This window comes from Phaseolus vulgaris, chromosome 7 (assembly GCF_000499845.2).
Source record: "Phaseolus vulgaris cultivar G19833 chromosome 7, P. vulgaris v2.0, whole genome shotgun sequence".
Taxonomy (NCBI): Eukaryota; Viridiplantae; Streptophyta; class Magnoliopsida; order Fabales; family Fabaceae; genus Phaseolus; species Phaseolus vulgaris.
This window is the reverse complement of record NC_023753.2, coordinates 29,065,055-29,137,143: the sequence shown is the minus strand read 5'-3', so window position 1 is coordinate 29,137,143 and position 72,089 is coordinate 29,065,055. Positions and strand designations below refer to the sequence as shown.

Sequence of the window (72,089 nt, the reverse complement as noted above, 5' to 3'; positions counted from 1 at the left end):
TTGCAAGGAATGTGGTTAGGTAGGGGGAGGAAGCGATTTAGAAAGAAGTGAAGAGGTTTGATAGTGTGATGAGGAAGGTCTATAAATGAATGGTTTAGAAGTTATAATGAAAGAAAAATGTATCATGCAAATATCAGATAATCTGCTACAGAAAGCCAGGTTTTGATCTCAATCCCTTCAATCAGTTGTATTATTTGAAGGGAGTTAAATTAATGAAGGAAATTAGAAGCTCCACAACTATTTTTTGGACTAACAGATTATGCAGCATTTTGTTTGTTACAACCAATTGAATTTCAAATTATTGAGAAATTTGGGTGGATGAAAAGCCAAAATGGCAATTAGGAATGTCAGAACAAAGTCTCTCTCATGAGCTACTAACAAAGATTGTTCATGCTATGATGTAATGAGATTGATTTTGTATGTTTTTAGAGGGTCAAGTGGTAGTAGACTTTTTAGATGAGTTTAATGATTGTTAATTATTTATACTCTTAATAGTATAAATATAAAATAACACTTCATTGCACAAATTATTACAAATTTTGTGTTTTATATGGGTTGGAGTAGCAAACTATATTCAAAGACAATCACAATCAATATGTTAACTCTTACCTTTTGCTTCAATCTTACAAAGATCATAATTCTTACATTTGTTTTAGTCTCAAACTTATAAAGCAGATTAATATAAGCACCACCACACCACAAAAGTATAAGTAAAGGCAACATTTATGTATTACTGATATATTTTAAAACAAAATAAACTTATATTAAAAGATTAAGAACCATCCAATTCCAATAGGATGGAAGAATCACAAATTGTATTGAAAGACAAGTAGTATATTAGCTCTTACCTTTTGCTTTAGTCTTACTAGGACCTTAAAACTCTTACATTTACTTCAATTTCAATCTCACAAAAGAAGGTTAATATAAAGAATCACCACAAAGGTCTAGTAAAGGCAAAAGGTTGCTCACATTATGTTGTAATGAAATTGATATGAATGTTTGGAGGTCTAAGGTGTGTTGCTCTAGTATGAATGCATTAGTAGTGTTTTTGGATGAGTTTGATGATTATTAATTATTTATTCGCTTCTTACTATAAATATACAATATTCATCTATTTCACAAATTTGTACTGATTCATGCACACTTAGGTCAAGCTGTTGTTTCTGCAACAAAGGTAAAGTCCTTTTATTTCAAAATGCTAAACTGTACTTTCTCAGCCACTTGCAATAGCTTCATCAAGTGTTCAAGGATTTGAAATATTTGGTTCATTGATTTGTGCTGAGTATGAAAATGTTTAGATAACTTGTATTCATGGCCAGATTAATTTAGAATTTCATTGACAATTTTTCTTTTCTATTTTATATCATCCACTGATTTCATATTCCTTTTGATGGCTGAAGTGAAGGCAGTTAATTATTACAGTGCTGGGACTGTGGAGTTTATAGTTGATACAGTCTCTGATGAGTTTTACTTCATGGAGATGAATACACGTCTTCAGGTGCTTGTATTAATTTTTGCTGTCACTTCATCTTGGAATCAACACTTACAAAATTATAACATGGGAAATTGGATACAGGTTGAGCATCCTGTCACAGAAATGATTGTTGGTCAGGATCTTGTTGAATGGCAAATTCTTGTTGCCAATGGAGAAGCTCTTCCATTGAGTCAATCACAGGTACCCATATCAGGTGATGCTTCCTTTCCTATCTTTATTTTCTTCCTACCCTTTTTCATTTTTTTGTGTAACAGTGAGGGGGGGTTTGAGGGTTTGCTTTGCTTAGTTCCATATTAAACATAATGATTTTTTGATGGATTAGAATTTGACAGTTGGATCAGTATTTGTTCAACTAAAATATGTGCTTAGCTTATACATTTGGTTAGTTTCTCAGCTACTAGGCCTAAAGACAGAAAAGTCACAATAAGTATAAAATAATCTGTATAACTGGTATGAATAGGTTTAAATATATGATTTTCTGTTATTGTAAATAAATGCCTAAGTTATGTTATGCACTCTGCAAGAAGAAAAAAACTCTTACCAATATTTATGACTAATTACTGGAGGTCATCTTAGTAACATGCTCTGAAGTGTTACACAATAATGAGGCAAACTGAGCTGGTATTTCTGAAAATAAATAAAAATAGAATTTATTTATTAACCACTAGTTAATGGATTTGGGTTTATCAACTCTTTATTATACTATTGGGATTTGTGTTGTGAGAACATGTGTAAAGTTTAATCCATCTATTATGCAGTCACTCTAAAGTTTCTTTTTGTGATGGCATTGGCAGGCCATGCTTTTGAAGCTCGAATCTATGCTGAAAATGTTCAAAAAGGGTTTCTTCCAGCAACTGGAGTTCTACACCATTATCATGTTCCAGTCTCATCTGAAGGTCAGATATGCAAAATTAAACTGCTAATTTATTTACGGTTGATCTAGAAATTTTCATCACTGCTTTGTTTGAAGAGCGTGAAACTCCAATATAGATTCGTGGATCTTTCTTTTTATGCTTACTGAAAATCTGCTGTTTTGATAGTTCGGGTGGAGACTGGGGTTAGACAAGGAGACACTGTTAGCATGCACTATGATCCTATGATTGCTAAGCTTGTGGTGTGGGGAGAAAATCGTGCTTCTGCCTTGGTCAAACTGAAGGATAGTTTGTCAAAGTTCCAGGTAGACTAAATTTTTTTGTATTGCCTGTGCTATAGTGAACTTTTGGTGAGATTTTGTAGTAAATTGACTTTTTCTGTGTTGAGATGTTATATTAGTTACCCTTTGTTAGATCCTATATTTATAACCTTTAGGTTTATAACCTTAAGGTTGGACATGGACCTGATGGAGGTGATAAAGTGTACAGACACATAAGAAACAGAGGGTGTTTTTGTGTTGGGTTTGGAGAGAAAGGGAAGGAAGGGCAAACTTTTATTTTTAAATTAGAGTTATGTTATGTTTATAAGAAAAAACAAAAGTCCCTTCAAAAGTCAACTTCTAAACATACCAAGACATTTCATCTCCCTTCCCATATACAATAGATATTCAAGTAGTTTTAAATAAGTAAATAAAACTTTCTAGCTGTATAATGTCGTTTTAAAATTTGCTCTATGTTTAAATTGCTAATATCTTCCTACTCAGGTTGCAGGTTTACCAACCAATGTCAACTTTATTCTAAAGCTAGCTAATCATGGGGCATTTGCAAATGGCAATGTGGAGACTCATTTTATTGATAACTACAAAGAAGACCTCTTTGGAGATGCTAACAATTCAGTGTGTATAAAAGAAGCATACGAAGCGGCTAGACATAAGGCATCTCTTGTGGCCGCATGTCTCATTGAGAAAGAGCATTTCATATTGGCAAGAAACCCCCCTGGTAAACTGTCTCATTCTTGTTTTGTAAAGTACGGTGTTGTTTTTGTTTATTTCCTTGGTATTTACATATGTATTTTCAGGGGGCAGCAGCTTACTCCCTATATGGTATTCTTCTCCGCCATTTAGAGTTCATCATCAGGCTAAGCGTAAAATGGAACTTGAATGGGATAATGAATATGATAGTGGTAGCTCAAAGACCATGAAGCTTACCATTACGTGTCAGCCTTCTGGGAGATACCTGATTGAGGTACTGTATGAAATAGTAATTTTTTTCCTGTTTAAGTGTACCAAATATTATCTGAAAAGTCGATCCAAGATGATATTGTTTGTTTCTTCCAGTCAGAAGAAAATGGATCTCCTGTTGTAGACGTCAAAGCATCATATGTAAAAGATCACTATTTTAGAGTTGAAGCTGGCGGTGTAATCAATGATGTTAACGTAGCTGTTTATACAAAGGTAAGTGTTTTCCACTACATAGTTGATTTTTGAGTTTATGCAGATTGATTTGGTGAAAACATTTGGCTGTTGTATCCATCTTGGTTGCCAAATACATTTCTTCAGCTTATAAGACAAATTGGATTTTCCCTGGAATTCAGGATCAAATAAAGCATATTCATATTTGGCAAGGATCCCATCATCATTATTTCAGAGAGAAGTTAGGCCTGGATCTGTCTGAGACTGGAGAATCCCAAGATAAACCCAAAGTTGAAACATCAGCCAACCCTCGAGGGACAATTGTAGCACCTATGGCAGGCTTGATAGTTAAAGTTCTAGTGGAGAACAAGACAAGAGTGGAGGAAGGTCAACCTGTGTTAGTATTAGAAGCAATGAAGATGGAGGTTTGTACAATTGCTCTGTGACGTTGGAAACTTCTCTTTATCTGCTTTATTTATATATTCAGCAAGTTATATGTAACCAACAATGTTCTGTACTTCTAGCATGTTGTAAAGGCACCATCTTCTGGCTACGTGCATGAACTTCAAGTTACGGTGGGTGAACAGGTTTCAGATGGCAGTGTTCTTTTCAGTGTAAAGGTTCGTTAATTAACTTTGTTATTTTTGCATTGGCCATGGCCTGGTTATACTAGCAAATCTGTTGCTTTCATGCTTCAGTGTATAATTGTATCGCGTTGTTTCAATATTATTCTCTTCACTATGATGTTGATGTTTATTTCTTTTTTTGGCATAACTAATGATACTTACAAGAGAGTCTGCTTGTTAAAATAGGTAAAAATAACACAGTAGATGGAAATCTCAATTTATGTGGACTGAGTTCAAATAAATTATTTTTATCCTTCATTTTCATTTTCCACATACTCAGACAAGCTGTTCCGTACTATATTAGATATTGTACTTTAGCAACATTTTTACGTTTAATTAGCTTTTCTCATTATAATTTATCATTCAGCATTACTGAATCTGGTAATAAAGTATGTTTGTGTGTCGTGTTAGTAATGCTAGTTGTGGTGCTTGGGCAGGATCAATAAAATCTGACGTGGATTACAGCTTTGCCATTATGTGAAGATTTTGGCAAGAGGGCCTCTGTATGATTGGATAGTTACTTGCACGCAGGTGGACAACCGAACGCCTTGAATTTGATTACTTGCTAGTCCTTGTAACTCAATTTTTCAAGTTACGAAGGATGCCATGTACTTCACAATAATGCAAATAGTTCCTCCAGTCACTAAATAACAAGACTATAAATTCTTCCACGTCTTTTGTCTAAATAATAGAGTCACACGCATTGATTTTTCATGCTAGGTTTTGCCTCGTTAATTTCCTAAATTTGCTGTTGTTTTTTGAATACGTTTTGTTGGAGTTTCAAAGGAAACTTCAAATCTGGAAAAAAAATATAGAACAACTTGCCATTAAAAGTTTAAGCGGTGTGATGACCATACATTCGTCATATGCTTGTTGTGTTGTAGAGTATGTTCTAGGTCTGACGAAGCGGAAAAGAGCAGAAAAGTAGTTGTTTTTGTAAGCAACATATTCTGGATTTCTCCTGAGGGGGAGTTGTTTTTCTTCTTCCGAATACGAGAGTGATCATTGCGTGCACGATCAATAGGGTGAGATTTTCATCGATACATTGTTTAGGAGTTTAGGCATAGATATTAGAGATGCATTGGCTCTCTTTTCCGCTTGCAGTAATCCAATTTTAACCTGAATATCCAGTGAAGAATGAAGTGGTTGATGGTCGAACCATGGTAAACGTTGAATTGTTTTTTTCTTTAATTTATCACATTGTATAACAAACTTAACATAAACACTTTTAGAAATATATATGTTCACTTTTTAATCTGTTTTAATCTTTATTGAATAGACACAAAAATTTATGTACAGCTAGAACAAGTTAAAAACTGTATGCGTAAAACCTAAGCGAATGATTCTTAAATTGTCATGTTAAAATTAAAAACATCCGCAAATTTTTCTCTTCATTACTATAATCTTTTAAGTAATTATAATGAGTCGCAAAATTATGTACTAAATGAAAAAAAAAAAACGCTGCTTACATGGGAACTGTAACAGCAATTGTTTCAAGTTATACGAAGAGCAGCTTTCAAGTTTGAGAAGACCCAAAACCATTCCTTCAAGCGACGCTATTAGTTCATAATATTTAAAATTGAAGAAATAAATCTTGGTCCAAAAATTCACCTCAAGGAAATAAGTTAAACATCAGAAACAATTCCTCTAAAACGAGTTTTTTAATATCTTTTTCACAACATAAAAAGGGCATAGTTAATAAACGACGGACTACAAGTTACAACCAAGTCCTTTTCAGTAGAAGAAAATGAGAGTGGCTTTGTACAACAATATGAAGGGCATTTTTGTGTGGCAAATCAAGCATCAAAACCAGAATAGATACCATTCTCTCTCAACAGCCTCTTCTCTTCTTCAACATAATTTTTGCCCCTGCTAGCTTGACCCAGCTCTCTCTTCCTCTTTTCCTTCTGAGAGAAAGAAAGATTCTTCTTGTCTTGCCTAGTCAGAGCAGCTGGCAGCTGCTCTCCTTGGGAAATAGCCTCTCTTGTTTTTTGTCGTTCTGCATATGATTCTTCTATCTCCTTGTCTGAACGCTTTTCTTTTCCATTGGACCACGACCAATCTTGCTTCGAGTTATCCCCATCTTTGGGTGCGGGTACTTTTAGGACTGAAGGTCCACCTCTATATCCATGTTTCCTCAGAGCCTCAAAGTCAATTACACCACTTTTCTGCTTCCTAGAGTTACCTGTAGACAAAAAATTCACAAAGCTGGTAAACAAATATCAAACAGCGACAAAATTAGGAAGACAACTTTTGATGTTAAACTTTTAAAGCTATATGGCAATCTCGAGTATTTCATGAACTAACACCAACTATGGTCAAGTCAAGTCAGGATAAAATTTGTGAATGGAGATTTAATAATTCTGATATTTATCTGAAGCCAAAATAGTACAATAGTTGACATAGTTAATTGTGTACTTAAATTAGTCATCCTTTTAATGCATGTACGATGTAGAGAAATCAGAATCGAGTCCTAGCATTGGACAGGTAAGAGTAATGTTAGCAGACACCCATGCATACGCCCATTAATACCTAGAGAGATAAGGAAATAAAAGAGAGAAGTGATACATGCAATAGAATATATGATGTGAAAAAAGTGATATGGAAAAATGGATGGGTCAAATGGGTGTTTGTAAGAATGGAGGGTCCATGTATGGCCTCGATGGGTAATTCATCCTAACCAAAGACTTTGTCAATCAGCAACTGTATAGTGAGAGATCAGAAACTATATTGCACTAACTCAACTTGGGGGTGAGTTTAAACCCTCAACAGCTGAATCTACGTCAGTAATCACTATCTACATCAGTTAAAAACACACAATCGCTTCTACAGTAGGGCATGATCAAATTGTGTCAACTCTCAACCATAAGATTATCCCTCAGTTATATTTTTGCTTTAGCCAATACTTCTCAGCTATCAGATGCCTACCAAGGAAGGATTTATTAGAAAAATGATATTCATCGGTGTAATTTTACAAGGGACCTTTATCCACCCTCGGGTGAAGCCCTATATACCCTTCTCCAAAAGTTCAGAAATTTCCGCAGCAACACCATAAGGTCAAACAAATGACAGAGTTTCATATTGCTAGGATGAGCGTCAGCGTCAATCCACATTCTAGGCACCAAGAATATAACTGTAAAAGCAAGAAAGATAATCCAATCCCTCCTTATGTTGTGGATTTCATCAAATATACCCACAGCACAAAATACAAAACAGGGGAGTGCGACATAACCCCAACAAGAACCTATGTACATTCACTGCTGAATTGGAGTAAATTTGTCAAGATACTGTGTACCCGTCACTTCCTCGTGAATTATTGTCATAAACAAGCAAAGTGTATAACTTTCACGTTGAATTTTAGTTTGAGCAATCAGCAGAAGTGATAAAAACTACTTGACAAAAAAAAAGGAGGATCTACATTAAATAATACCTTTGGAGTTTTGCCCTCCAGCTTCACTATCATGTTCAGAGTCTGAATTTGAAGATGATGACTCGTCATCATCACTCCATGGCATAGTCCTCTTCATAGTACGGATAATGCCACAGCACAATCACCGCGAATACAACCAAGGGTTCAACCCCCGATGATGCTACTCTGCAAATAAAAAGTGAAAGATGCCACGCTCAAATACCGCCCCACAGAAACAACAACACGTTCAATCCATGAATAAAAAAATGAAATTTAAAAAGAAAACAAAAAAAGCGATGAATTATTAGGAGCTGAGCTGAGGTTGCCCTCAAAGACGCAGACCGATAAAAAAAGTTCAGTAACTGTGCAAAAACAGAGAACTAAACATGCGCCTGCTGTAAGTAACAACAGGGGGAATTAAAAGGTCATGAATTTTGGGGGAAAAAGGAAAGAAGAAATAAAAACATAAAGCTGAAAAAAATAGAGTACCGAGGAAAGGAAAGTGTGTGAGAGAGATGCGGCACTGGTTCCGTTGTTGTTGGTGGCTGCTTTCGGAATCGGAATTCAGATTCTGATTACGCTCTCTGCTATAAACCCCCTTTTAGGGATTTCTCAACTGTTAATTTAGGACTCTGCACCAGTTTCCACTGCATAATAAAAAACAAAAGCATATACGGATTGCATAGGGTTTAATTTTTTGTAAGTAAAAAAAACCTAATTTCATGAAAAAAACATAAAAACTAATTATCAATTAATTCTTAAATTGCAATAGTTATTTAAAATAATCTAAAAATTAATGAAATATTAAAATGACCTTTTAATTTTAAAAGAATAAATAAACTCAAAGAATATTTTTTTAAATTATTCAGAGCCTAAAATTGCAATAATTAGTCAAATGATTTCAAAATTTAAAAAAAAATTGATTAGTACTTCTTGGCTTATTACTTTTAAAAATCATTAATATAATTCCTGAAATTCTTTTCATGTCTTTGAAACCTTAATTCACATAATTTTACAAATTTTATCCTAATATTATTTAATCATTAGTATTAATGATTAATATGATTGAAGCTAGATTTATAAGAACTCAAACCTTCAACTAACTACTTGACCGTTATTATATAAAAAATATTAAAATTTAAAGATGATAAATTATCTATTAAATACTTCATAATGAGTATCTACATGTAAAAGGTAGAAGATGTATAAATAATTTATATAACTGAATGAATAAATAATTATAACTATATAATTAAAATAAAAGTAATTTTAAATATTTTCATATATATTAGGTATAAAAATATTTACTCTTTCCTTCCTCTCAAATTATCTCTCTTTTCTTTTGTTTTAAATTTATCTCTAATTTTGGGAAATCATTTATCTTCCTTTTCTTGAACATAATAATACCAATAAAATAATAAATAAAATAATGATTGAATGGAGATCAAGTCTAATTAATCAATTTTTTCTTTGGTTACTTTATATTTAATGATTTTTTAGTAGTGTTGGTTTATTTTTTTCTTTGAGTCAATTTTGAGTTTTCTTGTTTACTTGAATAAATGTTAGTTGCATGTTATACTTGATACTTCAGGATTAGTCTCTATTAGTTCGGGGTCCTGGTGATATGTTTGGATTATTGTTTAGGACTCTGTGGTTCATGTTAGACTGTCCCTACTCTTTGTATGAGTTTTAGCTCTTTATGAGTACACATACTTCTAATCAGTTAAGGAAAACTAGTTTTACCTTTCAATAAAACCTCAGGTTAAAAGATCTATATGTGAATGTGTCTGGTCACACGTTTCAAATTGCTCTTGCAAGGTTTGTTGAGTGAATTAGAATTGTTTGATTGAGCTTAATTGTGAATGTACAAAGATAATATATTTTGATGATTTGGTAATTTACATGTTGATTATGACATTGAAGAAGTTCTTGAATGTGATTGAATTATGTTTTGAATTGTTTTTAGTGCAAAATAATGAATGTTGATTGTTTGAATTGAAATTTAAATGAATCTTGTTAAGAGATCCTGAATATATATATATATATATATATATATATATATATATATATATATATATATATATATAGACATAGGAGTTTACTAAGAGTATAAGTCAAATTTCGAGCAATGTGATATCCTATTGATCTTGTGTGCTTTATAGAAATACAACTTGATTGGGAGAAAACTTGAAAAGTAGTTAGTTTTGTGAATTTTTTTTCTTATATTTTTCATCCAAACAACAAATTTTCGTTAAAGAAAAAAATTACCTTGCTCTCAAGTCCATTTTTACTCAAACAAAAGGATTGTCGCTCAAGCGAAAATGGAATAGATATTTGACTTATTATTAGGTCTATTTTCACCGAACGAAAGGATTTTTGCTCAAACGAGACAATTTTCACTCAAGTTAAAAAAAATATATTGATTTTTTTTTTGTTTAGTTATTGTGTAATGATTTTTGTTAATTTATGATGAATGTTTATATATATATATATATGTATGTATATATATAGTTTAAATATTTGATCTCCAGTAAGTATATGATGCGTGAAATGAGTGGTGAATCAAGTGAAAGTGTGATCAAGACATATCGTGTTGAGATGTTGGTGGTTTATTAATTTTGGGACTTCGTGAAAGGGATGATAATGATTCTCCTGATACACTAGAATAACATAGATGAAGATGTTTAGGTATTGAGAGTCGATGAAGGTTCATATAATTGAATTTGCGGTTTGAAAGATAATTGGTTAGAACAGATCATATGAATTAACTCTATTATATGAGGATGAATTTATTGAAGAGGAGATTTTGTTATCAAGACAACATAATGATATGACAAATGAAGATCTTTTAGTCAAATTTCAATACATTTGGTCTTTTGGAAGTAGAATCGAGTGTTTGTGTGGATAGTCAGTGGATTTCTGATAATGATGTTGAATATGATATGTTTGTAGACGTTAATTTCTTATTACATTGAGAATTGATGATATAAAATGATTCGTATGTTTACGAATGTATAGTGTTAAAAATAATAGTTTACCTATTTTTTTATTTGTTTTATAATATGTGATTATCTTGTGTTACATCAGAGTTGAGAATGTTAGAAATGCACAATAACTTAGAAAAGTTTTTTCTTTTCTTTATTTTGACATTTATTTTGATATATATGTATTGATTTTAATTTTTTTATAAGAAAAAAATATATTTTGTAATACTTTATATATATATATATAAATGTATTATATAGTCTTTAAGACCCTGTTTGTTTTTTGGCAAGGAAAAGCGAAGTTTTAATGTGCAAAAGGAAAGTCCGAAAATCAATGTAGAAAAGCACAAACCCCAAAAAAATCTGCACTTGCAAAGAAAGTTGAATATATATATATATAATTAAATAATTATAATTTACTATTTTACCCTTTTTATTTTAAATTAAATATTATTATTTTATTTAAAATAGAATTATAATTTAAATATAAAAAATATAATTAAGATTATAAAAAAATAATTCTTCTAAAATAACATAATTAATATTTTTAATAATAAAGAAATAAATTTATATAATAATTATATTAATTAAAAATAATAATAATAATGTTATTTAATATAAAAATAAGTTTTTATTAAATATTTATAATTATAAATATTTAAATAATATTTTAAATAAAAAATAATTATAATTTATAAATAAATAAATAAATAAATTTTTTAATAATTTTTAAATATAAGGATAAATTTGTAAACTTACATTTTTATCAACTAAAAAAAATATAATTTCAATCACATCCATCACATTCTCACAAACTTTCATAAATTTTTCCTGCACTTTTTACTCTATTTACCTTAATTCAAACATTCTAACTTTTTTTACACTTTCCCTTATCTCAAATGCACTCACTCTTTTCCAATCCTTAATCATCCAAACAAAGCATTAATTAAGGCTTTGTTTGGATTAGGGAGTAAAAATGAGGGAGTGGACTCCTTAATCATCTCAAATGCACTCCCTCTTTTCCACTCCTCTTCCATATTTATCATCCCTCTCATTTATTCATCATCCACACACTTGAAGTAACCCACCAAACAATGTACGAATCTCTGTTTGTGTTGTGTTTATGCATATGGAATCTCATGCGTGAGAATCTCATAGAGAGAATATTGCAGCTGCATGGCACAGGCTGCTGGCACAGGCTGCTATGGCACATAGGTAGTAGGTGAGGTGATGGGTAATATGATAAAATCAAAGAGTTTCTCACCAAATCTTCTCAATCCAGCAAAGATGCCTCTTTCACTTTTTTTTGCTTTTCTTCTCCCTTTAATACCCACAAACTTCCAGATACAAACATGATATTTCTTTCCTTTTCAATTTGGTGATGTAAGTAAGATGTTACATTCTATATGAATTGTGGGTGACAAAATTTATACAAAATTCACCTCGTGCAACATACTCATTTACACTGTCTAGGCAACCCACGAAAGTGATTTATTTTTTCACAAATTATAGCTCATCCAAACCACCACAATGATTTTTAATCTTATCATTTCCATGCGTTGATACATAACTCACATGGAACCAAACACAAGTTAAGAGTCAATATTATTTTCTACAAGTCAAAACCAATATTTAAATAGATTGTAATTTCGACTTTTTTTATACAATAAAAGTGTACGTTGTGTGCTTCTAATTCCTAACGTTATCTTGGCTGATCCGTCTGAAACTTACTGAGGCTTAAAACTTCTCTCCCGCTGCAAAAGTGTGCATGTGTCTAGTTCATCATCCAAAATCACATATTTATTGTGACTTCATATATTTACAGTATTGATTATCTCTGGAATTGATAAACTGCATGAGTGTGACCTTATTTACAGTATTGGAACAACATAAATATTTTACAAATTCAGTTGGTAAGGACGATTGCTTTTCATAGCACTGGTCCCATTCTTACCCAATTTTTAATATCAGCAATCTATTTTGTGTAGGTCCTATATCGTCTACACTTTGGCTTCATCTTCATTTCAACTCATTCATTTCCATGTTCTTTGAAAGACCTCTTCTTTAATGCATCTGGTAATTCAACCACTCGCACTTTATCTACATGCAATTCATTATTGAGGGAATAAGATAATGCTTATTTGTCCACTTCATTAGGATTTGTTTTAGTGATCTTCAATTCTGCATAGAATCTAAAAAAGAAAAAAAAATCTTTTTCGCTTCCTTTCACTATGTGGGCTATGATTTTTTTAGGAAAAAGAATTGTGCTTTCCTTATATTTTTTAACAAAAGGTTTTCGTTTCTGCAGTTTAAAACTTTGTCCTTGCGCTATGATTTTTTTCTACGTTACCTTTTTTTACAAAACTTAGTTTTAATAATTCTCAAACTTTAGAAAACAAGAGAAATTAGTTTGTCTTTTAACTTTGCAATAGTAAAAAAGCATCACTAAATATTGAATTGAAGCATAAGAAACGAATTTCGCACATTTTTTAAAATTTTAAGAATTAATTCATCGATTGAAAATATAGAAACAAAAACACAATTTTCTTCTTCTTTTTATTATTTAAATGATTTAAAATTAGAAATGACAATGTCAATTAACTCTTCATTCCATAATTATAAACACATGATGAGTTAGATATTTTTATCCTTTTATTTATATAAGTTTATCTGCATAACCTACAATTCGTGTGGGTAAAAACGTGGGTAATTACAATAACTATAATATTAGTGTTGGGTAAAAACTTCCGTAATCTAAAGTAAAATAGATGATGCTAACTTGTGATTAGTGTCTATTTTGTGTCGAAAACTGACATTTTATTATGAATAAAATTGTGACCTTTGTGTTGAGTCCCTATAATATATAGATGCTACTAATGTCAGACTAAACTTACGCTAAGACAAAAGCTATATATTATTAAAGGAACATAGTGTTAGTTTTATCACTCAAAAGTTATAAAATTTAATTATTTATTATTAAATAATGTCAACTAAGTTGATTCTAAATAAAATATACTTTTAGATAGTAATTTAATTTGTGTCAGTTTGGACAACGTTAATGACAATATTTTAAAAAAATATCGTGCCTCCATTTTCAACAAAAAAAAATACAAAAAATAAAAGAATAGCATTAGATGAAATAGATGAGTATGATGAAGGAAATGAGTGTGAATGAAATAGATGAAGGAAAAAGTGTGGATGAAAGAGAAGAGTGTGGGTGAAAAAGAGAAGGGTGGATGAAGAATATGAGTGTGAATGAACCAGATGGAGAGAAGAGTGTGAATGAAACAAATGAGGAGAATTATGTGAGGGAAGAAGATGAGTTTGATGAAATTTATATAGAAAATTAGAGAAAAAAATTTTGATTGAAAAGATTTGTCATTTTTAAATCTAGATTTTTAGATAAAAAATAATTTACGATTCTTATTATTCTCAGGACAACACACAAATTCATAATATATAATTTAACTCGACTATATAAATCAACACTAACTTAAATAAATATTAAAGAAGATATAATATAATATCATAATGTTTGTCAAATCAACACTTATATTAATAAAAAATTATTTTCTCAATGTTAACAAAGTTCACAATATTCAATTAATATTATTATTTTTGTGTTGGTTGAACTGATGTTCAAATCTTATTATTTATTTCAAAATATAAATTATTCTCCATGTGTCACACATTTTTACATAAATCACATTTCATTAATTTTTATTTTAAAATAGTGTTGCATCAATTTAAAGTTTGTTTAACCAACTCCAATCTATATATTTTATTTAATGTCGTCTTAAAGTTGGTTTGATCAACTATAATAGCTTCTCCTTTTGATTAATTTTATTTGTTTTATAACTAATACCAAACATTCTTGTAATGGGAGCATCCACTTCAAGTTCACATAATTTCTTTTAACTATTTATTATTTATTATGTATTGAATATGATTAAATATTTTTTATTCTTGATTTCATCGCTTATATATTAGTATATCTTTATTGATGGTTGAAGCAAATGGATGAGATCCTTTTTTTCTAATAATGCAACAATATATTTTATGTGATTCGTACTCTCGTGAAACACTGAATTTACTGCAATGTATCTTACTGAGTCATTGTCACACTATAAAAAAGATAGATATTCAAAAAGAACTTTGAAATCTTGAAGAAGATAAGTTAGCCATTGAATTTCACATGTAATTAATAGTGATCATTGCCTTCATAGGAACTCTTTGATATTGTTCTTTGCTTCTTTGATTTCTAGGATATGAGGGAATTCCCAAGATACACACTAACCAGTCACTGATTGTCTTGAATCACTACAGGTGCCCTAATCACTATTTCAAAAGGCTTTTAGATGAGTAGAAGTGTTGGAAGAGAAAAATAAACAAGACTTGGAGCTCCTTTAATATATATGAGAATTCTAATTGTTGCAGTATAGTGAACAATTGTAGGCTTAACAAAGAAACTGAGAAAGTTGTTCCACAGAAAAGGTTATGTAAGCTTGGGTATTAGTTGTGAGATACATAGTCTTCCAATGAATCTTCTATAGGGTTGAACATTAGTGAAAGGGACACATTTCAATAGAAGACAATCTTGCATCTATTAACAATTCCAGTGCATATTTCCTTTGATTCACCATTATCCCTTTGCTACTTCAAGGCCAAGAAAATATCTTAAATTCTTAATCTTGAATGTCTAATTCAAGGCTTGTTTGATTATATCAATCTCATCTTTATCATTTTTTGCCAATATTATATCATCCACATACATCAATAATATTGTAAAAGATCCTTCAAAAGAAATAATGAACAATGAATGATCATTCATAGATTGAATATATCTCGCAGAATGTAAAAAGGATGACAGTTTGGCAAACCACTGTAGATTTGCTTAAGGCCATAAAAAGTCTTTTTAATTTACAAACTTGTTCTGGTTGAATAGAAGTCAATCAAGGAGGAACACCAATATATATATATATATATATATATATATATATATATATATATATATATCTTTTTTCAACTCTCCATGTAAAAAACATTGTTCTTACAAATGATGCTATGTGTGATGGATGGAAAAACAACCTTGAGCATCCAGGGGAAACAACAAACATATTGGCTCTCTACCATGCTGAAAACAATAAGCTGGTATGAGTGGGGGCTTCTATGGATCCATCAAAGAAACCTATCTTGTTCTTTGAAATGAGACTCATTTGAATGAATAAGACCAATGATAATAGTTTAGTCCCTCAAGAATAATAGAGAGGACAATGAGAAATGAATGATTATCAGATAAACTAACATGGTAAGGGGAACAAAGATCTTGTGAGGGATCAACAACTTCACTCATAGATAAATGTAAAAACCAGAGCTTTGATAAGAGCTCTTATACCATATTATAAAAGAAGAAGAGTGATGAACAAAAGAGAAAATGGAAAACAAAGAATATGAGAAAAAATATTTCTTCTATTTTTCTATTAAAATTAAAGCAGAAGGTCAAAATATATACATTCTAGGTTTAACTAAATGAAGAGGATCTAAAGAGCCAATAAAGACTAGAATAAGAAAAGGCACAATAAAGGTTAGACATAATGTACAAATAAAAACAACTAAGAATTAAAAAATACAAAACTGATATTAATTTCCTTCTAAAAGTGTTCATAAGATAATTAAACCATAGTATTTTTTATGAGTATGAAATTGCATTTTACATTCAAAACATCTATTTCCTTTCTACTTTCATTGAATCCAGACAATCTTTATATGACAAAATTAAATTGCCCTTGCCTTCTTTTTTTGTACTAGTACAAGTATTGGTTATTGCTCCCATGTTTCCTTGGGACAATCGTGTTCCATGTTTTGGTTATTGCTCACTGATTTACGTCCCTCAAGGTTTTAGTCTTACAAGTCACACCCATGTGACTGCATGTGGATAATATTTCTAGAAAATGAAGGTGGTCCTGCAAGAAAAAAACGAAATATTTGCCCCTCAATTAATGTTTAGTTACCAATACTTGTGATAGAACCTGATTCAAACTCTAGCTAAAACACGTTCACTTATTCTTCATTTTGTAAGATTGTGAAGTTTCTTGAGTCCAACCAAACATGATTGAATAAACTCCCAGAAGTGTTACTTAGTGATTGATTTCTTTTTCTTCCGTACCTTTTTTACATGATGTTCATCAATACATGCTGCAATTTATACATAGTATAGATGATACAAAATATTATTTGTTCCCGCAGATGTAGAGAAATGAACTATTATTGCTATGCATTGATGTTCCCAGATATTTTGGTATGTCCAATAATTTTGGTAGTTGTTAGTCGTTATTAAGATTATCCTCAATGTTTCTTGGAATGTCCTGCTGCAGTTAAGTTGTCCATCGTCCATGAAAAAGATGTGTAATTCAAAATAACATGGTGGTAAGCAATGCCTTTAATGACCAATCTGCCTCGTAACTTTGATTGAGACCAGCAATGTGTTAACTTGTAGAAAAATTCTTCCCAGTTATGGACTGGTCTATTTTCACACATTTAAGTTAGGAATTACACTGTATCAAATTGCTACAAAAAATAATTCTTAGTGTACAAATTGAATGTGTGCACTGCAATATCTCGAAAATGTAAAAGTAGAACACTGATGGGTACTGTTGGGTCTGAAAATAGTGACAGCCGGGGTGGAAAGAAAAGGACACCCTGATACTGAAGCTAGTTTTCTCAAACTGAGTCCTTGTGAAGAACTATACATTTCTAATAACTCAATATCTGACTGAGCATCATGTTTATCATATTTTATCTATTTTTTAAGTACTTTTACATGACCAAAATCTTATGCATGGCAGTAGTATTGTAGTCCCTGATCTTCGTGCCATGTCATGTTTTCAGCAAATAATCATACTTCTTGAAGAGTGGAATCAGTTTTGTGAAATTTTTATGATATGAGAAAACAATCATGTGATTTATAACACTGATAACAATAGCCAGATTTTGCCTTTAGGCTGTTTCCGTTGTGGGTTGAAAAAAAAAAGGAAATGGCCCGTTGGCCTCATTATTAAATGAAAAAAAAAATGTTGAAAGCTCGGAAAATGATATATGAAAGACAGTGACAAGATCTTTTGCCTTGTAGCTAGTTCAATGAAATGAGGAAAGGGACTCATCAACTCTACCAAAGAGAAGCTTTGCGTGAATAATCTTCTAATTTTTCTACCCCAATGTGAAAACTCTCCCATCAATTATATCAGTCTTTCCCTTTAGTCCTCCCTCCAATAAAAAAGTGAAGTCAACTAAATTATTTCTTCCTTCTTGAACATGTTTTGCTTCATACAAAACCCTAAGAAATTTCTGCAACTTGTGTCGGTAACCACCCCAGTGATCCATCTATTCTTAATTTTAGCTTAAAAAAGCATATGATATCATTTCATTGCTCCTATCCTTTACTGGTTTTCTTCCTGCCTTGATTCACTGCTGCAATGTTTTGTCCCTTGGACGGGATGTTGGCTGCATATAAAGTTCTTTTATTTCATTTTCAAAATTCTGTTTCTGCTAATTCCAACACAAAATTATCCTCTTTTCCCATCTATCTCAAATTACAAACAATGATTTTACAACAGAGTTCTTATTCATCATAACTTTAAATAAAATATAGTAACATACTAATAATAATGAGTTCAAAAAATATAACAAAAAACAAAGGGCCCATATAAGATATGAATTATAAGACTTAAGGCTAGTACTTCACGGCATACATGTATTACGTTTCCAAATCGACAAATGATGAGTGGGATCCTATGTGTGCTAAAATGTAGTGTCCTATGATTATGATTATAACTGAACATTTGTTGTCCTCTTTCCATTATTAACACACACACACACATATATATATATATATATATATATATATATATATATATATATATATATATATATATATATATATTTCTTTTATTGAGGAGGCTTGAGATACAAGAGAATTGTTTTGTCGTCTGTCAAGGGATGCCCTCCATGATTGAGCATATTGTCCAACAAAGAAAAAGTATAAGGGTGATGGCTTAGTAAAAATGTTACACTTTCTTCTTTATTTTCAAATAAATAAGTATACATTTAATTATACTATATGTCCAAGTTTCGTAGCTATTATTTGTATTCCTATCTTGAAGTGTAGAGAAGTACGTATATAGATGAAAGCTGTTTAAAAACTTTGATGTCTACATCATTAAGTACTCATGTACAATGGGCTCTCGCAGGCGTATCTGTCTTTTGCCAGATTATGAAGAAAATGGCATGGAGATAAAAATACCATAAATATGAGAAAAATAAAAAATAAAAGGAAATGGTCCCAACAAGACCTTCAAATCAAACAGTTAGGATAACAGTGTAGGAGAAAAGGGAGTGGTGACTTAATAAGGGATGTTTCAAATCTGAAAAAGCAAAAGAAACAGAAAGAAGCCAATATTACACCCAAGAGAAGATACTTTGGCCAAAGTACGATTAAGGATGCAATGCAACCTTTGACTACCTTCTTCACCTATCCACCATTTTCTTGTCTTACTCCAAACAAATTTGGCTTCAAATCTCATACCAATTTATAAGAATACAACTTTTATTTTACTGTTGCATTCTCTCTCATAATAGCTATAATATAAATTATATTTAAAACCATAGTATAAATAACATTCAAAATTAAAATTAATAATGCTAACAAAAACACCAAAAAAACAGTTTTACTCTTTCATGACAGTTTAATGAAATGTGCGCTGAGTTCTTACATGTATTTTATAGAAACAAGGTTGATGTTGATAATTATTGTCTCACATCAGAGTGCTCAATGAGGCATAAGATGTTTTATTGTGATGATAGTCCCACTGTTAATATTTACGGCCATTTAACTTTGAGTGTGTGTTCGAGTTCATATTAATTTAATGACATAATAAATGAAGGACAACTACAACTACATTCCACCACATGAATTCAAAAGATTTCACGATTATTTCAGAAATTTTACGATTCAGTTTTTTTTATTAAATATGGAATTAATAAAACTTCACGCTTTTCATTTAGTTCATATATATATATATATATATATATATATATATATATATATATATATATATATATATATTTAAGTTACAAACCAACCAAGGCATGAGAAATATCTCGCTTAATTTATACAATTGAATGTGTCTTAAAAACATTGTTTTCACACGTAATAAAATTCCTCGGTGTGCATTCAACTATAACTTTGTGAATAAATTTCAAATTTTTGTATAAGATCAATTCCTAGACCTATGTAGACATAGACATGTAGATAAATCTCTGATACAATTTTCTATACTAGTATGTCTCCCACACCAATGTGGTGCAATCATATGAGATAAACTTTAATGTAATTTTTATACTTCTAATATAATTTATTCTTCTAGTGTGTTTCTCACATATATGTGAACACAATCACACTTATGTGGATGAGCCTCTTGTTCAATTTTTACTAATGTAAGAAAATTAATTTCACATTCGTGGTTACATTGACAATTCCAACCATAATTTGAATATAAGAAATACTTAAACTAATTTATTTTATTATTTTATGAAATTTATTTGCTTTGTGTTGTACTTTTTATTTAATAAAAATGAAGAATTAGTTCGTTGCTTTTTAAGGACCAATTTGTGTCTAAAAATTTGCTAATTCTTGGATGCTTGACCTTTATTTTTTAACCTTTGAATAATTATAATTTGTCTCCACATATTAGGTATCTCTAGCTAGACTTTATGCAGCTAGACTCTATGCTTTGAGCATTTATAGTTTGACTTAACTCCTTGAGCCTCTTTAACTCACTCTCACACTTTAAGATACCTCAACTCTATCCCTTGAGCACCTCTAGTTTGATCTCATGCCTTAAGGTTTTATGTCTTGTCCTCATGCCTTTAGCATTTTTAGTTTACTATCATGCCTTGTGCATCTCTAACTCAAAAATATGTTTTTGGCAAGGTTGGGTTGGGGTTAATCCAAACAATAAGAACAAATCTGTTTCAAAACTCTTTTCAAGTTTCTTTGAAAAACAACCTATTGTTTTGTCGAAACAACATGTTAAAATTTGCCATTATTGCATGAAAAAGGGGCCACACTATTAGATTCTGCAGAGTAAGAAGGTTTTTTTTGTTTCCAAAGGTATTTTGAAATGGGTTCCTAAGGTTTTTCAGCTTCCTAAGCTTTCTACTAACATCATTGGAATCAAATTCATAAGGAGACCAAATCTTGCTTCTTAATCTTTTCTTATAGGTATCCTTGGCAGCCAAGAATCACTTTTGGGCTTAAAGAATGACTGCTAAAGGGAAGAACATCAAGAGCAAAGTCAATCTTTCCACCTACATTTTTCAATTGTATATGTCTTGCAAGGTTCTTTGAATGTTAAGAGACATCCTTGGCACATGCATATTGGTTGGTCAAAAGAGAAACTTCAAGAATAAAGAGAGTATGTGTGTTTTCATTTCTCAATCTATGTAAGTGTGCCTTGTGACCATATGAACATCTCAAAGTCTTCTTTTTGGGTGAATCTATTGGGGTTCTCTGTGCAAAGGTATGAACAAATTGCATACTACATTTTCATCAATTTAAAAGGTAATTTTTGGTTATGAAAAATGTTCTATTTGCTGTCACAGTAAAACAACCGATTGTTTTTCCTCTAGCACCTCTGTATAATGCTGCCAAATTTTCTTATGCATGATTAAACCTATTTTTCTTTTTCAAATCTTGCTTTTGGAAAAATATACATTGAGAGTGCCTCAGAATCTGATAATAAAATATTATATCCATTTGTTTTCTTGAAAGCTCTATATCATTTTCTATTCTTGAAATGTCAACATTGTTTGTACCGTTGGACTACTGTATTATCATTATGATTTCTGCTTTGTACAACCCTTCTCATTATCTATTTGTGAGAACAAATAGGGGGGAGAAGTTTATGCTTGTTTTGGTTGTATAGATAGCTTTAAAACTAATGCATTATGTTGTTGTTGCTCTACACTTGAAAGCACTTGAATTCTTCAATTTTTTCTGGTTTTTCTGCTAATGTTGTATATGCAGAAAACTAGTTTGTGTGTATCTTGTTATCTTGCAGCTATACTTGCTTTGCATATGCATCAATTATGTGTTGCAGGACCTTTCAAGTACATGTTCTATGATGAAGAATAATCAAACTGATGCTTATGGTTCAAGAGTGTACACCTTACTCATATTCTTGACAAGTAAAAATTCATGACTTATGTAAAGTAAGTTGTATATGTTCATCCTATGATTTTGGCTTCATAAGACCAAATGAAATTCTAAACATGTTGAGGTAATGCAAAGGTATGAATGTATTTCATTATGCATTTTTCATCACTTTGAAAGATGATTTTCTTTGAAAAATAACATTTCCTTGCTGTCTCAGAAAAACACCTGATTGTTTTCACGAAACAACCGATTGTTTTACCTCTACCACATTTGAATAAAGCTATTATAAATTCTTATGCATGATTACAGCTGTTTCTTTTCTTTCAAAATCCATTATGGGTCAAATATGCATTTATTATGCCTCTAAATCAAATAATAAAGAGATGTATTATTTGTTTTCCTCGAAATTCAAATAAGCTTTTTATGAATGACAATCACATTGGTGTCATGAGGTTGATGAATATTTGTGAATGTGATTACATTTGAAGTCTTCACCTTGCTTGGAGACGGTGAATGAAAATGTATCTTTGAAACGTATGGAAGGTTTGCTTTTAACAGAAGGGAGATTTGGACTAGTATGCTTACGATATGGAATTGAAAATATCCAAGAAAGATGTTCCCAATTGTTATCCTACAAATGTCAAAAAGAAGTTGATGGGTTGATAGGACCTCTTCCATCAGAAGTACTCTTGGCTGTGTTGGTGTTGTTGGCATTGCTGGTATCTTTAATTTTCAAATTTTGGAACTAATACTTTAATGAAGCAATACTTTGATGTAAGGAGAACTGCTGGAAAGAAAGGGGGAAAATTGGAGGTCTGTGTGTTGTAATTCTGCACTCTTATGGTGTGTTGAAAACTACTCTGGATTGTTGTTGCCATAGCTTTGGTTCACCATAGTTCTGCTGCTACACACATTGGTTTTCTGGTTTATTTTGTTGCTTCCATAACTCTGCTACATTACAGATTTTTGTTGCAATTCTGATATGGTATCATAGGTTTGTTGCTGCAATGGTGCTGCTACACACACTGGTATTCTGGTTTTTCTTAATTCTATTTTTACCCCTTCTTCTATTCTATTTGTGAAGACAAATAGGGGGAGAATTATATGGTTTGTATGCTGCTAAGTATATGCTACATATCTACTTTAAAACTGGATTTATACGATTTAGTTAGTTGCTGCATAACTCTACTTTTGCACCTTGTTTTCACTAGTTTTCACACTGATTTTGCTAGTTTTCCTTATGAGAATCACCTAGTGAAAACTGGTTTTGTGGTGCTAATGATATATGGATATGATTATTTCTGGTACATGCACAAATTATGTTTTGCAGGTACTAACAAATTCAAACAAAACATCACAAGCAAACCAAGGATTTGTCTTCATCAAATAGGGAGAGATTGTTGAACTAGATGCTTTGATGTCTCCAAATCCAAGTGGAAAGCTTGAAGACCTTGCTGCTGTTGTGTGTGTCTAGTTGTTTGAAACTTGTTAATTCACTCCTTAAGATGATCCAAGATCAATTGAATCTTTAACATTTTGAACATATGAGTTTTCTAAAAGGAAGTGAAATTTCAACAGGTTGAAATTTCGAATCAACAGGTTGTTTGACACTTAGTGGATTTTAAAATGATCTGGAAAAACTTTGTCTTTGCCTTTGTTGTCAAACAAATTTCAACAGGTTGAAATTTTGAAACAACATGTTATTTAACACTTAGTGGATTTTAATGTTGTCAAACAAAAATCAATCGGTTATTTCGAAAAATCAATCGATTGTTTTTCTGAAAACCTTAACAAAATTCTGTTAAGTTATTTTTTTGTTTCAAATGATTCCAACAACTTTTGGGCTTTTGTTGTAATTGTTTTAACCATTTGATTGAAAGATAAAAAAATGTGGTTTTATGCTCCTATGCATCAACTGAGTGAGAGAGATCAATCAAAAATAGTTCTCAAGTTTTCAAAGAGCTTTTGGATCATCTCAAGTGTGTGGAATAGGATTGGGTCTTGTATTCTGGTCTTTGATCTTGTGATTTACCCATGTGTATTCTATTCCCTTCCTTCTTGATAATTATATTTTTGTATTGGTGTTGCCAAGAAGTGTTGTGTGTTCTTGAGGGGATCAAGATCAACATTCTTGGTGTGGTTTTTGCCAAGGAGTGGTGTATGTTCTTGAGGAGTTCAAGATCATCACTCTTGGTGTGTGTAGCTTATAATCTAGGGTTGATTACATAGTGAATTCTCAGTGGTTTCTAAGGACTGAATGTAGCTCAGTTGTTGAGTGAACCAATATAAAAATTTTGTGTGAATCTCTCTATCCTTACACTCTTTATATTGTTTTAAATATGTTTTTATAAACTGCTGATAAAAACAACCGAACTGTTTCGTAAAAACAACCGGTTGATTTTCTGCATCAAGCTTAAAAACAATTTTGTATTTGGTTGAATAGATTTTTCATTGATTAATTCTTCATGATCTTTCACTCTACCTTCAATACTTGCGAAAATCTTTCAAAAACAATTCACCCCTCTTGTTTTAGCCCTATAATTCTAACAAGATTTAATCAAACATTTTAATTTGAATGTTAGATTAAAAGAAAATGAAGAATGAACATAAATGATGTTTTTTTTAAGTCAACTTTAAAACAAATTAGTCATAAAATGAAAAAGAAAAAGGTTATTAGTTAATATAAAATAGAAAAATGCTCATAAAATGAAAGAAAAAGGTTATTAGTTAATATTAACATAATTATTGGTGGTAAAGTTTATTTTATGTCCATGCCCTTTTATGTTTTGTGCATTTGTCCCTATATATGTTGCAGGGGTGGAAGTGAGAAAATTAAATGGAAGGGAGAAGGTGAAACACCTGATCATGAAGAATAGTACAGATTCATCATTGAATCCAGTTAGAGTCTCCCCTGCTATTTTGACAATATCTAAACACCTATGCCTTATGGAAATATCTATGAATAATTATGCTTTTTTTATTACATGATGAACAACAAAAGAGTAGAAAATATTTTAGGATTCTTTATCCAAATTGAAGTGTAAATGCCACCCTTTCATATTGGCATATAGGAATGGGAACCCATTTGTCTTCAATTTTGATTTGATATTTGTGTGATCTTGCACATGTCTTATTCAATTTGTGATTTGCTGTCAACAGGTGCATTATTAAGAGTTTTGAACCCAAATCAAATGTTTTTTCCTGTTTTGGAACATAATTTATGGCAAATGAGTATTAAGAGTGCTTAAAGAAAGGTTTAAAAAAAACTAAGGCATTTTGATCATCCTTCATGAAGCTGCCCAACCTATAACCAATCAAACAAACTCAAATTAGGGGAATTTATCTATAGGTTATATATAAATAGATATTAATCTAAATCCTCATTATTACCCTTCCCTCTCTATACTATGTGCAAACTACTAAAACATAATGAGATGGAAGATGGTTGCTTTCTTATGCAACCATCACATGAACAAGTCTTGATGACCTATGAATATTTGGAGGCTAAGATTTAGATTTATATGGAAGATAGTGAAAGATGGAGTGATTTTGCTGATCACTCTATTATGTTTTTCTTTCTTTAAAAAAATACCATCAAATCATGTTTTATGTTAGATATGAGGAATTGTTAGAGATAATATACGTTAATGACTACACATCGATTATAATACATAAGTCTAAAATGTAATAATTTGTAAGATTTTTTTTTTAGATTGACTTATATTTAAAATTTATTTTTTTTATGAATAATTATTTAAATTTTAATTTTAATTTTAGTATTTTCAAAATTTAGAATTTGAATCTTACCTACTTTAATGGAAGGACGTGATTTCTTTTTTGTCAATTCTTAAACCACTATTTTAATTTAATTATCAGTAATTATTAAAATAGGAAGATCTAAAAAAAATTATTCATGAGTAAATTGAATTCCCAACGCGATTTCATAATAAAAAAATGTGTTTTAACATTTTTGAAGTTTATTTTTTTTATCACAATTAAGAAATTATGATTTGTGGATTATTTTTATTTAGTTTTCATTTATTTTATATTTTAATAAATACTTGCTTGTATTTACAACTTTATTTTTTTTTATTTTGTTTAAATATTTTTAATAAATAATATAATTTTTTTTCTTGCATAATAATTTTTGGCACATAATATTGTTTATGTAATAAATTATTATGTTTTTTAATTAACTCGGTTCTTTTAACAATTATATATTCTTATGAATTGAATAAAATTTTAAGAAAAATAGGAAACAAGGTTTCTCCTTAACTAAAAAAAAGTCAAAATATTATTCAATGATGTTAACTAAATCTGAATAAAAAATTATGGTAAAGGATAAACTTAAGTTATTACACAAACTCTTATAATTTTTTTTTAATTAATTTAACATAATTATTATCTATACTAACGGAAATACAAGAATTCTTAAATATCCGCATTTTTTATTTTTATTATTATATGTGTATTTATTTATATAATAAAAAAATATTAATTTTTTTAGGGATACCAAATAAAAATAAAGATGATATTCAGTATGTCTTTATAAGTATTATTTAAAACAAATAAAATTATTTTCAACTAATATCTTCATTAATTAAATTATAACAATAATCACTACAAGAAAAATCATGAAATAAAAATCAATTTGTAGAGACCAAAATAATTAGTTGCAGTAGTAACTAAATTAAAAACCATTTTAGAAACTAAAACAAAAATTGGTTTCTAAATTAGTTTCTATTATTGTTAAATAGTTTCTAAAATTGGTATCTAATTAACAACCAAGGTTTTTGCTACCAAATTTAGAAACTAAATAATTGGTAGTTAAAACCTTGGTTGCTAATTAGATACCAATTTAAAAACTATTTAACAATAATATAAACTAATTTAGAAACCAATTTTTTTTTTAGTTTCTAAAATGGTCTTTAATCTAGTTACTATTGCAACTAATTACTTTGGTCTCTAAAAATTGGTTTCTATTTCATGATTTTCTTGAAGTGAATCAAATTGCATAAAACATATCATTCCTATTTTTTTTTAATATTTACGAAGTTGCTTTGTGAAGCAATTTTTAAAACAAAACTATAATATAATTCTTAAAATTAGTTATAAAAGAGGAATATAATAATAAAAAGAAAAAGAAGAATAAGATGAGAAACTCAGTAACAAACCTGAGAAAATATCTATTTTTTAATTTTTTTCATCTTCTTTGCATCCATCCTTCATCAACAATGACATCAAGATAACTTTGTACTTGTGCAAAGAGCTGAATGTCTTGTGTACCAGTCGGTACCAGACGAGTCAGGCTCGGTCTCGATGACCGACTAGGTCAGAGAACATCTCAAGGTACGCAGTAAATGACAATAATGACAGTTACAATGGCGTTGAATGAGTCATGATTTCCCGAATGAGGTACTTTTTTCTATTTTACCATAACACATTCTTAAATTGAGCGTCAGAGTACCTTTTGCAGGTAATCCCTCGATCGATCGAACATTAACATTTGAGAAAGGATGCTTGAAGCAACTAGAAGATTACCTACACGTCAACAATTGTACGACCAATTACAAGTACTATCTAGGCCTTATACCTATACCATTACATTCCTTTTTTGATGTTTCTTTTTCTTTTTGTTCTTTTTTTTCTGCAGTTTTTTTCTCATAATTCTCTCAAAGTTTTCTTTTTTTGTACTACGCAACTTCTCGCCTAAGGGAGTTAAAGTCGAAAAACATTTTAATTTAAAGTTTTATTTGACTCATTATTTTCAAATAACACATCTCTCAAACAATTTCTTTCAAATTTAATATTAATTCGTTTTAGTTTCAAATTTAAGTAATTATAAAATGATGAAATAACCAAAAGAAAGATAAAATAGAAACAAATTTGTGTATAAAAAAAAATAGTTAAAATGGAAAATCCCTATATATAGGTATAGATTGATTAATATTTTATATTTAAACAACTTCTTTCTTATTTTTTAAAAGTTTATTTAATTTATTAAAAAAATTGAATTTAGTAAGAAAAAGTTATTTCCTACCAAATAGTGTTATATATAAAAAAATGTGTGTCAACAAATTATCATCCAATAAAAAAAATTATATTGTTTATTAATTTTTTTTTATCCAAACCACAACTAAAAAAATAAACAAAAAGAAGTTAATATACTTTTTCCTGTGATTTTGAAAAAAAAAATAATGCATACAAATACAACTTCATTAAAATAAATATAAATCAAAGTTGTGTCACAAATTACAACTTCTTAACCTTAATTAAAAGAATTAAACTTCAAAATCATGCATTAGAATTGAATTTCCTCGTTTTAAATACAATTTATTTGCTTATATAATTTTTTAAGAATATACCCATTTTAATACTTTTTATTTGAAACCACACTTGTATGGTAAGTTTTTCTTATAATTGAGACGTTATTTCGAATAGATAAGTTGGTTTTAAACGTTTTAATATTGAATAAGCTTTTAAACATTTAATTATAAAACCGAAATGGCAATATTTGGTCACAATTCCCAGAAATTACCATGGTAATTTGAGCATAATTGATTGGTAAAAGCAATTATCATTGAAAAATGAGAATCTTAAGCTAAGAGAAATTGCAAACACAATCTCCCATAAGTGCCATGTTACTGAGATTAGACCATTAAGATAGCACTTTAAATGCTACTATTTCATTAAAGTGTGGTCTAACAAGATCCTATATTTGTGCCAAATGTGAACCACTTGTTCATTGAAGAACGCGTCTCTCACAAAACTTATAATACATTACATCAACACAATCCATGTGCAAATGAAAAGTACTTAATACAAGACCCTTGTTTTTGTGAAATTAAGTACTTTTTGTAGAGGCATGTTGGATTTTTTTGGTTTAAAACTTCTTTTTCACCCTTAGACATTTCCTTCGTTGTGATCGATGTACCCCAACAACGTAAACATACTATGAGAGACAAACGATGTTTTCATACTTTTGCCTTAAAATCATTTTGAAGGAACAAATTTGTGTAACTTGTGATAAGTTTTTAAAAGGTATTTAATTTTAAAATCGAGAAGGTGTGGATAGTTTACTAAAAGACTAGTATATTAAAGAACTTCAATTTTTGTCAAACATATTCTTGAACCCAGTTTCAAGAAGTCAAGGACTTTTGCTTTTATGGCCACTAAAAGTAATAAAAAAAAATACTTAAGTTGTTTTATTAATTAGTTTTGATTATTTTAAAAAAAAAAATACCTATATATATGTCATAGTTTATAATCTCATTGTGTTAGTTGAATACAAATTTTTTCTTAATTATTTGACAAGTTTTTTTAAGTAGTTACCAAATTTAAATTTCAGATGCATCATACGTAATATTATCTTAACGAATTTGAGTTTGAAAAATAATATTTAATATTTTATGTCATATAATGAATTAAAATTTACACGCACAAAAAATTCATATTTATTTTTTAAATATTTATAAAGATAATAATAAATTTGTAAACTTATATTTTAAATATTTTTAAAAAAATTAAAAATTTTCTTACAATTATCACATCTCTCACAAATTTCAATAAATTTTTTCCATAAATTTTCCTTTTATATATTAATCCAAACAATCTCATGTTTTAGATATTTTTCTTTTAAATTATTTAAAATTCACTTTCTTAAATTATCATACATTCACTCTAATCCAAAATAAAGGATAAAAGACTTTAACTATGGATGAAATTGAGTTAAATCTAAGTCCATTTCAAATAGTTCTTCTAAAAAACATTACATCAAACCTAACCTAAAATACATATAAACTATCGATTGCAATTAGATTATGTAAACGTCAGTGTTTAACTCGTTGGTTCAATCTATTTAATATAATAATATTATCTCTCTAGAGTGAACAAGTGTACATAAAAAAAAATGTAAAAAAGTATACTTTTCTTTTATGAAGAAAAGTGGTAGAGTGAAGATATTTTCAGTATTATTGGATCGAACATTAATAACATGTGAAATTGTCAGCTGAAAGTCAGTTGCAAGATTACTACATGTGTTGAAATGGCTGCTCTTTCAAGGTCACTCAACCAAATTTATCAGTACATAAAAAAAAACTGAACTTAGATTCATACAAAAATGAAAGCTAACCCAACAAAACTCCCTTTAGTTGGAAAGTCAAGACTCCCACATTTATAGAGTTAAGATGTGAAGAAATACAACTAGTAATGCATGTGAACTAATACAATTTCATCTTCATGAACTTTTTTGTATTCCTGCATTGAAAGTGTTTGAAATCCCAAACTCTGTGAACAGATTGGCTCATACTCTAAATGGATAGTGAGCTCTTCAACCAATATAGAATAGTTAATAAAAATATTGTAATAAATTTATCAAAGGAATGGATTTGTATGTTGTACAATATCAAAAACCAAGTTGTAAATAAGAGCTTTTAAATCAGAAGTACTTCTCCTGTTTTCTTTCAATCACCAAACATTCTCACCAAGATTCCAACCTTGCAAAGGTACCTAGACTTATAATATATTTTAGCCAGAGAGAAGAAAGGATAGTAGGATTTTAATTGGTTAAATTTTATTAAATAATTGCAAACTTAGTAGGGAATATATTTTGTCCCTGTTTGATTTAATCTTGTAAGTTCTATTTATCTTTTGGAAATAAAAAATGAAAACAATTCAAAATAACTTAAATTCTTTCATAATTGATCTCAATTTCAAGTTGATAATTTTTGTATAGATAAAGTACTATTATCAAAAGATATAAAAAAATACAGTCAGTATTAATATTGTAAAAAAAATGATACAAAATATAGTATTAATAAAGGTATATAAATAGCATATGATTGAGATAATGTAATATGTTTTACCTAAAGAGGTAGAGTAGGTGGGTCTTTTTTACAGTGGGTGAGGAGGTGAATGATAGTTGCAGTAGGCTTTTTTACACTAAAAGAAATGATAAAACAAAGTTAAGATCTGATATGGATGTAAAAGTGGAAATATATTTGTCAAAATGGGAAATTGAATAGAAAAGGATGGTTTGAAGTTTGAAGTTGGAGAATGAATGCATAGACATAGTGACAGTGAAAAGGAATATTTGTGCAAATGATTCCAAGAAACAATAAACAAAACTAGAGAAATTAAACAGAAAACAAAGCTCCTTTAACTTTTCTCCCTCTAACCGCTTTTCTCTGCTGGAAGACCAAATGTAAGAAGTGATGTGATACTGTTACTTGTTAGTACCACTCACTGCTGGTGCTTGGCATAATAAGATCAAACCTAACTCTTTATTCACCCTGCCTACGACTTTAACTTAGTAGACTCAAAATGCACATTTTTAGTTTATTTTAGATACAGAATGTGTGTCTTTGTGTTACTACCAATATCACCATTGCTTCTCTCTACTGTCTCCAACTTCCCAAGCTAGACCTGGTCTTGGATTTGGGGTAAAAGGCCTCGAGAGAAAGAGAGAGAGAGAGAGAACGAGGCTTGCCTCACTTTATTCCCTTTCAAATTCGATACTTTGCTCTGTACCCATAACGAGGTTTGGTTTTGCAAAACAGAATCTCTCTCTCTTTCTCTCAACCTAAACTAGCACTACCACATTCACTTCTTTTTCTTGTGCCTCATAATCTCTTATAGCTCTTACAACGTATCAGGGGGTTGTCCCATCTGTGCTTCTTTCTTTCCTTGGATTTTCATCCTCTCCAAAAACACGACCATGTGAGTGAGTGTTTTCACTTGTACCACATTGCCTACAATGCTCACTAACTGGGATTTTCTCTGTTCCCTCAACGTTACCTAAGAAACAGAGGAGTGCCCCCCACTTTGTTGTGTTCCACTCCCAGTTTCCAACTCACTACTTTGATCAACCAACCTGTTATTGTGTCTTTTTCAACCATTTTAAACTCAACCAGAAATTAAAGTGAAACCCATGTTCTTAGGGTCCTGACCCTTTTCATCTTGTCCTATTACTATTATTATACTTTACCTCCTCTTCAACAAGTAAAAGTTATTATTAGATTGTTTTCTGTTGTTAACTCGGAAGGCTTTATGAAGTTGTCCCAACAATGAGAGATGAGCACTCGAAGAAAAGCAAGGTTTGAAAAAATGATGCCACCTGGCCCTCCTCTCCTTCAGATTCCTTTGCATTGTATTCTGTTTCCGCCATTGCTTACTCTCTGTTGTTCGCTCTGTAAAGCTTTCATGGCCCAAGACGTTGGTCAAGAAGTGGTTCAATATTAAGAGCAAAAACGAGGACTTTCACGCAGATGACGTCCTCTACGCAGGTGAGTGCTCAATTTTCTCGTGATTTTAATGTAATTAAAGACCATGGTTGGTTTTGCTTGAATCAGATTTCTCTTGCCTGCAAATTTTCTGAATATTAAACCAACTTCGATTCTCCTTCTTCTTCTGGAACTTGGTTTGTCTTTGGGTACCGGTTTTTTGTTTTTGTTTGAATGAGTCTGTAACTATCAAGACAAGATCTGCACTCTGCAGCTTGTGGTTTTTCTCCTTCCCTGGTTTCCACCTTTTGTTATAATTTTTTCAGGTTTGTGCGTTTGATTCATTATGTGGTTTGATAAAAATTTAAGTGGAAAGAGTGTGACTTTATTTACTTCATGACTTTTCTTTTTCAGGTGTTAATGAAGAGTGGAGCAGCAACTGTTCGCAGAGGGAGGAATGCACTGTCAAGAAAAGCAAAACAGGTTCAGTGCCCATACCATTCCTAAATCCCCACCCAGAATTTCTGAAAACTTTTGTTTTTCCTTTTTTTCTTGTCTCCTACTATGTCTCTCGGAGTGATAAGTTGTATTTTAATGCAGAGAGAGCAAAGAGAAGGCACTCAGACAGAATGCGGCGGGGCAAAGTTGACTCTGATGCAGCTCAGGATACAGATGTGCATAACTATAGGTATGCTTCATATTTTTCATTGTTGTGCTTCATTTTGGTGTCCCATGTCCATTTTATTGTAGTCAGATTCAGAATAATTGTTACTCTATTGAGTTATTCTTTTCTCCTGCATACAGAATCTTTGCTGCTACTTGGAATGTAGCTGGAAAATCTCCTCCAAGTTATTTGAGTCTGGAAGATTGGCTTCACTCTTCTCCTCCTGCTGATATCTATGTTCTTGGGTAGATTTCTGATTGTATTTGTATAATGTATTCTCTCCTTTCACCTTGTACAGTTCAAGTATGAACTCGTTTGCCTTTTCTTGCACTTAGGTTTCAAGAAATTGTACCTCTCAATGCCGGTAATGTTTTGGGCACGGAAGATAATGGCCCTGCCAGAAAGTGGCTAGCTCTTATTAGGAAGACCCTAAACAGTCTTCCTGGAACAAGTGGTGAATGCCACACTACTTCACCACTTCCTGATCCTATTGTAGAGTTAGATGCTGATTTTGAGGGATCAATGAGGCAGAAGGCAACCTCTTTCTTTCATCGACGGTCGTTCCAATCCTTCAGTCATAGTATGAGAATGGACAATGACGTGTCACTACCACAAGCATACCTTGATCGCCGTCTCAGCGTCTGTGACAGAATGATGTCTGGTCATAGAACAAGTGATTACGACCCCAACTATAGATGGGCTTCTTCGGACGATGAAAATGGCCCTGGTGACTCCCCAGTTGTAGCACAATACTCACCAATGACATATAAAGGTTTTTTCTCTATGGAGGATAGAGATAGGCAGACAGGGCACTCGAGATACTGTTTGGTTGCCAGTAAGCAAATGGTTGGGATATTTCTAACAGTTTGGGTGAAAAGTGATATAAGAGACGATGTTCACAACATGAAAGTGTCTTGTGTTGGCAGAGGGTTAATGGGATATCTAGGAAACAAGGTAAGCTTCATTTTGATATATTTTTATTACGAGAAGACTTTATTCAGAACATGGAGACAGCATTCTCATTCCCTTGAGTTTTCCAGGGTTCAATATCAATTAGCATGTCTTTGCACAAAACAAGCTTTTGCTTCGTCTGTAGTCATTTGACTTCTGGACAAAAGGAGGGTGACGAGCTAAGGAGAAATTCAGATGTAATGGAGATTCTCAGAAAGACAAGGTTTCCCCGAGTTCATGGCATGGGTGATGAGAGTTCCCCACAGACAATTTTGGAACATGAGTAAGCCCTTCATCCTTTTTCTTTGAATCTTTACTATGCATCTGAAGCTTGTAGATTTCATTTTACACTAAATAAAATGCAGTTCTAAGTCTTAACTTTTTTGCTTGTCAAGACCTAAACTTGTGGTTTAATTGGTGTAGTCGAATAATTTGGCTGGGAGATTTGAATTATCGGATAGCCCTTTCTTACCGTGCAGCAAAAGCTCTTGTTGAGATGCATAATTGGAAGGATCTGTTAGAGAATGACCAGGTTGGATACTTTGTACCCTTTACAAAGTGTTGCTACTTTTCTTGAATTATGTCATCCTAACCATTTGATAGCTTCTTCTTTCAGCTACATATAGAGCGGAGACAAGGTCGAGTTTTTGAAGGATGGAATGAGGGGAAAATATATTTCCCTCCCACATACAAGTATTCAAACAACTCAGATAGATATGCAGGCGATGAAAGGCAATCAAAACAAAAGAGAAGAACTCCAGCATGGTGCTCTTCTTTTTTGCTAAATTAGCCTTATAAGTATAACTATATAATTGTTTACGGGAATGTAATCCAATTTTTTGTTCATGAAGGTGTGATCGTATCTTGTGGTATGGTAGAGGCCTCCGCCAATTATCTTATGTTCGTGGGGAATCAAGATTCTCAGACCATAGGCCAGTTTATAGCATGTTTATGGCAGAAGTTGAGTCTGTTAGCCGTAACCGAATAAAAAAATGCTCTAGTTGCTCCAGTTCAAGGATTGAAGTAGAAGAGTTGTTGCCTCATTCACATGGTTACAGATATGCTGATTTGAATTTCTATTAAAAAATGCCATAAAATATGTCGTTCAGCCCGCAATTGAGGACACTGAAGAAGCGAAGTGTACAATACAAGGTAATTTCACCCACCTTTTACAAAACAATCAAACTCTACTTTGTTACAAAGTAATGCTTCTTGCTGATAAAAAAAACACACACAAAGTAATGCTTCTCACAATTTAAAAATTCAGTGAAGACATGATGCAATTTCTTCATCTAATCCTCTTCAGTTACGAAACATTTTCCTAAAAGCATGTTTATGCAATTGGATCCATTCATGGAATTAGGACCTAAGATTTCTGTTCTTGGCTATATTCATTTCAGAATTTTTGGCTCAGTTTGCATACGCTCATGGAATATTTAGTTCATAGATTTCTTGACAGCATTGCATTAGACTGTGCCTTCCTTCCTAATTAAGTTTTTGGTTGAGATCTCTTGCATGTCTCATTCTTATCCTTGGCTTGGTCCCCCCCTATTGTATTGTAGGTGGGTAATGCTCTGGGGAATGCTAGCCCCAACGTGATGTAAACATTCTGTTACTCTCATCCCGAATTAAGGTTCTTGTCCTTTGCATTTCTTCCTTTTCCCAGCATCTCTGTAATTATTTATTTTGTTTTACCCTAAACCTCCTCCTTATCTCTTTGTTGCAGCTGCAGAGTTTTGATTTTGCTCACTGTACAGAAAACGAGTATTTTTGGCAGTTAATCACTTCCTGGCTCAAATGCAAATAGCATCTGAATTCTTATTAATAAGGTAATTTAGTTTACTCATGTTACAATTCAGTGAGGAATAACAAAAAGTGAATGTATCATAAAGTAGAAATAAGCCATAAAAACTTCTTATCATTCTTTGATGTGTTGCAGAAACATAAAAAGAATTACTGCTGTGAAGGGTACTGATTGCTTGTGTTAGAAAAGATATGTGCAAGTTATGACGTATATGAAGCTTCTTTTTTCGTGGCAGCTAATGATTTCACCGAGAACCATTAAAGCTAATGAGTAAATTTTTCATGGCTTTGTTTTCATCATGGTGTGGTGTTTTCTCTTTTGTGATTAAGATGAAAGTTGCAACCAAAAGGAAAGAGAGAAATGCGCACAACATAGATTGCTTTATTGGCTTTTATCAGTAAGTAATTATTTGTACCCAATTCCAAATTATGACCCTTTTTTTTCTTTTACTTTCATTCTGATTCGGGAATGATTCTTCGGGCAACGTCAACACCTTTTCCGTCAATGTTTACTGTGTAATGAATCGGGTGAATTCGGCCCATGCTTAATAAATCTTCAAATCCCACTCCCTTTTGGCATTGCCATGTTTTAGAATATTTCATGTGAGAATTTTGAAAAGTAGTTCTAATAAAGAATGACATAACTGTTATAGCGATGCAATAGAAAGAAAAGGACGTGCCAAAGTGCTTTGCTCATACACCTATGTTGATCCCTTTCACAGTATTTATTTTCGGACCTATAATTATGGCTCTCATTTAAGTTGTCAAATCTGTGTGCACCATTCAGGATGCAACTTCTCTGTATTAGAGGAACCCATCCATTTCAAATAAATGTTAATTTTTTTGTCTTTATTTCCTATAAACTATTTTATTTTATGCATGAAAGTTACATATATTTGAATTAAAAATGAAAAATTGCTGATGTGACAAAGATGGATCGGCAATTATATCATATGCAGTCCAGATAGAGACTGCAAAGATACTGTGGTCATTATGGTTCTAACTTTCACTTTTTTTACAACCTAAATGGAACCGAAAAACCGAAAAAAAGTGTTGAAAACTTGGAATTTGGAAAAGTAACGAGAAAGCAACAACTAAGAAACTTGCTAACACAAAATGGAGGCTTAATGGTTTTAGTTACAATAACAACACAATAACTAGGCTTTCTGTGCCAATCCCACTTGCCATTCAAAAATCTCTCCACCAATCTCCACGCTCTGTTGCGGAGAGTGAATCACAACTCCACCAACAATGCCACGTGCCATCCTCAAGATCGAAGCGTGGCGTAAACGGATTCTTGTCTTTCGCGTGGTTATTCTCCAAGAATCGTAGGGTTCCAACTAGGACCTGGTACTTATAAGGAGATGTACATTAAAACAGCATTTTTATTTCCTAAGACCTACGAACAATAATCAAAATGTTAAAAACCAAAACACCAAGAATTCTTTTTACTTGGGGGAGACAAAAAACTTTAAACCTGAAGACATTCTGGCAACGTGCCGTCTGGCTCTTGTATATTGTTATGAAAAAATGGCCATTTGATGAGATTCTCTGAGTCGTTTTTTCCTATCATGTTCCCACTTTTTTTAGCCATCACATTATTAACCACACTCCAGATAAGACGTGCGTGCTTCCTGCTTTCAAAAATGTTTACTGTTTATTTCATTTAACTATGCTGTTCATTCATGCTACTCTGTTTCCTCTCCCTCCACCACCATTGGATTGGCTATGCCTTGTAAAAACTATTTCTGGACTTAAGGAAATAGACTTAGTAATGCATATCAACAAAGTTTAGAACTGGGATTGGCGAGTGTAAATACATGAAATAAAGTGAAAAAAGATAACATGCTTCATCTTACATCTTAGAACATTTATTAATTTTGAAATCTTTAAAAGTGAAAGAATTTGAGTATATCTGAATTAGAGAGAAAAAAGAAATAGTAATGGGGTAGGAGAGGAGGGGACAGAAATTTAAAGTGGGGACAAGGGTTGACAGTTGACACAGTTATGTTTGTATTTGGTTAAGCAAAGAAAATGCTTTTGAGGGACACAAAAATAGCGACTCTATACTCTAAGGATGCCAAAGGGAAAGAGAAGTAGTGCCTGCTGGGGCTCTTATTTCCAAAAACTTCTTACTAAAACACTCTCTCATCATTCTTATCTTCGTTTAATTGCCTCATTTTCAAATGTTATTTTATTTTATTTTATATTTAATTTAATTGCAACTTTACTTCTCCTACACTAATTTGTATGTGGTTATGTCTTTCCTGTTTTGATCACTACATCTGTTTCTTTTAATGCTTCAGATTCTTTAATCACGAAAATAAATTTGAAATCTAAGGATCTGAATTCTCAGATTTGGATCTGAATTCAAATTTAAGAAAACATGTGGATATAAATATATATATATATATATGGTAAATTATAAAACATGTAACCAGATTGTGCAGAATTAAACTAGATGTTGTCGCACTCGATTTTCTTTCTAATATTAAGAGTTGTTAAAAGCTCCTGTTCTCTCAAAATATATGCATGCTAAGCAGAAGCAGAAGAGTAGGATATTAGAAATGAATTGGACATAATTTGTCTATCTTAAAAGGCTAACTTAAAGGAAGAGTTTGTTTATCCTTCATAAAGAGTATATATATTTTAGCACACCATCTTTACATGGGTATATAGCTTTTATATTATATTATATTATATATATATATATATATATTATATTGATATTCTTATACTTTTCTAATTTATTTAACAACACCTTCATTCTTTGATATCATTACACCACTTTCTTTTGATTTAAAATATTATACTGACACCTTATTAATATCTTATTCTACGCCATATGCAAACTCAAAACTCTTTAAAAAAACTAATATAATTTTGTTAAAGTAATTTATTGGTAGCTAGTCTCATTTTATATTAGGAGAGAATGTAATTTATTTAAGAAAAATTATAAGGTATAGAGATTTAATAAAATTATCTAAAATTTAGTAAAAAATAAAGGAATACGTGGTATTTGAGAAAGATTTTAATTTTATATATTAGATAATATCAGTTAAGATTTAGAGAAATTAGGACTTATAAAATGTATCTCTCACTATAAAGAAAGAAACTTAACTTGAATGTTCTTGTTTGAAGTTATTTAAACTTTGAACCTAGCAACGACGCTTATCATGGGGTTAGGTAAAAATTTTCCTACCTCCACACAATAGTTTATAATTTTTTTGAGAAATAACTATATCATGAAGAATAAGAGACAACAAGTTCAACATGAAGATGATAGTCATGTTATTACTATGCAACAAATTTTAGATACCATAAGGAATTACATCGTGAAAATAAAATACGGAGGCCAAACAACAAGCAAAAATAGCCCACACTGAGAAAGAGCGACACAAAGAAGGGGCTCGTGTCAAGCACAGGCGACTATGGAAAGAAGCAAAGATGTCACACCACTTAATGGAGAAAGTCATGCAAGCCCATGAGAAGTTACAAAAGACCAATGAAGAACTACAACAAGTCGTGCACATAGAGATGTTCGCCAAAGGTGGAAGGGAAAATCCTTACCCAATACACGTACACGCTCAAGCAAATCCACAACCCTTCTCTAGGGCGATCAACATCTGCTCGTAAGGATAAAGAGTTTTTATCTTAATAATTTTATATGTGAGGAATTGTTATAAATGAATTTTATATGAGTATCAATATCAATCAAAGATAAAATATTATTATGTTTTTCAAAATACAAAAGAGTGAGAAGGACGAACCCCAATCCTAATTTTTCCAATTGAATCAAACAACTTTTTGCTTTGCTTTATTTATGTTCTTGCAATCTCATATACAACAAACTTTTTATATTGTTTTCTATTTAGTGAATATTATACTTGAGAATTCAATCAATTGTTTCTTGTAGGTTCGATATCCGTCTTTAAGAACAAATTTATTACTTTTAACACGGTACACGTGCTGTAAAATAATCATCAGTACCCCCTCACTACATGGTGTCCAAGATCACACCATTTTCAAGACTAAGAGAACTAGATAGTATTAAAATTTTTTTTAGCACAAATGCCAATATTAGGTGGCTCAGATGTTGTATGATGCAAAATGTTCATAAGACATTCATATGCACCGCACTCCAATGGTTCAGATCGACTTTTCTAGCTTGGTTGGATTGATAAAAATGTTGACTATGTGATAAGTTTCAAATTTCAGTAATATTTCATATTAAAATATAGACACTTATGAGTATTAATTGCTAAAATAAGTATAAAATAACCCCTAATTTATGAAATTATACCTTTTTTACATATTTTGTGATTTTAATTTAAATAAGAACAATTTATTCCTAAATTTGTGTTAATTTCAAGATTCTAGGGAAGAATGAAGATGATTGGGCAAAAAGGAGAATATACAAAGCTAAAAAGGGAAAGTTGGAACGCACCAGCACTGACCAAAGCTCGCCTAAGCCAGACACCACCAGTGGATCTCACTCAAGCAAGCTCAATCTCGCTCAAGCGAGCTCCATCTCGCTCAAGCGAGCCCATTAACGCCCAAGTGAGAAGTCACTTAAGCCTAAGCGAGCCCATCCATAATCTTCTTTTCTTGCTCTCCTTGCTTGTATGTGTGACTAATTCTACCATTTGGGATTGAGAGTAATCTGTTCAAACTCTTATGTATTGAGGTGATATCTAAATATAATATTTTGTTTTAATTGATGATTGGTATTATCATCTTGTTAGCAATGCTTGTTCACCTTGATCTTGAAATTTAGATTTAACTAGAAAGTACTTCTAAGTTTATGACCAAAATGATAATGCTTAACATATTTGAATACTAAGAATAGATTTGAAATGTTAATTGCTATCAACGTCTTATTTTACTCATAAGTTGTTTTTAAAAATATGCGAGAAATTGATATTTAGGAGATATCTTAATAATTTTATATGCGAGAAATCGATATAAATGATTTTTATACGAGCATCAATATCAATCAAAGGACACAATATTGTCATGCTAATCAAAATACAAAAGAGTGAGAAAGATGAATCTCAATCCCTATTTTTCCAATTGAAGCAACTCTTTGACTTGTTTTCTTATTAATCATTGTTATCATAACAAATCTCAACAAACTTTTATTATTCTGTGAGTCTTTTACTTGATTATTCAATTGTTCCTTGTGAGTTCAATATCCGTCCTTAAGGACACATTATTACTTCTGACAACGCGGTACACTTGCCGTAAAAAGTCATCAATATGTTCAGCTTGACTTTCAGTTAGGTTGGATTGATAAAATCACTAACTATGTTAAGCTTGACTTAAAGCTCAATTGAATTGATAAAATCACTAATTATATTTAGCTTGACTTCCAACTTGGTTGGATTGATAAAACCATTGCCTATGTTCAACTTGACTTCCAGCTCACCTGATTGATAAAATCGTTATCTATGTTCAGCTCGACTTCTAGCTCAGCTGATTGATAAAATTGCTAACTATGTTCAGCTTGACTTCTAGCTCTACTAGTTGATAGAATCACTAACTATGTTTAGATCAACTTCTAGCTTAGCTGGATTGATAAAATCGTTAACTATGTTTAACTTGACTTCCAACTTTGATGGATTAATAAAATTGTTGACTATGTTTAACCTCGACCCCATCTGGACCTGAACATTAAAAAGTTTACCTTATCAGGAACTATATACAAAAGCCACCTTATTAGACGGTATCTACAAAATTTTACCTTATCATAAGGTATCTACAAAAATTGACCTTATTAGGTAACATCTAGAAAAACTGACCTTATCAGTTGGTATCTACCAAAAACCGATGTTATCAGGTGATATCTACAAAAACTGACTTTATTTGGTATCTACAAAAATTCACCTTATCCGGTGGTAGACCTTATCAGGTGGTATCTATAAAAACTGACATTATCCAGTAGTACCAACCTAACTCTTTGACATTTGTTTAAAGTCTAACCCCTGTGTGACACAAGTAAGTTTGTTTTTCTTAACTTAGGCAGTTGTCGAGCCTTAACCCGTGTGGTAATTTGAATATGGACAATCAGTAAAACATTAAGAACAAACACAACCATATACTGTTTAATGTTTTTATGCGCGACCATAAATCTATCCCGGCACAACTATATTGTAATTTATTTCCAAGTTTTTCACTGAATAAACATCTTTGTCTCCTGCAGTTGAGGTTCAATGACTATTCACCAGTAGTTAGTTTGATCTCATATTAAGAGGAAGTGTAACTTATTTAAAGTCAGTTATATGTCTATTAATCATTAACAAATAGTTCCAATTAAATTTTCTAAAATCTTAACATAAAATAAAAGAATACCTACTTGTGATGCTTGAAATTTGTTGACAAAGATAGAAACTTTAAATATTAGATAATATTAGTTAAAATTAAAAAAAATAATAAAGAACTAACTAGGACTTATAAAAGTTCATCTCTCACTATGAACAATATGACTCAACTCTTAAAGTTATCTAATTTTGATAATGAGTCACTTTTAAATATTAAACTTAACAAATTTCTTGTTTGAAAAGAAATATTAAATGTTACACATCAATTTAAAATAACTAGAACAATTTTAGAATACTTGAATAGTTTTTTTTCTTTTATGTTAAGTTTTTTTTTGGGTGAATTCAGTCCAGTTTAAAAAGAAAATAATTACAATAATTTTTATCGATCATAAAATATTCAAACTTGGTAGCTGTAAATCACGTGAAATATGTACTATGATTCTTCCACGAAATTAGAAATTAAGGTTGCTTTCCATGAGGGACATGGCTTGCAAGTAATGCATATGCATAGGGATCAACCCGTAGAAGAATTGCATTTTTCATGCAAGTAATTAAATTGCTCACCTAATTCACCATCTTCTTATTCTGGAGGCCCTACCAAGGCTTCACCATCGGAGTGCTCGGGCCCAATTTAATGGATCATGTTACCTAACTCACTCATCATTTATCATTCAAACACACTTCAACTTTTAAGTAGTAAAACAAAATTTCAGTTGAAACTCAGATTCAATAGAATGGATTTCCTTGATAAGTTGAGTTCAATTCTCGCCCATGTAATAAATGTAATAAGGATAAAAACTTGAAATGTAATTAAAAGTTTAAGAAAAAAAGATTTGAAAGAAAGGCTTTGTGTGTGGGAGTGTACGATCAATGAATGAAGCATTGATACATGCAGTCCTTCTGCATATGCCTTTTCAACTTCAATGACAAATGTTTAAACTCACCTATATCTATATCTACACGTAATGCATTAGAACTAGGGTTATGTTATGGGCATTTCAACATGCATAGGTGGGAGGGAGTTTGGCCCTTTTGAGTGGACCACTTCACCATAATTGCCAAATTGACAAGTGCTACCAAAAAGAAAAGTCTTACCTGCAACTTTGAACTGCATTCGCATTGGACTTTCATACTCCATATCTATAGTCCATATCCATATATAGGACAGTGTGGGGGCACTTATGAATCATGAAAGACTCTACCTTGCTTTAGAATCATGACTAAATGCCAAACCTTTGGACTCCAAGATCATCTTTGTACCATTATTTCACAATTTTCAATCATCATAATATATATATATGTTTTGTAATTAAGTATCAATATGTATGTTGCAAAGAGAATTAAAACTAAATCATATCAGAGCACTAATTCCATTAATTTTGACTTTTGAGTTGATCCAATTAAGGTTCCAAAAGTAAATGGAGATGGTGATGTCAAAAGTTTATGGCGTCTCCAATGTATACGTTGGTTAAGTGGTAAATGATGACGGTGGTGTTTAAAAATGTTATAGGTTGGAAATTTCACAGGGAGAGACAGACATATTACGCAGAGAGAATTCTGATTTCTGACAATATTGACGCACGCTTGAAAGTTTCACAAAGGGCTATGATAAAAGTTCATTGGCTTTGGAAGGCGTCAAAAGCTAGCTAGATCTGACCAGTACTTCTACACTCCTATCTCACGCCAGTGTCATCATCCATTCCTTGCTCAAACAACAAAATTAAAGCACCACACACTCTTATATATACAAAAGAAAAGAAAGCTTCTTTCCTTTTTTTTGGTTATTTCTTTCTTTCTCATCATCCATTGCATTGCAGCAGATTCTTTCACCAATTTTCAGTGTCACTATTAAGTTTCAACAAGGGCATTCTTTACAAAGAAGTGCAAGGGAATTTCCTTCTTCTCGACCTGTGACTCCTTAATTTCTAGGATTGTACAAGTTGTTCACTGGAGCTTAGTAAAAGTGTCTCTCCTGTGCAACACCAAAACAGCAAAATCCAAAACAGATAATTTTAGGTATGAATATGCAACTCATCAGCAAGAGAATGACCAAATAACGAGACAGAATACGCAAGCTAGATCTGGCTAGCTAGCTAGGAATGGACCATAATAAGACAATTGAATGTATAGGTGTAAAGAATGAATTGGTCGTTATATGATACATAAATGCATATGTGGTGATGTCACAATCAGCTTTATTGTCTTATTGTGTCTTAAATATCTGATGTTTTTGCTTGTAAAACAAGGTATCAGTGCCCAGAATAAGAACTTAATGTATGCTAAATGGTTACAACGCAATCTGTTGATAATTAATTCGGACAATCAATGCAACAAGGCAATGTCAAATTAAATTTATCAAACCCTTATATGGTCCTCCTTCAATTCACATCCCTGTGCAGGCTGTGGAGTGCAGTCTGACTCAGTTGAATTGATTAGATATGAATATACAGAGATTCGACCAGAATAATTTTTTGAAGAGTTATTACTTTTTTTCTTAATATAACTACTAAAGGTTGTGTTACTTAATAAAATTATAAGATAAAACTAAATAAATTAAAAAATTACTCATATAATAAATTTACTTTCTAAATAACTTATTAATATAGTGTGTGTGTATATATAGTATATGAAGGGAGTGTGATATCATGGTTGGTATAGGATGAGTGCAGATTTTGCTGCTTCCATGATCCATTATTTGCTGCAGCCACGTGCATGGAGCTGAACCTCGTGTTTTCCTCCGTGCAAGTTTTTTCTATTCTGAGTTACTGTGTGCAGTAAGTACTGTTGCTATTATAGAGCAAAGTCCTTTATTTGTTTGCTTTTGTACCTTTGATCTTCTTACTCGCAATTCAAAATCACAATGCTCGCCTGTGATGTGAATGTACGTCATCCATTATTTCATCCCTGACTGGAAGTGGGTCTAGATATCTCTTGTTTTGATATGTGTAGTTTATGGATTCATTTCTCCAAATCATGCATTAAAAATGATACACAAAATGTTCAGGATATGTGTGCATTTATTATTTATTTACACTTTGAAACTAACCATTTCCTGCTCCCAATTGGGAGAAGAAAACAAGAGAATACTTGAATTATGTATATTTATACACTTAACATCAGTAGAATAGAAAACTAGGAGAAGATAAATAAACCTACTCATTATTGGAAAAAAAAATACAGATACAAAGAACACTACTGCACACTATTTATAAAATTAAAACAAACATAACAAACATCTAACTCCAATATAGTTTTGATTCTAAAATAACACATGGTGATCTGCAAAAGTAGATTTAAAAAATAATAGTTTTTATTCATATCACAATAAAAAAAAGTTATTAAATAAAAATTATTTTTATAAATAAAAATAAAAATTTGATTATTTAATGATTTTGCTAACTTAAGAAAATAGCAAAACTCATTGCAGAGAAAATATTAGTATTTAAAAAAATCATTGGATTGGATCAAATTATACAAGTGATATACTAAACCTGATTTACTGTGTAAGTTAAACTAATTGGTATCAATTCAATGCTAGAGTACAATTAAAATACTACATAAGTGCGAAAAAAAAAATCTTAAATTCCATTCTCAATTTTTTTTTATATCTCATTAGTTCGTTTATTTCTCATATATATATTTGAAAGATACTATATATTAGGAAAAATGCATTTTCACCCTTTATTTAAAAAATTATTTTGCAATTTTTTTATTGATATAATAATGATAATAATTTTATTATTATATTTTATATTTATTCAGATTTATGATTTTTATATTAATAAAAAAAAATATTTTGTGATTGTTATTTTAAAAGGTCCCAATGTATATATTAATCAAAATAAAGATACAGAGTATATTATTAGTTTAGTTGAAGACATGATGATGAATTTATTATATTTAGTTGGATAAAGAAAAATTGAATTACAATGAACAGTGTACATATAGTCTAAATTCAATAAGGTTTGAAAGTTACTAAATATGAACATAGTCAAAGAAACAGTTGTGGACAGAGAGTATAAAGAAGTAGCCTAAAGGGGAGCTAGGTTATATGCTAGTCCTATAACTAGTACACAGAGAGGAAGGGAAGGGTTTAGCTTTGAACAAGTTAAAGTTAATGGTGATGGAGGTGAATGAAATTAAGTGACATTGGTGTCATCATCTATGGTAATCTGTGCTTCACGCCACCTACCAGTGACTGTTACAAAAAACCATGCAATTGTTTCATGACATCATCATCTTAAACCCTCAGAAGAAGATGTAAGATTTTGTAACTTACCAATTTAGGCACCAATAGTTTTTATATGATGACAGAAGAAAACACACTGCACACAGTACTAATAATTATCCATATTTCTGCTAAGAAGAACGGTTAAATTAGGGCAAAATGTTTGAAGGAATTGAGTATTCTTGAAATACAAAATGATTTTAAGCATTGCAATACTTTATCTAAACTTTAAAGCAATTTCCTAACTTTGAAATGTCTCATATGTACTATCCTTCTAAGTTTGAAAAAATGTATATCTTCAAAAAAATTATATTAGTAATGTTACTCGAAATGATGAGACCATGTTCCTCTAAACAAAAGTTAAATTTCTTTCAAGAAATTATTCTTAATAAATAGCATTTCTTTATGTTTTTATAATTTAATTTTAACCATGATATTTGATTTTTCCATATACAATATTTACTCTGATTCCACAGTAAATTTAGAACAGGGAAGTTAAAGTTAAAAACATGCTTTGACATTTTAAAGTTCAGAAGGTCAAACTAGTTTTAGTAAAAAAAGAAAAAATAAAGCTATTGGTAGAGAAAAAGCTCCAAGAGAGAGCAATAGGTAGAGTATATGCAAAACTAAAAGTAAAAAATGAAAACTTCAGGAATCATATGCATATATGCATGTTAAGTTAGGGAGAGAGATTGGTGAAGACAAAGGAAGAGAGGTGACATTTTGTCTGGAATGTTCTTTCTGAAAACTAAAACCAAACTTTTAATTTTAATTTTAAGAAGATGTTTCCAAAAATATATTTTAAGAGAAAGAAAAAAAGTAAAATCTAGATTATAAATTTGAAGATTTTCATTCTGAAATATATTTTTAAGAATTTTTTGAAATACATCATTTAGAAGTTTTTTAATATATTATTATTTTTTCAGAAAACTAAATAATTTGGAAAGGTTACTTTTACATTCTACTTTGGCAAATTCTTCCTACACCTAATATTTTGAAACTGCACCCTACACAATTTTAAATCTGAAAATGCCCTTCATTCTGAAAATAAAAATCCAGAATTTATACATTTTAGAAAAATAGATTCGAAAAAAATTATTATGTTTCAAAAATAAAAATCTAAAATTAAAATGTATATATTCCAAAAAAGTTATATCTAGAAGAGATTATTGTGTTCCAAAAATAAAAATAAAAATAAAATTAATTATTTCATTCCAGATAAAAAATCTGTAATACCAAAAGTTTGTTCTCGAAAAAAAATCCAGAACATATTATGAAAAAGGGTCTGGAATGTAGTTTTATATATACCTCCATTTTACTTAAGGAAATTTTCGTCTTTTCTTATTGAAAGCAGTTGTATGGTGCAGAAATTAATTGTCTTCCACTTTAATAAGGAGGTGCAATAAACAATTAAGAAGAAAAAAAATTGCCAGTCCTTTAAGGCTTTTTGTGTCCCTTTATTTCTTTATTTCCTAAGCCTTTTCTTAATATCATGGGCCACGGCCCATCTAGTTTTGTTTTGTTTTGCTACAATTTTGTAGTTTTTAGTCTTACAGAAGCCACACCTGTCCATTATGTTGGTGTTTTGGTCATTTTTTGTTCTCTACAACTATGCAATTTACCCTGTTATCCATGACTACTCTTTCAACACCTGTTAGTTTTTTTGTTTTATTTGTCTTTGTATCTGTTGCAATTTTCTCCCCCTGTTCTCTGTACTAGGAACACTATCGCAGCCTCACTCTTTTATTTTCCACCCTTGTCCTAGGTTTTTCTTCTTCTTTAACATATTGCATTGTATTAAACATGGAACACACAGAGAAATATAGAAAACAGTTGAAATTGGTTGGATAATTAAAGGTTTTGAGATTAAATGTTTGATGATAACAAAAATTTAGAGTAAGTAATTTATTTTTCACTAAAAAGCCTTGTTTTTTTTCACTTTATGAACATTTTTTCTTATGTTTAAACTTTGGACTTTGATGGGAGAAGTTCAACAAGATCTGGATGATGTTTATGTGTCTGCCACACTATTTGTACACTTTTTGGGTTATGATCTGATGAATTTTGGATTCAGTGCTATGTAGCACATTTATGTGTCTGTACACTATTTTTGGATTATGATCTGATGAATTTTGGATTCAGGGTTATGTAACACAGAATACAGACACTGACATGACACAGATACAAAAATATGTAAAATTTTTAAAATGTAGGACACAGAGATATTATTTATATATTACATAATTATAAATTATATAAATTGAAAATAAAGATTTATGTGCATAAGTATATTCCAGATTATTTTTTAAGCAGAAATTGATAATAAAGATTTATGTGTATAAGTATGTTATAAATTTTTTTTTTCACGAGGATTTGTTTCTTATTTTTATAATTATAATAATAATTTATATAATAATTATTTTTTTATAAAAAAGTTAATGTATTTTTTTTTTTTAAATTGTGTTAGAACCGTATTAGAATTGTCAGAAATCTAACAAATACTTTTTGAATTGGACACTTCACAGATACATGTCCTCCAGGTATCATACGAGTGTCAGTATACAATACGAATATCGAATACGAGTGTCGGTATCCTATACGAATACTTTTTGAATTGGACACTTCACAGATACATGTCCTCCAGGTACAATACGAGTGTCGATATAGAATACAAATATCGAATACGAGTGTCGGTATCCTATACGAATATCGACAATCTAACAAATATTTTTTGAAACGAATACTTTTTGTATTGGACACTTCACAGATACATATCCTCCAGGTACAATACGAGTGTCGATATAGAATATGTCCTCCAGGTACAATACGAGTGTCGATGTATACGAGTGTCGATATAGAATATGTCCTTCAGGTACAATACGAGTGTCGATATAGAATACAGGACACGTGTCCTTTAAGGTGTCATACGAATGTCGATATCCAATATCATCAATATGTGTCGTACGAATATCGAATACCGATGTGTCAGAATTTTTTTTTTTGAGTTCTTTCAACAGCTATAACAAAATTTAGATTAAAATAATCTTCCTAATCAAATAATACAAAAAAAAACACACACGTCCGTACACATGATCTTGGATATGCGGATAGAAGCCGAAGAAAAGAAATAAAAAAATTAGGACATATAATTATTAAAAAACATAAATTTCGATAAAAATAATAATAATAAAGACATATAGTCATTAAAAAAACATAAATTTCGAAAAGAAACAATAATTTCTTATTAATTTATACATTTATTAATATAATAAAATAAATATATAGTATAATATTATTAAAATAAAAATTACAATCAGATACACTATAATACATTCACTTTTAAAAACTTTACTATTCCTCCTTTATTTCTTTTCTTAATATATTTTTTTTTATAATAAAATAAACTATGAATATAATATTATAAAAATAAAAATTTCAGTAACATCTACTATAATTATTTTAATCTCATTTATTTTTTCTAATAAAATAAATAATTAATATAATATTCAGTCACATGAATTTACATCTACTACAAAAAATTTAATCTCACCTCAAATTATCAGTCTACACATTTTTTAATCTCACCCCAAATTATTAGTAAAGTCTACTACAAATTTTTTAATCTCACCCCAACTTCCAACATATATATAGTGAAGTGAATATTCTTTATTCTCTTTTTACATTTTATCTTAAATGATTTCCTCCCAACAGTTCGTTTCTCATCTAAAATTTGTAAAACATAATAAATGAGATATTTTCTCTTCTATTTTGTTGTAGTTGAGAAAACAAAAAAAAATGTAGAGAGAATATGTTAAGGAATGCAAATACTTGACATAAATTACATAAAACATTGAACAAAAATCTATTATTCTGCCACGACCATAGAAGATAGCAACGAGTGGCCATTTTATTCCATTTGCATGGATGGATGCATGCATTATGCTCTGCATTTTCATACATTCCATCTCCCTACTTAGGATCACTAGCAACATACAACACAAACCACAGAAAAGAAAGAAAAAAAAACTCAGCCTCGATCAAGCTTAATACTACTCCTTTTCTTGCTTCTTCTAAACCTCACACACACTCATGCATCAGCACGAGGATCACTTTGCGGCAGCTCAAATGGGAAAAAGAAACTTTCCTTTCTGTCGAAGATTTTGTTCACAATTTCCGAAGGATAGTTAAAGGCCAACTCCTTAGCAAGGTCGTCCATGGAGCTCACAATGTTGTCCTTCCCTGTTGCACACAATAACTACCTTAAACTTTAAAATAAACTAAAAACCAAATGTAGATGCATGCATAGTATAATTAGTACCAGCAAATGTAAACTTCTTGTTGTCTCGAGCATTAATCTCGAAGGAAATAATCTGGAGATTCTCTTTCCTGGAAGAAAAGGTCACGAAGGGGTGACCAGGAGGAACAACAAACAGCATTCCTGGCTTCAGGTCGGCACTGATCCTATGGTTTGAGGGGCTACTCTTTTCATGCTTTGAGTTTGACCTTGATGAGATGTGGGGACATACAATTTGAAGATGCCCTTTACCATCGATCACCAGTGCTATCTTCGTTGCATGTGAGTTGTAGTGAATAGTACTCATAGATTTCTATATAAAAATATAGAGTTTTAATGTAGTGCATGAAAAAACCAATATAGCTATTGTCAAAATGTAACTTATCTGTAAATGGATAATAAATTAGAGATTAGTGAATGAGATAAAGAATAAAGGAAGTTGAGTTGGTATTATACCATGGTGATGTTGGTAAAGGAAAGCATGATATTGAGTTTTTCAAGGAGACTCCTGGAATCAGGAGGACCAACTTCAGTTAGACGACCATGACGGTTGGAGAAAGTGGGAGGCTTGGTGAAAAGATTGAATTCAGCCGTTGATGGGCCACCAAAGGGCCACCAAGAGGTTTTCTTGGGGGCCATCTCCTGCACCTTTTTTCTGCTTATTTCGAAAATACTTCCCCCATTCTGTTGATTGAAAAGCTTCTCTAACTGTCCTTTTGGGCTCTGTAATTAATTTCTCATTTTAGCAGAAAGTAGGCAAAACGCAACAATTACTTAGAATATAGTATAACGAAGCATATATATATATATATATATATATATATATATATATATAGGTAGTAGGGTCTACTTGGAGCGCAGCTTGGAGCACATTCCAGCCGAATGCTGATAGGAACGATTCTGGGTCTCGTCCTCCAGGCCCGAAAAATTCCTACATCACAATTTCCTTAGATTAGCTTATATAAGTGATCATGTGTTCATTTATCAATTATCCATGATCATGTATGTAGTGAGAAGCAGTAACCTGAAATTTTCCAGGAGTGGAAACAGGTACATGGAGCATGGCAAGGAAGAGCTTCTCATTCTCATCTCTGTTAACGATGTATAGTGGGGTGCCTGCCGGTATCGCCAACATGTCTCCAGATTCAAGGATGAACTTTTCTGTTTCACTTTCCTTCACCCACCCAAGTACGGCTCGCCCTACCAGATACCAAACAACAAATCAAAGTTAGAAATTTCAGAAATTGTACAGTATCCACCACTACATGTGAACATGCAATAAAAAAGGACAAAACAAAGTTAATAACGAATAACAGAAATTAAAAAAGTATACCCTTGATGTTGAACAAAACAACATCAGAATCAAAGTGACGTGGAGCCACGAACGTGTGCGGTTTAGCTTCTACAATGGTTAAACGGATATTCTCAATGCCTTTGAGAAGTTCGGATTTCTCAGTGAACTTCTTCAGAAGCCGAATTCTGCCATCTTCTGTTTCGAACTTGGTGTCAAAATCCCTATCTTCTTCAAAAATGTAGGGATATTCTTCTTCCTCTTCCCCTCCTTCCTCTACTTGTTCTTCTTTCTTTTCACTGCTTTCCTCCTCCTCCTCGTGCTCTTCAGAGCTACCTTCATGCTCATGAATTTGCTCTTCTATTTGTTTCTCTCGCTCATGCTTCAGACCATGGTACTCGTCACAACTTCGAAGACATATGAGCTTGTCATCCTCAGAGTATTTCTGCTGCTGTAGGCACTGGTGCTTGCATGTTTTGAGCTCAGGGTCCCCTACTACCTTGGTTTCTTTCTTGGCCAAGGATAGGTTTGAGAACAAGGCCAAGAGGAAGAAGAGAAGGATAGGTAAAGAAAGGTTGATTTTCATGGTGATGGTGTGGAGTCTTTGAGATGAAAGGGAAGGACATTGTGTTTGTTTATATGAAGGGAAAGAGCTATGAATGGGATAGGAATTGCATGCAGTTGGACATGTGTAATGTACGTGTCTCTTAGCAAGCAAGCAAGATAGGTAATTGATGCCAAGTAGAGGTGGGAGGGCGCGGATACATACAAAAACCATAAGCAGATAAAACTCTTTGCTTTTTTCATACTCCTATTTTCCTACGGAAATCATGCAGAGAGACACGTACCCCAAAACGAAATAATGAATCACGTGTTGGGAAGATTATCAGAAGGAAAAGTTAATTTAACACCAAAGACAAATAACATCTACTTGAAACTATTATAAGAATGTAAAAATATTTTAACTTCAAAAATAAATTAAATATAATTAAAATAAGTGAATATTTTTTATTATTTAAAGTCTGAATCTATCACCCCCCTTGTATACTGACATATAGAAATATTATACTTTCACACTTACATTTTCTCTTACTTCTATTTTATAATTTATATTAATAATAAAATATTTCATTTAACTAACAAAGATAAATATATTTTTTTTAAAATAAAATAATAATATTTTTATTATCAAAAGTTAAGAAAAATTAATAATGTAAAAAAGTATCAGAATATTATCACTTATATCACTTATGTTATTGGAAAAAAATATCATGTAAAATATTTATATTTTGTACTATTCTTGTTTAAAATGTTATGGTGTTTTTAAATTAAATTTTTTTAAGAGGGTAATTATGTGGTAAAGTCGTCTTTTTACATCAAAGCGTTTTTGTGTAAGAAGACAACTATTTGGTAAAGTTGCCCTCTTAGAAGAAAGCATTTCGTCAAAGAGGAACGTTTTACCTTATAGCCACCTTCTTACACAAAGTGCTTTGATGTAAGAAGGCGACTTTACAATATAGTCATCCTCTTAGAGGCTTTTTATTACCCTTACTCAGAGCGCGTCAGTTACGCTTTCATACTTCCTTTGTCTTCTGATGCTTCATTTTCCTCTTCTTCTATGTACTTTTTCTTCATTTTCCTCGAGCCATTGTCTTCTTCCATTGAATAAGTTGTTTTTGAGCTCTCTAGTTCTTCTTCACTATTGCTTTTTTTTTTCTCTCTTATTTGTTTCTTTTATGCCATTGCTGTGAAGGTCACCACATTCCTAATGTTTCATTGCCTTCAACGCGGTTCTTTGGGTTTTCATTATGCCTCCATTTGCTCTGTTGTTGTTGTCGTCGTTGTCGCCGCTCTTCACCACCACCATTGCCTTCACAAGGTTGGTGGTGTTTTAAATTTTTTAAATTTTTTTAATTTTTTTTAATTTTTTTAATTTGTTTATTTTTTATTTATTATAGTTTGTATTTTTTAAAATTTAAATTTATATTATTTTTTTTAGGTTAGAATAGAATTATTAAATTATTAGATTGTAGATAGATTTATATTATTTAATATTTATAATTAATTTAATGATTTTTAATTTGTATATTTAGTATTTGTTATAATTTGTATTTATTATTAATTTATATTACGTTAGTTGTTAGGTTAGAATAGAATTATCGTGTTGGTATTGAGTCTGAGGGTGTTCGACCCTCGGCAATTGATACGTGTTGGTATTGATGGCGAGGGTGTTCGACCATCGGCAATTGATATATTTTGGTATTGAGTCCAAGGGTGTTCGACCCTCAACAATTGAGTGGTATTGAGTCTGCGGGTGTTCGACCCTCGATCAACGTGAGATTTCACACTCATTAGTAAACACATGAATGACTATTACAGAATATAATGGATCGAAATTGGATTAATTTTTTTTCGCATAAGTGATGAGTACGAAAGAGGAGTAGAAGAATTTATACAATTTGTTCAACGTAACATGAATAATAGTGGTCATGATGCGGCAAAAATTAGGTGTTTGTGCGTTAACTGTTTGAACGAAAGGAGACTGGATGTTAAGAAAATCAGGGAACACCTTCTATGTGATGGGTTTCTTCAATCTTATACAACTTGGACATGACATGGTGAATTATTAAATTTACCATGTGTTTTCGTCACTGAAGAATATGTGGGGTCCACCATGGATGATGCAGTACATGGTGAAGTACATGATGATCGATTGGAGGACATGATTCGTAATGTGGGAGCTGAGACTTTTGCAAAAGCGAATGGACATGGAAGTATGTCAAGCGATGCAGAGACTTCATTGTATCATTGATCAACTAACTTCACACGGTTGTCGGTGGTTTTAAGATTGATGAATTTGAAATGGATGGACTGATAAAAACTTCACGGAATTGCTTCAGCTGTTGAAGGATATGTTTCTAGAGGGAAAGTACTCTACTTAATTATAATTATGAGGCAAAAAAAGATTCTTTGTCTGATGGGTATGGAGTATAACAAGATACATGCATGTCCTAAGGATTGTATATTATACAGGAAGGAATTTGAATTGTTGAAAAGTTATCCGAGGTGTGGGTTATCGCGTTATAAGTTGAAACAAAAAGATGATGATACTATTGAAGAGATAGAAAAGCATGGACCTCCAATGAAGGTTATGTGGTATATTCCCATCATTCCAAGGATGAAGCGTTTGTTTACAAACCCAAATGATGTTAAGAATCTTAGATGACATGTAGATAAGAGGAAATGTGATGGCATGTACCGACATTCAGCTGATTCTATTCAATGGAAGAAATTTGATGATGAGTTTCTAAAGTTTGGTAAAAAATCAAGAAATATCCGACTTGGTTTAGCTACAAACGGAATGAATTTGTTGGGTAATATGAGTACGAATCACAGTTCATGGCCTGTTTTACTAGTTATTTACAACTTACCTCCTGGATTGTGCATGAAGCAAAAATACATTATGTTCTCTATGATGATATCTGGTCCCCTTATTGAAGATTTGAAGTTAATGTGGGATCATGGTGTTGAAGTATTTGACATATTTGCTAATGAAACTTTCAAAATGCATGTCATGTTATTTTGCACCATCGATAACTTTTCGACATATGGTAACTTATTAGGATATAATGTTAAGGGTCATAAAGCATGTCCAATATGCGAAGAAGACATTAGTTCTCCATAATTGAAGCATGGAAGAAAGACAGTATATATATCTTCGACATCAGAGGTTTCTTAGAAGTCATCATCCTTACCGAAAGATGAAAAAAACCTTTAATGGACATCAAGAGACTGGTAGTCCACTAACTCCATTAACTGGTGTTGAGGTTTACAAAAAGGTAAATAACATAGAACACACCTTCGGTAAGTCGAAAAAGAAGTCACCTGTGAAAAACATATGGAATAAAAAATCAATCTTCTTTGATTTTCCGTACTAGTCGATGTTAGAAGTCAGACATTGTATAAATGTAATGCATGTTGAGACGAATGATGGTCTAAATGCTCGTTTAAATTTGATTGAGATAAACATACGAGGCAAGTTGACACCGATAGAAATGGGTAAGCATACATATTTGCCCCTAGCCTGTTACATCATGTCAAAAAATGAAAAATAAGTTTTTGTCAATGTCTAAAGGGTGTGAAAGTGCCACAAGGACATTCCTCAAATGTGAAGATTCTAGTGTCAATGCAAGATTTGAAGTTAATTGGGTTGAAGTGTCATGATTGTCACATCTTGATGCAACAGTTGCTACCGGTAGCTATTCGTGGGATCTTACCAAAAAATGTTAGACATGCCATAACCCGTCTGTTCTCATTCTTCTCTTCCATTTGTTCTAAAGTCATTGATCCATTAAAATTAGATGAACTTGAAGATGAACTTGAAGATGAAATTGTTGTTATCTTGTATGAATTGGAGATGTTGTTTCCTCTATCTTTTTTTGACATCGTGGTTCATCTGGTAAGAGAGGTTAGATTGTGTGGACCAGTGTACTTACGATGGGTGTATCCTGTTGAGCAGTATATGAAAAATTTCAAAGGGTATGTGAAAAAACATTATCGTCCAGAAGCTTCAAGAATTGAAAGGTACATAGTAGAAGAAAGTATTGAATTTTGTTCAGAGTACATGTCAAAAGCAAATACAATAGGTCTTCCAGCTAACTCATGGCACCATAGGCGTTCTACAAGTAAATGTTTACATGTGTACATGTGGTAAACAAATATCAATAAAAAGTCTTGCAAGCACATTTGTATATATTGAATAACACAGATGAAGTTATACCTTACATAGATGCTCATAAAGCCATTGTGAAAGAAAATAACCCAAGACAACTAGAGAAACGAGTCTTGATGAAACATAATATAACTTTCATGCCTTGGTTTAAAGACGAGGTATTAAAGGATTCAACGGCATCAAAGATCTTAACCTGGGTTGCTGCTGGATTGAAGTTTGATGTCATTTCTTGTACAGGTTACGAAGTGAACAATTATATATTTTACACGAAGTCTATGGATGAAAAAGAGTATAGTTCAAAATTCTAGTGTTACTCTTGAAGCTAAGTCAATTCAGTTTTCCACTTCGAAAGATACAATTCCTGTACTTGGATCAATGGCATACTAAGGGTTAATAGAAGAGATATGGGAGGTTGACTATACTAAGTTTTTCGTTCCAGTTTTCAAGCATAAATGAGTTGACAATAGAAGTGGGGGTTAAAATTGAAGAATTCAAGAGCTAGATGCAAAAGATGATAAGAACGGGTTAGATGGGGAAGGAAGGGAGGTCAGAAAGTGACTTTTAGAAGAACAAAGGAGAAATAATCATAAACAAGAAGCTTTACTACTGCAGAAGGTGAGCTAAAGATGGTTGAAACAGGGGACTTGAATACAAGATATTTCCACTCGATAATTAAATGGAGAAGAGCAAAAACTAGTATTAGTAGAGTGAAGAATGAAGGCCAATGGTACGATGAGGAGGGTGTGGTAAAGAAAAAAAATTAGAGAATTCTTCAAACAAAGGTATCAGAAGTGGGCCTAGATTTTCTTTCCCCAGGGTAATTGGATTCCATTTTTTTCTTTTTAAGCGTAGAATACACGTATAACCACTTACATTATTCTAGTCACTTGACTTGGTACGAGGTTTGTTTGTTGCTGTTGAAACTGGTTGAAAAAGGGTACCAATGCATGGACCTTCCGTGAGAAGACTGATATTTTATGTAAAAAAATAACCTGGCATGGAAGAACCCAAATTATAAAATCACTACAACAATAACAATCGAAGGGCTTCTTCTTTTTTCCCTCTTTCACTCATTTTAACAATTTAAGTCTGTGACGTAATATGACCATCACAATCATTATCTTTAATTTATTTTTTTCATTGCTCATAAAAAAAATTGTTGGGGGAAAAGGTTGCTAGCAGTAATGTCTAAAATGGTAAAATTGCAAGTGATTCATAACTCCTACAAATGATAACATTAAACAATGAAATCTTATAACTATTTGTGGTGTGTGTTCGCTACGAATTTACTTGGAACAAAGCAACATCTCCTTAAAGTTCATCACCCTTCTCTACTATTATAGGAATATGTCTAGGACCAACTGCCAAAAATGAATAACAAACAGGATAAGATACTCGACAGATTTCTGAAAAAAAGTTTAAATGTGTATCTATCTTCTTCAATCCAGAACTTTGAAATAACATGCATGATATTTAATAGAAGTAAAATATATAAGATTGGTTTGTGTTAATAGAAGTAAGTAAAATATATAAGATTGGTTTGTGTTAGGTCTCTAGTTGATAAAGTATAAACTTGGTCAATTTGACTATATTTCTTAACATTATTGTCCAGTTTCTCTTTACCTTTTATTTTTCTAAATGTTGGTAGAAATAGGTTTGTAACCCGACAAGTTTGATTTTGAGTGAATATATATATATATATATATATATATATATATATATATATATATATAATTCAAATGCAGCCAACCTAAGCTACAGTTTCTCCTAATTCCAGGAATAAGAGTGTGAGGATTAATAATATGAGTCTCGTTTGAGAAGTGATGAGGTTTCCATGAGCGATTGTCTTAGGTTGTTTATATGTTGTGATGAGTCTACAAGATTGAGAGTAGAAGGAAATAGGTAGATTCAATAGGAGGGAGAATACGTTCAACTACTTACAACAATCTTCATAAAAGTGTTTTGGTTTGGTGTGGTGAGGTTGGCTAGAAATTAGAATGGAACTTTTCCAATATTTTGAAACCAATTTTTTATTGAGTCCTTTTTTTTTATCAGCAACAAATTAATGAAATAAAAAGGACACTTCAGGGGTGTCTCAACCCTTATACAAAGAAAGTCATCTAAGATACAATGCATAAAATAAAGCAATAGAAAAAACAATACAAAGTTTAGCTAGAAAAACATCAGCTTGAAGCATCGCATGTATCCTAGAAAAACAGAGATACCTACACCTGGATAAAAAAACAGCATGTGCTGTCACAAAAAGCCCAATCTGCAGTTTTTAAGAATACCTATGTTGCAGAAGCCACCGAAAACAAAACTTCTCCTACCTTATTGAATATTATCTACTCACTTCCCCCTTTCACCGACTCCAAATAGCATATCAAGGGTGGCATCTCATAGTCCACTGTCATACCTTGTTTTTGATTCCAAGTCTTCCTTTCTAAACTTTCCTCTGAATCTGACATACCAAAAACATCAAAAACTCTAATTCCCCTCTGTTTAGGCACCATCATGACTTCAAATGTTCCTCCCTCACATCTTTCGCCCTGCTTAACTCATCTGCTATGGTTTAGGAGCAACCCCCTGTGCCCTGAATCAGACTAAAAAAAAAACTAGATTTGTCACACTTTTGTATTGGAAACATCTTGCTAGGTTCTGCCATGGAGATATGATTGCCATCACATGGTTTCTGGCTCCCCTACAAAGAAGATAGAATTAGCATTTTATACATTGGACAGGGTTTAGATGCCACTCCGCAAGAGAGTAATTAAAAGACCGCATCCTATGTTTCATCCATGACCAGGCTCTAACTTGTGCTAGATGAAAAATTTCATCATCATCCACTACACCATTTTTGAAGATTATAGAGTTCCGCTGCTCCCAAAGACATCTCACCACCGCTACCCACATGCCTTTCCACACCATATTCGGCTTGTAATTGAAAGCTTGAAAGCTGAACTGCTCCAAATGACATGTCAGCTCCCTATGTTGAGCAAAGACAATTCCCATCCATCTAAAGCATCTATTCCACACACGTTGAGCTACCGAACACTCCACAAATAGATGTTGTACTGTTTCGTTGCCACCCCCACACAATACACATAATTGGTTGTTTATCATCACCCCTCTCCTCATTAAGTTTGTCTTTGTTGGAAGTTTGTCTAGAAGGGCCCTCCACGCGGTTACAAGCACATTAGGATACGCTTTAACCTGCCAGAGCAAGTTAAAGATTGCATTTGGGCCATCTGTAGAAGATTTAGTAAGTCGTTCATATGCCGTCTTCACCGAAAAAACTCCAGATGTGTCCCCTTCCCACTTCTGGGAATCCATCTCTTCCCTGATGAGTTTGGTTCTGCTTATCACTCTTAGCAGCTCATCTACTAGTTCAGACTCCCACTGAAACCTATACCTTCTCCAACCCAGCGTCCATGTCCACTCATTGTCCTCCCATATTCCCACCTCAGACACCTTTGATTCCTGATTCAGCGATATAGAAAACAGTCTCGGAAAGGAATCCCGTAAAGTCCTGCTGCCAGTCCATGCGTCCTTAATGCTTCACAATCCATCCAGGGTCACTCTGCTAACCCGATCTATTTTGTTTTGTTTGTTGGCATGTCAAAAACAGGTTGGATTGTGGTAGTCCGTCGTCTATACAAGTTAAATTTGGGAACTCGTGTCAGAAGACATTGAGTTGACGGATTGATCCATATTTTTCAATCTTCTTTTAAATTATATGTTTTTTTAATTTTTTTTCTTTTGGACTAATTTATTTCATTATAGTTATTAATATTATTTTTTAGACAATAAAAATATAAAAAAATAATAATAAAATTGAATCCAATTTTAATATTTTAATTAAACAAAATTTAAAGTATAACAAAACAAAGGAACTATAAACAATACTCTAATCCCTAAACTATAAACAATACTCTAATGAATGAAAAGATATATAAAAAAATTAATGTAAATAACTTTTTTTATAAAATATTAACAATCATCAATTTTTATTTTAGAAGCATGATATATATGTTAAAAAAACACCACAAAGAAAAATGGCCAGGTTGATGGATTTGTTCGTCCCGTCCCACCTGTGGCCTGACTAGTTGACGAGTTAGGTTAATGCTGACGGATTCAAAAAGTTTAGATTGACCCGCCAAACTTAACCAATTTATCATCACTAATTTCTCTTTATCTATCACTTCTTTTTTTGTATTTCTTCAATAAAGTCATACTTATTTAACATGGTCACAGTTATTTTGTAGAGATTCTACATTGGTAACATTGGAAGATGTATGAAGGTTTATGCAACAACAAACCCATTTTCAGAGCTCCATAAATAATTTGTAGATATAGAAATCAAATCGTTGGGCATTGAAGACCAAAATCGATTTGACTTTTTAAGTATATAATCGATTATTCACAAAAACACTCATAATCGATTAAGACTTAAAAAACAAGTAATAATGTCAAAAAATAGCTTCACTCATAATCAAAATAATCAATTAGGACTTAAATAGGTTGCGCTTTCTTATTCTTTCATAAAATTAAATATTGAAATAATTATTATTATAAAAAATTATTACAAATTAATAATATTATTTAAATTTAATACAAAATTATTTTTAATTATATTTTATAAAATTATGAATATTCATTCACAATTGCTTAACTATCAATGGCAAATGCTCTCTGCACCCAACACTTTTGAACCTGCACCCAACATAATTTCAAAAATTCCAAAAATATCCTTTATTCCGGAAATAAAAATCCAGAATTGAAAATAATGCATTTTGGAAAAATAAATTCGGAAGAGATTTTTGTGTTTCGGATATAAAAAATCCAGAAAAAAAAAATCAAAATCCCATTCTGGATAAAAAAAAACTGAAACTGAAAATAATACATTCCAAAAAAAAATATCCGGAAGAGATTATTGTGTTCCAAAAAAGAGGATCCGGAATGTAATTTTATATGTACCTCATTTTTTTAAGCTATTTTCGGTTTTTCCCTGTGATTGGATGCAGTGATATGGTGCAGGAAGCAATTGCCACTATCAATTTGTGAGTAATTCAAAAACCTCTATGGAGTCAACAGATGAGTGTTTCTTCTTGCACTCCTATACTTTTATTCCTGCACCCCATTAGAAATACGAATTGACAAAATTAACCGTAGAAGGTTTTACCCAAACACAACGTCTCCTTTTTCTCTATCATTTTCATTATCATTGTTCAGAGCAAGAAACACTGAGTGTTCTGGGTGCTTTTGGTGATTTTTAGTGTGCTCTGTACTTTCGGCGAAGAGGAAAAGTAAGGTTTGTTTTCTTTTAGTTTTCAGAATTTGGTAGTACGTAATATTTATGAAAATAAAAAATCTAAAATAAAATAGAGTTCATGCATATTATATTCTGGAAATATATTCTGAAAAGGGCTCTCCATATAACTTGCTCCGGAAAAGGAAAATCATTTTGAAATACTTTCTGGAACATATTTTATGAATTCTTATTCACCATAGTCAAAAAATTATGTTTCAGATAAAGTATTTCAAAATGTTTTTATTTTATTTTATTTTTCAGTTCCTATACCTAAAACACTTTTTCTTACGTCTCTTACATAACCATCCAAAGCTGTGAAGAGTAACTTTAGTATTTAATGTAGGCATATAGTAGGAAAATGTAGGGTCCAGGAAGAAACACCTCAACATATGATAACTCATTAGGAAAATTATTGTCTTTAAACAAAATCAGAATTCAATATTCCAGTTCAAGCATAATCCTAGCCACCATATTTTAGACTCGTACATTGGAGCTTTTTGGGTAACCAACCACAAGACTGGTGAAAACTACTTCTCTTAAACCAACTCTTAAAATAATTATTATAGAAATTAATGAATTTTAATTATACATTAGTTCATAATTAAATGAAAATTATAGACAATTATATTCTAATGGAATTCTTATATTTCATCATATTTTTGAAGAACCTTAGGATTAAATAGGTTTCTGAAATTTCGTGACTTCCACACAGGTATGCATCAATCTAGGTCAACCATAATCACTAAATCAAAACTCAAATGCGCTTCTCTTGGTAAGCTAATTGGGTCTTGTTTCAAAATATATATAAAAGTTAATTAGGTCCTTACATCTTGGGTGGTAGAGTCAAACATATTCTAGAATATTACGGCACTTTCGTATATCAAACAAAACAGTCCATTATAGTTATAATTATCGATAAACACTTCCTTTGACGTGTCTTTAATTACAAAGGGTAGGCAACCTAATTTTACTTGTCTATTGTCTTAGACTCTTGTTTTCCTCTATATAACCCCTCCCTCCGACCCTTTTTATCCTCACTCACACACATCCCTCTGTATCAGTAGTATCAGTATCAGCACAAAACACAACGTATCCACATAAATATCATGGCTTTTAGAGGGTTTGTCTTGTGTCTAGTTACGGCTATGGTGGCCACTATGTGGACTCAAAATGCTACTGCCCAATCAGGTTGCACCAATACACTGACTAGCTTGAGCCCTTGCCTCAACTACATAATGGGAAGTTCTTCAACCCCATCACCTTCATGTTGCTCACAGCTCTCAACCGTTGTCCAATCTTCACCACAGTGCCTTTGCTCCCTGCTTAATGGTGGTTCCACTTTCGGAATTACCATTAATCAAACTCTTGCTTTGTCTCTCCCTGGCGCTTGTAAAGTGCAAACTCCCCCAGTTAGCCAGTGCCAAGGTAAGAATAATATTAGAATTAACCAAAGTCTTGACTCTCCCTTTATATTTATCTCACATGGTAAGTAAAACTAAAGCATGATTTGGATAATAACAAAGTATTGAGTTTGTTCTCATGACATAATTTAATTTGATTATTAGCTGGCAAAGGACCAACATCTCCTTCGACTGCTCCAGTTGGTTCTCCTTCTGATTCTTCAGCTGAATCACCTCAAGGGTCAACATCACCTTCTGCTTCAGACTTTCCCTCAGGTATATATGCATCACTTTGGTTTAGGGTTTAGGGTTTATCTTAACAGAAACTCAGACAGAAAAAAAGTTGAAAGCCACAAATTCTAATATATACTTTTGTACATAACTTTCTTGTGCTAAATTAGTTAATTATATTAAACATTTTAGAGTAATAGTGTGATCTTCACTTAGTTCAAATAGTTTTCTACATGTGCATGTACATATTAGTAGTCATTGAGTCGGTTAGTACATAAACTCATGAACTGTCACAAAAATTGCTGAAAATGTTTTTGTTATGTCATTTTGGTTAATTACAGGTGCAGGATCTAAAACGGTGCCATCAACAAACGGTGGTTCATCTGATGGAAATGCTATTGAAGTCCCCTCCCACTTGGTGTTCTATCTTCTTGCCATTGTGTCGTGTGCCTTAACCTTCACCAAGTTCTGATTATTTTGTGCCAACTGAGATTTGGGTGCTGAAATTTTATTTTTTAGCGTTTGCACGTCCTTGTATAAATAAGAATATTGAATTGAAAAATTAAATTGATATGAAGTTATTTTTTCTGAGGGATTTGATGTAGATTTTACTTGTTTGTGTGATGCACTACTATTTGTTGGTATATTTGGCTTAGCTACTTTCTTCTAACTATTTCTTCCCCATAAACGACACGATTAGTTAAATAGGTTAGTTAAGTAGTTATTTGACAAGTCCTTATCTCGTAAAATTTATTTATTAACTTATTTATAATAAAATAAAATTTATGCAAAAAAAATGTTAAAACAATAATAAGGTCATAATTATTATATTTATAAAAGTGTATTAAAATATATGATAGCTGTCTCGCAATACAAATATTTAAGCTAACTACGTAGTGTTTTTACACAAATTGCCTAAATATAAATCATAATAACTTTAATTATTTGTTCGCAAAAACCAACAAGAAATTTAAACAAAAAAGCAAATAAAAATAAAAATAAGTAATTCAATAAATTTAATGTGAATTCAACCAACAAGATATAACTTCGCTACAAGTATGTTAAATCATTCAACCAATCCATTATATGTATTTACTTATTTTTATAAATGATGAATCATGAATAAATTAATGAATCATTTAGTTGTCCTTATCTTTTAGGCCTATAATTATTTTGTCACCCTACCAGTTCAAACGCAACTACAGGTCATTCGATTGAAATTTAAGGGCTAAAAATATTTTTAAGATCCATTTTATTTGGTATGTTCTTTATGCTAAGGATTTCTCTTCAATTGAAAATATAACTGCGTAATTTTTTTTTATCAAAGAAAAAAATAATTAAATAAAATATTTAAGGAATATCATAATACTTATATGAAATACTATTTAAAACTCTCACAATAAGAAAAAATTATTTTAATGGAGTTTATTTTTAAATTATCAAGGATTAAAAGCTTTGTTAATTCATTTATCTAGGAGAAGTTTCACTCGTTAAATTATTCCTTCCAGTTGTTCAAAACTTATGTTAAATAACATGAGTTTAAGAATCTTAGTAAAATATCATGGATTTCAAAATCTCCTAAAATAACATGAGTTTTAGGACCTTCGTAAAATACCAAAGGTTTCAAAACCGGGTTTTTGACCATGATGGGGTTTTTTTTTTTTGCTTTTTACCAAAATGTGGTCTGTTTAAAAAAAATTACAAATTTAGGCAAGTCGTGCCAATTCGGCACGACTTCATATGCACAAATCGTTCCAATTTGACACGACTCTGCCATGTCATACGGAAGTCGTGCCAACTTGGCACGACTTCTGCCCTGTCATACTGAAGTCGTGTCTTCTGCCACGTCATTTTTTTTTATAATTTTATTGTTTATATATTGGGTAGTAAGTTATGTATTGTTAAAAAATAATTTGATACATAACTTTCTAAGAGTGTTAGTTTTAAGGAACAAAAAATTGGATAATCGTGTATGGATCATGTCCAGCGCCATTAAATATCAAAATATCAAAAAATTTGCATACATGAGACATTAAATATCAAAATATATTTTTTGGCTAGTGGGAAATCATGTCCGGCAGCAATGTCCTCAGGAGTTAATGACTCAAAGTTTGAATAAGCTGATTATCCAAACATGATCCATACACGATTATCCAAATTTTTGTTCCTTAAAACTAACACTCTTAGAAAATTATGTATCAAATTAATTTTTAACATTACACAACTTATTACCCAATATATAAACAATAAAATTAAAAAAAAAAAAGACGCGACAGAAGTCGTGTCAAGTTGGCACGACTTCAGTAAACATGGCAGAAGTCGTGCCAAGTTGGCACGACTTCAGTATGACATAGCAGAGTCATGTCTAATTGTGACGATTTGTGCATGTGAAGTTGTGCCAAATTGACACGACTTGCCTAAATTTGTAATTTTTTTTAAACAGACCCAATTTTGGTAAAAAGCAAAAAAAATAACCTCATCATGGTCAAAATCCCTTCAAAACCTCCATAAAATACCATAGGTTTCGAAACCTTCATAAAATACCTTAAGTTTCAAAAATCCCATAAAGTACCATGAATTTTAGAATCTCTATAAAATACCATACGTTTCTTTAAAACCTCCATAAAATACAATGAGTTTCAAAATACCTTGAATTTGAAAACCTCCGTAAAATACCTTGGATTTGAAAACTCCCGTAAAATCTCATAGGTTTTGGAACTAATAACATATGATTTTTTACTCATTTTATCATTTAAGCACTCTTGTGTTTTTCAACCACAATTATTTATATTTATTGTATTTATTTATCAATATTTAATAAAATAATTTATCAATAAATAAATGAACATAACAAACTTTCAAAATATATATATATATATATATATATATATTATTCACTATTTCTATTAACCACTTTTGTATATATATAAGATAAAAATTACTAATAAAGATTTTTGTCCATTCTGCACTGCTATCTTCGGTCGCTCTTCCTTGCATCCTATGTGTACACCACGGTTTCCTAGTGATCAAACTACATAACCTTTACATTCGCATGTTCATTACATCTATTATAGATTCTGCTATCTCTGCAGCTCCTCCTGCCAGCTCCTCCACTCTCCAAGCTTTTCTCTGGTAGTTATTGATAAAATAACTGTACCCTTTATTAATAACTGCACACCTGTGCACACTTTTGTTTTGGGCCTTCCATTTTTTTGGGCTTTTGTTTTTCTCTTTGTAATCTGTGTTTTGCTGTTTGACATGTACATATATATACTCTTATGGATCCAATAATAATCAGTTTTTTCTGTGCCATTAAGTTTCACAATTTAGACTTCTTTCCCTCTCTCTGTTCTCTGTTCTCTCTCCCTCTCTGTTTAGGGTTTTTCATCCTCTGTTGGTTGGTGCCTTGGGTGATTGCTATCTCTTTGCCATGGTGGTTAATCGCATTATGGTATTAGAGCTCTTCAATTGAAGAGCTCTGTTGCGCACTCTGAAAACTTTCTTTTCTTTTTCTTCTTCTTGAATTTATTTTCCTTGTTTCTCTGTTTGCAGCAATGGCAGAAGAACGCGTCACTTCTTCGTCTCAACCCGATCCGGCGAACAGCAACCTCTACCTTCATCCTAACGAGAACCCCGCTGCTCCGCTCGTCTCACCGGTGTTGGACGCTTCCAATTACCACTCCTGGAGCCGCTCGATCTTGACGGCACTGAACGCTAAAAACAAAGTGGAGTTCGTTCTTGGAACGCATCCTTGCCCAAAAAAAGACCATCGAAATTTCTCAGTTTGGAACAGATGCAATAATATGGTAGTCTCATGGTTAGTACACTCCGTCTCTTTACCTATTCGGCAAAGCATTATTTGGATGGATAGTGCCCTAGACATCTGGAATTACTTGAAAACTAGATACTCTCAGGGTGACCTATCTAGAATTTCTGATCTTCAAGTAGAAGTAGCTTCTTTAAATCAGGGGGATTTATCTGTGACTGAGTATTTTACAAAATTAAGGATAATTTGGGACGAGTTGGACAACTTTAGGCCTATCCCCATGTGCACATGTTCTGTAAAATGTTCTTGTTTAGTTAATTCTATCATAAGTCAAAGAAAGTGCGAAGATTATGCCATGCAATTTTTGAGAGGGTTAAATGACCAATATAGTAATGTTAGATCACACGTTCTTCTCATGGAACCCATCCCACCTATATCAAAGATCTTTGCTCTCGTTGCCCAGCAAGAAAGACAATTAGCAAATCACATTTTTGTTAGCATATCTAGTATTAACAGTGTTGATTCCACTAGGACATCCTCATCTACTCTGTGCACTTTTTGTGGTAAGCATGGGCACACTGAAAATGTTTGTTTTAAAAGAGTTGGGTTCCCTCATCAAGACAATAGGAACTCCAAACCTAACACTAGAAAGGTATGCACACACTGTAACAGAAATGGTCACACTATGGATACCTGTTACAAGAAACATGGCTACCCTCCTGGGTACAAATACTATAACAGCAATAGGACTAGTCAGATTAACAGTCTTATTACTACTGATGGTGTTTTCTCTGAGCCTTGTCCTAAAGAACAGGAAAAACGTGATTACCATCTCACTGCACATCAAATTATCAATGATGTTCTGAGGCAAAACAACAATGACACTCCGCCTAATCCTATTCAAGTGAATCAAGTGGGCTCCTTCTCTGCAGACTCCAATATACATGAGTCTTCAACAGGTAAGCACTTCTTCTCCTCTTTAAATCATAGTCATAATTCCTGGATCGTTGACTTTGGCGCCACTGGTCACATTTGTACTGTCTTGTCTGCTTTCACCTCTTATAAAACTATCAAACATGTTTTGATCAACTTACCAAATGGCCAACATGTTTTTGCAAACTCTTCAGGGACAGTCGTTTTTACAAATAAATTTTATCTTCTTGATGTGTTATATATCCCTCAATTTGCATGCAACCTTATATCTGCTTCTAAATTGTCTCTACACTTAAAATGTAACTTGATCTTTTCCCCCACACACTGTCTTATACAGGACAACCTCTCCAAAGAGCATATTGATTTAGCTAATGCCAAAGCTGGCTTGTACATCTTTAACTCTTCTATTTTTCACACTGCCACACACTACTTTATTCCTTCTGTCTCCTGCACTGTTAAGGAAAATAATTTGTGGCATTATAGAATGGGGCATCCCTCTGATGAAAGGTTGCATGTCTTGAAAAGTCAATACCCTTTTGTTTCTGCTGATAAAACTCATATGTGTGATATTTGTAATCGTACAAAACAAAGAAAACTTCCCTTTACTCTAAGCACCTCTCACACTACTGCTATATTTGATATCATTCAAGTAGATATTTGGGGACCCTGTTCTGCTACATCTATGCAAGGTTTTCGTAATTTTTTGACCATTGTAGATGATTTTTCTCGTTATACATGGACTATATTGTTGCATGTTAAATCTGAAGTTCGCACCCATCTCATAATTTTTTTTGCTTATGCTGAAAATCAATTTAAAACAACCATCAAATGCATTCGTTCTGATAATGGTGCTGAATTTGACATGAAAATTTTTTTTGCTTCCAAAGGCACAGTTCATCAAACTACTTGCATTGAAACCCCCCAACAAAATGGTATAGCTGAACGTAAACACCAACACATTTTAAACATCACTCGCGCTTTACTGTTTCAAGCAAATTTACCTAATATTTTTTGGGACTTCGCTGTCCAACATGCTGTTTTCCTCAAAAATTGCACACCCACTCCCCTTTTACAAGATATTGCTCCATATGAAAAACTTTTTGGAAAACCTTGTGATATCTTTTCCTTACGGGTTTTTGGCTGCTCCTGTTATTCTACTACCATTCATGCTAATAGAAAGAAATTAGATCCTAGATCTGTTCATGGTACATTTCTCGGCTTTCCACACAATACTAAAGCTTACATCATCTTAAATTTAATTTATCATCGCATTGAAGTTTCAAGACATGTGATCTTTTATGAACATCATTTTCCATACATATTGAATCATGATGACAAACGGAGCCCCAACACTTTATCTTTACCCATTCCTGCTAACTATAATACATTCTGTGATGATATTTTGTTTGATTATAACTGTCACAATCATGAGCATGAGCCTCCAATCACTCACAATGAAGACAACATTATTCCAACTAGACGCTCCAGCAGACAAAGACGTCCCCTTACCTACATAGAGGACTTCCAGACTTGCTTACTTGCTGCAAACATTGTAAGTAATCGGTATCCCATTCATAAATTTCTTTCCTACACTGCTCTCTCACCTTCTTTCAAAAAGAATATTTTATCTATATCCTCTAACACTGAACCCAGCACTTACACTGAGGTTTCTAAGTATCCTTGTTGGAAACAAGCAATGCTAGAAGAGCTTAATGCTCTTAATGCTAAGAACACATGGCAGATCACTATTCTTCCTCCAGGTAAGAAAATCATTGGCTGCAAATGGATTTTTAAGGTAAAACACAAAGCTGATGGAACCATTGATCGCCACAAAGCACGGTTGGTAGCAAAAGGCTACACACAATTAGAAGGTCTTGATTTTTTAGATACTTTTGCTCCTGTAGCAAAACTAACCACTTTAAGACTTTTACTTGTTGTTGCCACTTCTCAAAACTGGATTCTTAAACAACTTGATGTGAATAACGCTTTTCTCCATGGGGACCTCCTTAAGGAAGTCTACATGCAACCACTGCCAGGCCTCAAACTCCCATCTCCTCAGCATGTTTGCAAATTACAAAGATCACTCTATGGCCTTCGCCAGGCCGGCCGCCAATGGTATGCAAAACTGTCTCAATTTTTACTTTCACATAAATACACTTTATCCTCTGCTGATCACTCTCTATTTTTACATCATAATGGACCTAACATCACCATTATTCTTGTGTATGTTGATGATCTGGTGCTTACTGGAAACGATCATGAGGAAATTGCCCATATCACCTCTCTGCTGGACACTCAATACAAGATCAAAAACCTAGGAGACCTCACCTATTTTTTGGGCCTGGAGGTGGCCAGAAACAGCCAAGGGCTCCACATCTGTCAACGAAAATACGTACTGGACCTTCTTCATGAAACTGGCATGATCAATTCTGCTCCTATGCCTACACCCATGGTTCACTCATCTTGGCTTTCCTCCTCCGTTGGCACACGACTCAATGACATTGAAACCTATGAATATAGAAGACTCATTGGCAAGCTCATATACCTAACCAACACACGGCCTGACATTGCCTTTGTTGTCCACAACCTCAGCCAATTTATTTCCTCTCCTACCAATCTCCATCAACAAGTTGTTTTTCGTCTTCTTCGGTACTTGAAAGGCAACCCTGGAAACGGTATCTTCTTTCACAGCAACAGCACTCTCCAACTTCGCGATTTCAGTGACTCGGATTGGGCTACCTGTCCTGAAACCCGAAAATCATTAACCGGTTACTCCATCTTTTTGGGTGACTCTCTCGTCTCATGGAAATCCAAGAAACAACAAACCATTTCCAAAAGTTCTTCTGAAGCCGAATATAGAGCCTTAGCCACAACCACATGCGAGATTCAATGGCTAACCTATATCCTGCAAGACCTTGGTATTTCCTATATCCAACCAGCAACCATCTACTGTGACAACCAATTTGCAATACACATTGCCTCAAATCAAGTGTTTCATGAGCGTACCAAGCACATCGACATTGACTGTCACATCGTCCAAGACAAGATCACCGTTGGGCTTCTCAAGTTGCTTCCAATCTCTTCCTCTATGCAGATTGCGGATATCCTTACAAAACCCCTTGCTCCAACAATATACAAAGAAATCCAGTCCAAGCTGGGAATGAGAAACATATATTCTCAGCTTGAGGGGGGCTGATAAAATAATTGTACCCTTTATTAATAACTGCACACCTTTGCACACTTTTGTTTTGGGCCTTCCATTTTTTGGGCTTTTGTTTTTCTCTTTGTAATCTGTGTTTTGTTGTTTGACATGTACATATATATACTCTTATGGATCCAATAATAATCAGTTTTTTCTGTGCCATTAAGTTTCACAATTCAAACTTCTTTCCCTCTCTCTGTTCTCTGCTCTCTCTCCCTCTTTGTTTAAGGTTTTTCATCCTCTGTTGTTGGTGCCTTGGGTGATTGCTATCTCTTTGCCATGGCGGTTAATCGCATTAGTTATATACCTATGCCAGCGCAAGTAGATAGTTGTCAAATCATTTGCCTATGTTTCCTGCATCTGTAAAAAGAAAAAACACCAAACCCATGCTCAAACCACTATTTCACCTGAAGAAAACACTGGCATTTTCTACACCCCTACACCATACACAAAAAGATTATAACCTCCTACCTAGGTGTTTTCTTTGTAATTGATTTCAAACATTCCATAGGTTCCATGCACCATTGCGGATATGCAAAGTCTGCTAACCTTTCTTTAGTCGTTATTCAGGACCACACCTTAAATTGAGTCAAGGTAAATATCTCAATGTTATCCACTTTACCTTTCTTAAATGTGATTTTGTTCCTTTGTTTCCATATCTCCCCTACTTTTTCTATTCACATACTCCCCCATACTCTAGAAGTGTATTGTAGCATCACAATGACTAATTATG

The 72,089-nt window shown here is 32.0% G+C and overlaps 5 protein-coding genes across 5 annotated transcripts in view; 3 read left to right on the top strand and 2 right to left on the bottom strand.

Annotated features, from left to right (window-relative positions):
* Positions 1–5,076, top strand: part of LOC137829740 (methylcrotonoyl-CoA carboxylase subunit alpha, mitochondrial) — a 10,688-nt gene extending 5,612 nt beyond the window's left edge. The window contains exons 7-16 of the mRNA XM_068636626.1: positions 1,406–1,498; positions 1,577–1,688; positions 2,290–2,391; positions 2,536–2,672; positions 3,132–3,366; positions 3,446–3,612; positions 3,705–3,821; positions 3,962–4,204; positions 4,304–4,399; positions 4,843–5,076. Of these exons, the coding sequence (XP_068492727.1) occupies positions 1,406–1,498; positions 1,577–1,688; positions 2,290–2,391; positions 2,536–2,672; positions 3,132–3,366; positions 3,446–3,612; positions 3,705–3,821; positions 3,962–4,204; positions 4,304–4,399; positions 4,843–4,851 (1,311 nt within the window). The 3' untranslated portion in view covers positions 4,852–5,076. The remainder of the gene's footprint in view (positions 1–1,405; positions 1,499–1,576; positions 1,689–2,289; positions 2,392–2,535; positions 2,673–3,131; positions 3,367–3,445; positions 3,613–3,704; positions 3,822–3,961; positions 4,205–4,303; positions 4,400–4,842) is intronic.
* Positions 5,077–6,011: 935 nt separating this feature from the next.
* Positions 6,012–8,494, bottom strand: LOC137829739 (uncharacterized). Its single transcript, XM_068636625.1, has 3 exons — positions 8,304–8,494; positions 7,836–8,000; positions 6,012–6,590 (listed from the first exon to the last, which is right to left on the bottom strand). Exons 2-3 carry the CDS (start codon positions 7,930–7,932, stop codon positions 6,202–6,204), a joined length of 486 nt encoding a protein of 161 aa, XP_068492726.1. The 5' UTR covers positions 7,933–8,000; positions 8,304–8,494; the 3' UTR covers positions 6,012–6,201.
* Positions 8,495–31,302: 22,808 nt separating this feature from the next.
* Positions 31,303–36,245, top strand: LOC137829737 (type I inositol polyphosphate 5-phosphatase 4-like). Its single transcript, XM_068636624.1, has 13 exons — positions 31,303–32,104; positions 32,206–32,293; positions 32,645–32,713; positions 32,831–32,918; positions 33,035–33,139; positions 33,230–33,848; positions 33,935–34,128; positions 34,269–34,377; positions 34,462–34,610; positions 34,697–34,997; positions 35,408–35,478; positions 35,572–35,674; positions 35,785–36,245. Exons 1-10 carry the CDS (start codon positions 32,075–32,077, stop codon positions 34,926–34,928), a joined length of 1,683 nt encoding a protein of 560 aa, XP_068492725.1. The 5' UTR covers positions 31,303–32,074; the 3' UTR covers positions 34,929–34,997; positions 35,408–35,478; positions 35,572–35,674; positions 35,785–36,245.
* A 13,762-nt stretch (positions 36,246–50,007) lies between these two features.
* Positions 50,008–52,514, bottom strand: LOC137829735 (sucrose-binding protein-like). The gene is made up of 6 exons (XM_068636622.1): positions 51,824–52,514; positions 51,515–51,690; positions 51,341–51,421; positions 50,947–51,213; positions 50,515–50,803; positions 50,008–50,435 (listed from the first exon to the last, which is right to left on the bottom strand). Exons 1-6 carry the CDS (start codon positions 52,365–52,367, stop codon positions 50,284–50,286), a joined length of 1,509 nt encoding a protein of 502 aa, XP_068492723.1. The 5' UTR covers positions 52,368–52,514; the 3' UTR covers positions 50,008–50,283.
* A 10,336-nt stretch (positions 52,515–62,850) lies between these two features.
* LOC137829734 (non-specific lipid transfer protein GPI-anchored 5-like) lies at positions 62,851–64,046 on the top strand. Its single transcript, XM_068636621.1, has 3 exons — positions 62,851–63,249; positions 63,390–63,500; positions 63,797–64,046. The coding sequence occupies exons 1-3, from the start codon at positions 62,931–62,933 to the stop codon at positions 63,925–63,927; spliced, it is 561 nt and encodes a 186-aa protein (XP_068492722.1). The 5' UTR covers positions 62,851–62,930; the 3' UTR covers positions 63,928–64,046.
* Positions 64,047–72,089: the final 8,043 nt, after the last annotated feature.

Bases quoted from the DNA above. Each gene is read 5' to 3' on its own strand.
- LOC137829737 (XM_068636624.1), top strand. From the start codon at position 32,075: ATGAGAGATGAGCACTCGAAGAAAAGCAAG. The intron at 33,140-33,229 runs GTAGATTTCTGA...TCTTGCACTTAG, and splicing joins GCTGATATCTATGTTCTTGG to GTTTCAAGAAATTGTACCTC. The intron at 33,849-33,934 runs GTAAGCTTCATT...TGAGTTTTCCAG, and splicing joins TGGGATATCTAGGAAACAAG to GGTTCAATATCAATTAGCAT.
- LOC137829739 (XM_068636625.1), bottom strand. From the start codon at position 7,932: ATGAAGAGGACTATGCCATGGAGTGATGATGACGAGTCATCATCTTCA. The intron at 6,591-7,835 runs GTATTATTTAAT...TTTTGTCTACAG, and splicing joins TGGAGGGCAAAACTCCAAAG to GTAACTCTAGGAAGCAGAAA.
- LOC137829734 (XM_068636621.1), top strand. From the start codon at position 62,931: ATGGCTTTTAGAGGGTTTGTCTTGTGTCTAGTTACGGCTATGGTGGCC. The intron at 63,250-63,389 runs GTAAGAATAATA...TTTGATTATTAG, and splicing joins CCCAGTTAGCCAGTGCCAAG to CTGGCAAAGGACCAACATCT. The intron at 63,501-63,796 runs GTATATATGCAT...GGTTAATTACAG, and splicing joins TGCTTCAGACTTTCCCTCAG to GTGCAGGATCTAAAACGGTG.
- LOC137829735 (XM_068636622.1), bottom strand. From the start codon at position 52,367: ATGAAAATCAACCTTTCTTTACCTATCCTTCTCTTCTTCCTCTTGGCC. The intron at 51,422-51,514 runs GTTACTGCTTCT...ATTGTGATGTAG, and splicing joins CCACTCCTGGAAAATTTCAG to GAATTTTTCGGGCCTGGAGG. The intron at 50,436-50,514 runs GTACTAATTATA...TGTGTGCAACAG, and splicing joins CAAGAAGTTTACATTTGCTG to GGAAGGACAACATTGTGAGC.